At 35.2% G+C, this 72,089-nt stretch overlaps 2 non-coding genes across 2 annotated transcripts; one reads left to right on the top strand and one right to left on the bottom strand.

Moving 5' to 3' along the window:
• Nucleotides 1–27,943: 27,943 nt before the first annotated feature.
• Nucleotides 27,944–28,015, bottom strand: TRNAD-GUC (transfer RNA aspartic acid (anticodon GUC)). Its single transcript has one exon. It is a non-coding gene; the product is annotated as a tRNA-Asp (tRNA).
• Nucleotides 28,016–28,383: 368 nt separating this feature from the next.
• TRNAD-GUC (transfer RNA aspartic acid (anticodon GUC)) lies at nucleotides 28,384–28,455 on the top strand. Its single transcript has one exon. It is a non-coding gene; the product is annotated as a tRNA-Asp (tRNA).
• Nucleotides 28,456–72,089: the final 43,634 nt, after the last annotated feature.

Here is a 72,089-nt window from a genome sequence, read left to right as displayed (position 1 = left end):
TAGATACACTCACTTGCACTTTATACTGAACTAGAGAACTGAGTGAAATGAATGACACAACAGTACTGCAAGCACTGTTTCGCTTTACTGGATTAGGAGAAAAGCGGAGATGTGGGACACATGCATTTTAGCTGCTCTCTGTAAGAAACAAGTACCTACTAAAACCTCAAACTAAAGGCATTTACAAACTGTTGTTTGAAAAGTGACATTCCTGTCTCATTCAGAAGGGTAGGATTATTCCAGACGAGAACCATACTTTCTAATTGCTCGGAAAATCCCATTTCCGTATAGGTCTACTAAATTTAAAATAAAGCGATCAAGCAATAACCTGAAAGTCTCATGTCAGATTTGACACGGGTTTTCCCTGGAAGAATTAGGAAGAGGGTGGGTAAGGTTGCAAATTGCATGGGAAAGGCTTGTTAAGATGTGTGCAGAACAATTACAGTCCGAGACAAATCATGTCGTCGTCCCACTCCACCGTATGAAGGCAACGCTACTTTCTGAGTGATTTTTAAAATACAAGGTAATTGTATGAGATAGGTTGCCTTCTGTTCACTCATATTTACAGTGGAGAGCAGCTGGCTGCGGACTGAAAGGTCCGGGGTTCGATCCCAGGTGGTGACAGGATTTTTTCTCGTTGCCAAACTTTCAGAACGGCCCCGAGGTTCACTCAGCCTCCTATAAAATTGAGTACCGGGTCTTTCCCGGGGGTAAAAGGCGGCCAGAGCGTGGTGCCGACCACACCACCTCATTCTAGTGCCGAGGTCATGGAAAGCATGGGGCTCTACCTCCATGCCCCCCAAGTGCCTTCATGGCATGTTACGGGGGATACCTTTACCTTTACCTTTACCTTTACCATATTTACAGTGGACGGTACGGGGTAAGTGCCTTTATTACTTCCTGGAACTAAGAACGTTATGTTTCGTCCGGAAATATAACCTTTCTTGGGTAGGTAAAAGGCTTTTTAAATCTGTGTACTTCAAATTGTAAACTTCCCCAGCAGAAGTTTTTTTTTTTCCTTCAGAGAACAAAAATGAATAAACCCCTAAATATGTAGATTTATGTAATACCAAGCCATAATATGTCATGTGGGGTAAATATATAAAAATATGTCGTATCAAATTTTAATATATTAATGGTAATTACAGGATTCGCAATGATTTATTATTTATATATGGTTAGGTTGAAAGGGATATAATATGTAATTACATAAAAATCCGGTCTCTAATTATTATTATTATTATTATTATTATTATTATTATTATTATTATTATTATTATTATTAAATTTTAATTTAAACAAACTTCCCTTAATATAGGGGTTGCCCTGAAGGACAAAGTATACCAAATATAAGTACAAATATTAGTAAATGCGTACAATTTTATGAAATGTTTTCCGTGAGCAATATAATTATTATTATTGTGTTATTAATTTACTTTATATATTATGTGATATATCTCAGAAGATAGATTGAATAGTGGTGGTGGTGGTGGTGGTGGTGGTATCTTCAGATTTCAATTTCTATTGTGTTATAGAAAGTGTATGTCAGAGTTTTAGTTTATACAACATGATTTCAGTATATTAACTTAATTGACAGATAAAAGAAAATAATGTTATTCATAGTTTTCTACCCACGGGAAGGTCTTTCACTACAAAGCCAGCATTCTCTCCAATTTTTCCTATTTTTTGCCTTTCTCTTAGTCTTCGCATATGATTCATATATTATCTGGATGATAAAAACTTCTCAACCGAACAATAACAGGCATTTCCGATATTTATTCTGCGTGTAATTTCCTCTCGACTATCATTTATATTTGTTACTGTTGCTCCAAGGTACTTGAATTTTTTCACCTTCTCAAAGGATAAATTTTACAATTTTTATGTTTTCATTTCGTACTATGTTCTGATCACGAGACGTAATCATAAACTGTATTTTTGTTTTTTTTTTTTTGTTTTTTTTTTTTTCGGGGTTTACTTCCAAACCTATCTTACTTACTTCACGTAAAATTCTCGTGTTTTCCCTAATCGTTTGTGAATCTTCTCCTAACATATTCACGTCATCCGCATAATCTAGCAGCTGATGTAACCCGTTCAATTCCAAATTAATTTATTCATTCATTGCTGCATAATGTATATTTTCATTTTTTAAGTTTGGTATTTAACGATGCGTATCAATTACTGGATCATTTAGAGTCGATTATAATTGGTGGTAGCAAGACGGTATTTGGCGAGATGAGGCCAATGATTCGCACGAATTTACCTGACAATCACCTTACAATTTGGGAAAACCTCAGAAAAAATTCAACCAGATAACTAGCCCAAGCGCAGCCCCGAATCAGGAGGTAAATAACATTTTTATTATCACTACCATAACCATCATCATTATTCATCATCATCAGCATTATCATTTTATCGAAACGACGACTATGACTCTTTCCGCCCTCATTCACTTGAAAATTTCTGAGCGACACTACGGATTCCTAATTAACTAACCTCTCTGATGATGTGGTCGGCATAGATCTAGGACGCCGTTTGAGACAACACAGAACAAGACAGGTACAAGAAATATACCTACAAACAGTTTTTATGCAAAGGAGATATATCTCCACCTGTCTTCTTGGAATAGAATTCAGATACGCTGGCTTCGAACCTAGGGAGACAACTACTCATACTATGGCGTAAAATTGTACGCTTTTTTTCTAATGCAATGTTACAATTTTACATTATTTCTTTTTTTATTTGTCAGCATTCTGCATCACTTAATAGTGAATACATATTTTAATTGTAGTATGAATACAACTTACAACTTACTTACTTACAAATGGATTTTAAGGAACCCGAAGGTTCATTGCCGCCCTCACATAAGCACGCCATCGGTCCCTATCCTGTGGAAGATTAATCCACTCTCTATCATCATATCCCACGTCCCTCAAATCCATTTTAATATCCTCCCATCTACGTCTCGGCCTCCCCAAAGGTCTTTTTCTCTCCGGTCTTCCAACTAACAGTCTATATGCGTTTCTGGATTCGCCCATACGTGCTACATGCCCTGCCCATCTCAATCGTCTGGATTTAATGTTCCTAATTATGTCAGGTGAAGAATAAAATGCATGCAGTTCTGTGCTGTGTAACTTTCTCCATTCTCCTGTAACTTCATCCCTTTTAGCTCCAAATATTTTCCTTAGCACTTTATTCTCAAACACCCTTAATCTCTGTTCCTCTCTCAAAGTGAGAGTCCAAGTTTCACAACCATACAGAACAACGGTAATGTAACTATTTTATAAATTGTAACTTTCAGATTTTTTGACAGCAGACTAGATGACAAAAGCCTATCAACCGAATAATAACAGGCTTTTCCACATTGATTCTGCGTTTAATTTCCTCCCGAGTGTCATTTATATTTGGTACTGTTGCTCCAAGATATTTGAATTTTTCCACCTCTTTGAAAGATAAATCTCCAATTTTAGATTACGAAATTCGGAAGGTCTGATGATACAAAAGAAAGTGGGATGTTTGGATTCTGACAGCACAGTAGTTGGTTCGTTGTCATGAGAGCCGACTATACAGGTAGCTCTGTAAAGGCAAACTAATCTGTCATGCAGGAATGCGAGAGAGGTTATAAAGAGAACAGCGTGTGGTCCTGCCAGGGGGTGGCCATTGTCCCATCATCGGAGCTGTCCCAAAACACCTACAACACCCTTACTTTGCACCCCCTAATCTCTAACAAAACCCCTTTCGGTATACCTTTTACGACCAAGATCTGTAGATTTCTTAACAATAGAAATTCTAACAGGATTTGTTGAAGTTGTCCAGGCCCAAAATGTGTTTGTTAAATGGCGATTTTCGTTTCAGTGTCGTTTAAATGAGATTTAGCGAGATTTCGCGTTCCAGTAAATATATTTCCTTTGGTAAGCTCCTCACAGCAACTGCCAATCATACTGTCTGCGGTGACAACACTACCTTAAGATTTGTATGTTGTTGATCGTCAATGTGTTATGTGTAAGGACTGTCGTCGGGTTGGGTCTCACAGGAACCTAAGTCCAATGTTTATTTAACGACAGTTTGAATCTTAAAACTAAATCTTTAGCCTCTGTAAAAGGCAGGGAAGTAGATTTCCCATGCTTTTATAACTTCGATAATAGAAGTGAATGATATGAGTGATTATCTGTGATTTACGGGAGCCCTATGATAGACGTTGAACTCGAGATTCGCTGGTTCAATTCCGTATGAGAGCGATAGGTTTTAGAGGACGGGGTAATAATTTCAAGCTTTCTGAACAATTACTCCAAAAATACAGTAATAATTTTATTCTTCTACTTAATAGGTACGAGGGTCCCACGCCGTGGCGTCGCGGTCTAAGACATCCTGCCTAGGACTCGCGTTACGGAATGCGCGCTGGTTCGAGTCCTCATGGGGGAAGAAATTTTCTCATAAAATTTCAGCTAGTGTATGGGACCGGTGCCCACCCAGCATCGTGATGCATTTGGGGAGCTACGATAGGTAGCGAAATCCGGTTGCGAATGCCAGCTATAATGGCTGGGGGGATCATCGTGCTAACCACACGATACCTCCATTGTGGTTGAATGATCGTCCATCTCTGGTTCGGCATGTGGGCGTGAGGCAACAGCCTGCAGGTCGGTCTAGGCCCTTCATGCGTCACGGATAATAATAATAATAATAATAATAATAATATTATTATTATTATTGTTATTATTATTATTATTATTATTATTATTATTATTATTATATTAAAATGGATTTGAGGGAGGAGGGATATGATGATAGAGACTGGATTAATCTTGCTCAGGATAGGGACCAATGGCGGGCTTATGAGAGGGTGGCAATGAACCTCCGGGTACCTTAAAAGCCAGTAAGTAAGTAATAATAATAATAATAATAATAATAATAATAATAATAATTATTATTATTATTATTATTATTATTATTATTATTATTATTATTATTATTATAGGTAGGAGGACACTAACATTCTTAGAGAACGTTTGTCCAAATTATTAAGACAGCATTTTCAAATATAAAAGTATAATTACATTATCCAATTTACCCCATAAATTTCAACAAGATTAATATTTGCGTGACAAATTGGATATCTTAAGGGGTCGGCCTAACAAATACATTTACAACACGTATAATAATCCTGTGCGTAATAAAGAACTGCAGGCAAAATGTGTTACCCGTTTCTCTCTCACGTTGAATTTCGACAATGAATAACTTCTGCAGTTTAGAGCATTGTTAAATTAATTTCTACTACTAAAAGGCAGTAATTTGATCATTACCATGCATCGACTATATTTTGTCTTTGTTAAAGACGGGATGTTTAGTAGACCTACTGAAGAGTCTAATTGATCCCAGAAGTCGTTGTGAAATTCTATGACGTGATAAAATTGATAGTTGCATAGCTTTACTACTTTAATGAGTTTTGGAATAATATTCTGGGGAAATTCTACAGATAATAACAGTTTTAATTAGAATTATAGTAGGTGCCAAATCTAGGGAATCGTGTAGGACCATTTAAAAAAAACTACAAATAATGCCCATGGCTTGTCAGTATATTTTTTCATTAATAAAGTTTCTCCTGCATAATCGTGAAAACTTTGCAACAAATTCAAAAGTTCATAGTATAAATAGGGTAAAGGTTGGTAATATTGTGATACTAGTAATATTTTTATAGTCCTTTTTGGGAATTTATTACAATTTTACTGAGCGAAAGAAGGACCGATTTTGTGCAGGAACTTTGGACAAAATTCCCTTAATACGTTGACGCAAAAAAAAAAAAAAAAACCGATCTCCCTCTCGCTCAGTAAAATTGTAATAGATTCTCAAAAAGAACTATCACAATATTCCTCATATCACAATATTACCAACCTTTACCCTACACGTAAAAAATGACTTTCATACTCCATCGACAAGTCTATCGCGCTGTCTAAAAGGAGTGTGTTATGTGACAGTAATTTTTTTTAATAGCATCCCTATGGACATAAAAAAATCAAACTCAAAACATAAGATTATTTAGGGCGAAATTAAAGAAGTGCCTAATTTCTCACGTCCTCTATTGTGTAGATGAATTTATGGCATTCAACAACGCTGCATGAATTTTTCTGTCTTGTATAAAGTTTCTATAATAACCCCATGCATTTTACTAGCTATATTGTAAAACTCTTGATTGTATTTCAACTAGACTGTGACTATACTAATTAAGACTTTGTAGTACTATTTTTTTTACATGTTTCATATTCTAGCTGTAAAGCGATATACGAATACCATAGAATGCAAATAAATACAATACCACTACTATACTTCTCTGCATATCTTAACGCTGCAGTGCCGCCACCTAGGCGGGATTGTGTCGCTGTCGCTGCGATATGAGTGGATACATATCCCGCTGTAGGCCTACTCACAATAATTCGCGTCGGTTTCGCTTTCGCTCACGCTCCTGAGTTTCGCGTTGGTGTGAACAAACCTTTACGTATAACTACGTGTGATTGTGAAAGTGCCTGTCCCCTTTCATGAAAAACGAATCTACATGAACTGCAGTCCTTGTATTCCTCTTATTCTCCTTTTTTCTCCCTGTTCTCCTTGTATTCACTTATTTTCGCTGTCTTTCCCAGTTTTCCTGTATACTTTTTGTTCTCGTTGTATTCCTCTTTGTTCTCCTTATCTTCCCCTAGTTCTTCTTGTCTTTCCCTTTTTTATCTGTCTTGACCTTGTTCTTGTATTCCCCTTTTATCCTTATATTCCCCTCCTCATTGTGTTCTTTCTGTTCTCCTTATCTTTCAATTGTTCACCTTGAATAGCTACTCATTGTTCTCCTGGTACCTATGCTCCTTATTCTCATGGTCTTAACCCTTCCTCGCCTTGTCATCCTCTTTTTCTTCGTGTATGATATGACCCTTGTTCTCCTTTTCTACCATCTTCTCTTTATCTTCCCCTTATTCTGTTTTCCTTCCCTTTCTTCTCTTTGTAGTCTCCTTGTATTCCTTGAATTCCCTAGTTCTCGTAAAAATTCTCCTTGTTCTCCATGAACTCCCTTTGTTCTCATTACATTCCCCTTGTTCCCATGTCTTCCTCTTGCTTTCCGTGTATTACCCTTGTTCTCCTTGTCTTTACCTTGTTCTCTATGTCTTCCCCTTGTTTCCCTTGTATTGCACTTTTTCTCCTTGTCTCCCCTTTGTATTATTTCAGAAAGCATTTTAGTCTATGTATTTATTTATTTTATGAATTTCAGCATGTCGAGCATCACACACTGATATCTCCGTCTCGCTCTTCTCTCCTCCTCTCTTCTTCTCTCTTTCGCTTTCTTAACAACTATTGGTCGAGATTCAAGCCAGTTTTTACTTCAATTTGTCGTAAAATATTTCCCTAAGAATTCCTATTACGCGCCGATATTGAGGGACTTCTAAAACCTGTGTTTGTGTCTATTGAAAGTTTTGGTTTAATAGAGCTGATGATTATTTGGAATGGAATTGGAATGGAATTTAACTGAGGGGGGCACGGATGGCCCAGCACTGCGACCTATTGAGATCTATTGCGCTAACATTTCATATGGAATGAATTGCATGTCACAGATTACCTACGCGCACCGTCCTAACCACATGACTCTCTTAACGACCAGTCCCTACAGCCGACAGAATCCATATACCATTCCTGCTTCGGCAAATTCCCCCAAGGCCCCCCTGTCGGTCCGAGGCGAAACTCCTCCCCCGAGTAGGTCCGCCTTGGGTGCCATTGCAGAAGCCATTCAACATCGCTGAACTACATTCCACGGAGGCCGGTCGAGAGAGTCAGCAGCTTCGGGAGGCCGCCAGTAAAGTGATCTGAAAAACCAGAAACGGATGATGATGAAAGGATGATGGGGGGGGGGAGGAAAGGAAGTGGCGAAGATGTGTGGCGTTCCAATCGCCTGAAAAAGCTACCTGATATTCATCCATAGGAGTGAGGGAAACACCCCGAAAAAAACCTTACGCAGTCAACTCGTCCTGACCGGGAATCAAACCTGGGATCGCTGGGTTCGGAGTTAGACTCGCCAATCTCACAACGGTGAATTGATGATTATTTAAAACCTATTGTTATAAAATATTTTTGAATATTAGAAAAGACTACAAATTTCTGCAAAATTAGGAACGTAGATGGATATTTCATAATATGACCCCATAATTAAATTACGTAAGTTGGGTCAGATGCAACAGTGTTCATGAGTAAGATAGTTATATATAATAAAAGTGATATAATACAGTAAAAAGTGTTCATATAACTGTATTATATCACTTTGATTATATATAACCAGGGAAAGGATTTATATGTAAATACATATTTACTTATAAAGCTAATATAATTTATATTTTGCATTATCTTTATGTTTCACAATGTGTAGGGTTGAAAAATCCTACTTTTATTTTCCATATTTTTCCATATTTTAGAGTTTAGTACATATTTTCGTTAATTTCCATATATTTTCCATATTTCATATAAAACAGTCCATATTATATTAGGTTTAACAATAAAACAAAACAAAATTCCATTAACTTTTAAAAATACATTTCAACAATAGAGATTTAAACACATGTTCAGTAATCCCTTTAACATCAGAGTTATTTGAAAATTAGCAGTCCTATCAACAATGGGAAAGTAAGTTACAAAACTGTATTAATTTAATTTAAAATTTTTAACAGACTTCAGTTGTGCAGCTCAACAGTTAAATGCCAGTCAGAGTACACATAGGTTCAGTTTTGTAAATCATACTATAAAGACGGTAAATATGCCAAAAGTACGTCATTCAGTCAATTTAAAATCAAAACTAACAAGTTACATTTCAGAATTTAAAGAAGATGGTTTATCAACTGACAATAAAATATTATTTTGTAATTTGTGTCAGTGTGCAGTATCATCTACACAAAAGTTCCTGGTGCAACAACACATTACAACTAGTAAACATCAGGCCAACAAACAACTAAATTCCAAGCAGAGACAATTGTTTTTAACACAACCAACAACATCGAATGTAAGATCTGAGTTTAACATCGACCTGTGCCGTTCTCTCATCTCTGCTGATATTCCTCTCTACAAACTAAAGAATAAGGTCTTCAGGGAATTCCTTGAAAAATATACTCAACATACAATCCCGGATGAGTCAACACTTAGGAAGACGTATGCTCCATCCATCTACGATGAGACAATACAGAAGATAAGAGATGAAATTAAAGATAGTTCAATTTGGGTTTCCATTGATGAGACTCCCGACAAAGAAGGTAGACTTGTTGGTAATGTAGTTATCGGTTTGTTAAGTGAACAATATTCTGAACGAATTCTTTTACATTGTGATGTTCTAGAAAAGTGCAATAACAAAACTATAGTTAAACTGTTCAACGAAGCTATGGGTATCCTGTGGCCAAAGGGTATTATGTACGATAATGTGTTATTCTTTATTAGCGATGCTGCCCCTTATATGGTCAAAGCTGGACAAGCATTATCTGTTGTATATCCTAAATTGACTCATTTTACTTGTGTGGCGCATGCATTTCATCGTGTGGCAGAAGTGGTCAGAGACAATTTCCCTAAAGTAGATTTGTTGATTTCATCAGTGAAAAAAGTATTTCTCAAAGCTCCCAGTAGAGTTAACGTGTTGAAAGAAATGTACTCTGAAATTCCATTGCCACCAAAGCCAATTTTAACTAGATGGGGTACATGGCTAGAAGCAGTTGAATATTATGCCGAACATATAGACTCTATTAACAATGTTCTCCTTGCATTGGACTCTGAAGATGCAGTCTCAATTGATACTGCGAAAACAGTTACCTGTGACATAAGTGTGAAGAATGACTTAGCTCACATTCAGCATACATTTTCATGCATCATAAAAACGCTCAAAAGTCTCCAAAATAGGCACCTTTCACTATCTGAAAGTTTTGAAATTATAAATAGTACTGTGGAACAACTGAATCGTGGTAGAGGTAAAGTTGCAGATGCAGTAAGAGCTAAGGTGGACACTGTACTTTCAAAAAACCCTGGATATGAAGAACTACAAAAGGTTGTTGCTGTGATGAGTGGTGAATCAACAGTGAAGATTAACTTGGACTTATCCCCAGCAGACATTGTGAAATTGAATTATGTACCAGTTACTTCTTGTGACGTCGAACGCTCTTTTAGTCAGTATAAATCTATCCTCAGAGACAATAGAAGAAGATTCACTTTTCAGCACTTGAAAGAAATGTTTGTAACCTATTGTTATGGTAACAGACAATAAAAATTGTGTTTTGTTGAAACTACATTGGAAGATAAGGTACGTCCATTATATTTTTTGTTTAGTTTGATTAAAATGTACCAATATTTAACGTACATAGTCATTTTTTTATAATTTTAAGTCCATATTTAATTCCATATTTTGGTAAAAATCCATATTTAATTCCATATTTTGGTAAAAATAACTACATATATATTTACATATTTCATATATTTTTAGTCCATATAAATCCGTTCCCTGTATATAACTATGATCCCATAAATTTTGGTAATTTAATCCATCGTTGAAACAGAACAAAAATAAATAGGAAAAGAGATCCACCGAATATATATATTTCTTTTCCTAAAAGTATCGATCGCTCTCGATACTCTCAAATATCGAAGTTATCGAAGTATCAATAATGTCGAAAAGCCAACTGTATTACATTGTTTATAGCTATTTAATTATAGGCGAAAGATCGTGTCTTTTTTCTTGGTCTGCAAGTTACAATTCCGCGATTTCATTCTTGCTGATTCTATTTTTGTCAGATCTATTTATAGCCCAATTTTCGCTACGATATATCAAAACTGGCGTGGCCATAACTTTGCGGCAATATTTGTCAATTTTTCCAACGATATTCTCTATATTTACGAACTTTCATACGAATGCAATGTGAGAGACAGCAAATAACATTCCTCGAAGTCTGTCTGTTACCATACCGATCTGTTGTTAAGCATTATTGGCCCAGTGAGAGTGAGTCAGACAAAACAAGAAACAGGACTGTGTTGAAGATGAAAATAGAGCGGTCATAAATTAATTTCACAAATGAAGGAGTACAAGAGATGGGTCTATTGTACCATTCAGTGTAACAGCTCTCGGATAATTACAGAAATTAACAATCTGGCCAGACGGGCCGAGCTTCAACTGCGAGATATGGTCGTGGCAACCGTCCAAGAATGCGAGCCGTGAAAAGTTCATTACTGAGTCGTGGCAAAATTGGATAACGATTTCGATGCAGCAGAGACGTCAACCTTTCGCCTCACGAGACGTTCTTTAATAACTCAGAATGTCTTCAATGTGCAGAAGTTTTTCAGTTGTAATTAAAGAACGAATCGAATGGGCTAACCGCAAGATAAGACAGTATGTTCTGTTACTGCAGATAAGATGCTCGATTCTCCAGAAATTAACTGACACAATTCCATTATTTCAATTCTGATTTAAAATCATTTTAACTCAATACAAATATCGTTTAATCCCAAAACCTTTCTTGTTCCTTAATTTTACATTCAAATCTTCGACTTATCCTCCTTCCCCCTCATTCTCTCCCCTTCAACGTATCTGTCTTCCTTGTTCTCTTCTCCCCTACCTCTCATTTCACTTTCCTTCTTATTACTTTCGTTTGCACCTTCTTTCTCATCCGCTCACATCATATTTTTCTTCTCTTCCTACTCCTACTCCTTCACTCTCTTTATTCTTTGTAGTCCTGCCGTTTCCCATTTCTTCGTAATCCTATTCTTCCCTTTCTTTCTCTCGCTCATCCTCGCCTGCAATTCCTTTTCCTTCCTCCTCTTCAACTTTTTACTTTATTTCTTCCTGAAGAAAATATGTGTGGATTGGAAAGAGAGGAGGCTGTTCAGTAACCTAGTCAACAAATTGAAACTTTTTTCGTGTATCTGATGTTATCTGATGTGTAATGGGTATAATTACATCATTTTGGGTTCCTGAATTCAGTGGAAAAATTAGCTACTTTCTATCACGATACATTTCCTAGATACACATTGCACTAACACAAAAAGACCGTAATACTATATTGGCACACATGGCTCATTTTCAATGCAGACATAACATAACACCCTAGATCATATATACCCAGATTGTTCGGCGTTATAGGCTTTGACGGTAACAACTTTTGTCAGGTTTACTATGCTGCCATCCAGTTGTTACATAAGGAGTCACGTCATAACTCCCATTTGAATTGCATTAGCGACTGTACTGCCATCTCATGTTCGTTTACGGCGGACGGGTGGCGATCCTGGCGGTTGTTCTCTTCAAAGTGCAACCGATTTTAACATAGGAATGAGCAATCTATATGTGATCTGGGATAACACTCAGAATCCACATAACATAACATAACATAACATAGCATAACATAACATAACATAACATAACATAACATAACATAACATAACATAACATAACATAACATAACATAACATAACATAACATAACATAACATAACATAACATAAAATATTCTTATAAACCAACAAAATCACTAAAATAAATCACAGTAATCCAAGATGTTAATACAGTATTTACAATATTTAAAACCAATTTCTTTCCGAAAAATGGGATACGATGCTTTCCTTTTGTACGGTATTTACTTTACCTCTGTTTAGAAATTAGCACGAAATACCGATTCACTGAAAATATACTCCAACGATTTTCTTCTTGCGTATTTTTCTTGCATACTTAAGATGAAGTGGGGTAGCTCATTTGGTAGAGCAGCTGGCTACGGACTGGAAGGTCCGGGATTCGACCCCGGATGGTGACGGGATTTTCACGTTGCTAAACTTCCAGAACGGCCCCGAGGTCCATTCAGCTTCCTATAAAATTGAGTACTGGGTCTTTCCGGGAAGTAAAAGGCGACCAGAACGTGGTGCCGACCACAGCACCTCATTCTAGTGCTGAGGTCATGGAAAGCATGGGGCTCTACCTCCATTCCCCCCCCCCCCAAGTTCTTTCATGGCGTGTGACGGGGATACCTTTACTTAAGATTAAGTGACAAATGAAACGGTAGCTACACATCATAGGTTGTGCATTCTGGAACTGTCTTCTTTGTAAAATTAACTTGTAATAATAATAATAATAATAATAATAATAATAATACTTACTGGCTTTTAAGGAACCCAGAGGTTTATTGCCGCCCTCACATAAGCCCGCCATTGATCCCTATCCTGAGCAAGATTAATCCAGTCTCTACCTTCATATCCCACCTCCCTCATCCATTTTAATATTATCCTCCCATCTACGTCTCGGCCTCCCCAAAGGTCTTTTTCCCTCCGGCCTCCCAACTAACACTCTATATGCATTTCTGGATTGCCCATACGTGCTACATGCCCTGCCCATCTCAAACGTCTAGATTTAATGTTCCTAATTATGTCAAGTGAAGAATACAATGCGTGCAGCTCTGCGTTGTGTAACTTTCTCCATTCTCCTGTAACTTCATCCCTCTTAGCCCCAAATATTTTCCTAAGAACCTTATTCTCAAACACCCTTAATCTCTGTTCCTCTCTCAAAGTGAGAGTCCAAGTTTCACAACCATACAGAACAACGGGTAATATAACTGTTTTATAAATTCTAACTTTCAGATTTTTTGACAGCAGACTAGATGACAAAAGCTTCTCAACCGAATAATAACAGGCATTTCCCATATTTATTTTGCGTTTAATTTGCTCCCGAGTGTCATTTATATTTGTTACTGTTGCTCCAATATATCTGAATTTTTCCACCTCTTCGAAGGATAAATCCCCAATTTTTATAATTCCATTTCGTACAATATTCTGGTCACGAGACATAATAATAATATACTTAGTCTTTTCGGGATTTACTTCCAACCCTATCGCTTTACTTGCTTCAATAATAATAATAATAATAATAATAATAATAATAATAATAATAATAATAATAATAATAATAATAATAATAATAACTACTTTCACATATGTTAAGAACTAAGTGGAAAATAAGGAAACATATTGCTTCTGTCTTTATTTACTGTGTGTGTGTCGACATTCCATCGCTGCATGACTCCAGCAAGTGGGTAACAAACATTGCACTTCAGCAAGGAATTCATGTCCCTGTCGGCAACACTCCCCCCCCCCCATCCTCCTCTCCGTGGCCCTCGTCATCCCAACTGGCTTGACAATGTCGCTTTGCTAGATTATTGCATTCAGTCTGGAGGCAGACGCGGTGTCGGTGGAGTCCAGACGGAAGAAAAGCCTCTCTTTAAATAAGGAGGACGACCCAATAAACAAAACGTCACAGCTCGGAAGAATGGTGGAGTCGGCTCGTATCTCTGACATCCCGACTGCCGGACTGACGTTAATTACTGATGCGATCCGCTTTCCAGTTTTCTTTTGTTTTAAAAAATGGAGTCGTCATTGGACTTTTCCATGCTCTCTCGTTCCAAAGTTATTCTCGCACTAGTTGTATATGTTTATCGAGTTTGACAAAACGTTCGATGTTGTCAGTATGATCGCTTTATTAGGTTTATTTGCTTTAGATTTGGAGTTGGCACGTAGGCCGATTGTAAGAAATGACCAGTCACTTTATGGTTTTTATGGGTTCGTACAATATTTACGTACTACGATGTACACGAGTCTTTTTCTTGGTCTGTACCAATACGATATCTTAATCGGTCACTACAGTGAAATCTGTTTTGCATTTGCTCAGTTTGTTAATTTATTAAATATCACAGTTTTAAGTACGAATTGGATGCTCAGAAACCATCTTATCACAACTCAGTCCTCACAGGCAAGTGCTTGGAAGTTAGGGAAAGAAAATTTGAGCACTGTGACAGGAAAACTAGAGAAGAAGAAGAAGAAGAAGAAGAAGAAGAAGAAATAATCCATTAGAAATGATGTCGCTAATCGATAATCGATAGTATGGATCATGATAGTAATGACGTAGAGCCCGGATGTTAGGCAAAATGTCTTTTTTAAACTGAGTGTATGTATGAAAGACCTATTAGAGATAAACACGTTTCCACACATTTGAGGACGATAGGCCCAATTATTATTTTGGATTTTTTGCCTATTTTAGCTTCCATTGCCTATTTTAAGGTTAAATGCCTTTTTTTTTTTTTAGCTTTTTACGTCGTTATTGTACATTTTTTATATTTTTTAATGCATTTAAAATAAACCCCGCACATAAATTATATAAAAAAAGAATCGTTGAAATGTGGATATGGAGAAGAATGGAAGTGTGAAGTGGACAGATAGAATAAAAAATGAAGCTGTTTTGGAAAGAGTGGGTGAAGAAAGAATGATGCTGAAACTGATCAGGAAGAGGAAAAGTAATTGGTTGGGTCACTGTTTGAGAAGAAACTGTCTACTGAAGGATGCACTTAAAGGAATGGTGAACGGAAGAAGAGTTCGGTACAGAAGAAGGTATCAGACGATAGACGACATTAAGATATATGGATCCTATGAGGAGACTAAGAGAAAGGCAGAAAAAGGGAAGATTGGAGAAAGTTGTGTTTGCAGTGAAAGACCTGCCCCTGGGCAGAATACTATGAATGAATGATTGTGCTAACCTTTCCCTTGTTTGTCAAGGTCACCAGTAGAATACTAGGTGTAAAACGTCTGGATTGTGTACATTTGTTTTCATTTTATTATTATTATTATTATTATTATTATTATTATTATTATTATTATTAGTGTACCGGTATATTGTTCCTGTATTTCTGCTATTGTATTGCTATTGTTCTGATACTGGTTGAGTGGAAGAGAAGTCTGTATGGCCTTAACTCTGCCAATAGAAATAAATCTACTATTACTACTACTATTGCTACTACTACTACTACTACTACTACTACTACTACTACTACTACTACCATCACCACCACCGCCGCTGCTACTACTTCTACTACTATTACTACCATCACCACCACCGCCGCCACCAGCACCTCTGCTGCTGCTGCTGCTACTACTACTACTACTACTACTACTAATACTACTACTACTACTACTACTACTACTACTACTAATACTACAAGGAGATTTCCCTATGCGAAGGTCACCTCAATTCCAAAGGCACGTCATGAATACAGTGTTATCTTCATTCTGAAAAATAGGAGCAAGAGATACACCTGGTATAGTACAACACTATCTACACGATTTCTTCTTACAGTCTTACTAATAAACCGTATATATAGTTTTTATACGAGACTTATGCAGAGTTGAGACAGAAAACGTTACTAATAAACCGTGAATAAGCTATGGACGTATAAACAGGCTGTAACTATACAATGGGAATTGCTTTGCAGTAGTTATATACACGAAACCCCTTGTTTAAGCGTTGTATATAGGAAAAAAAATGGCCGCCCCTTTAACAGCTGTTCATATCGACTGTCATTTTATGATGATGTTTACCTTGTAACCACAGAAGAACAAACCAAAGATCATTGAATTATTAGAATAATATTGCTGTAGCTTGTACTCTTTGACCAAAATGTAGTGTGGTAATCGATTAGAGCCAGTTGTACTATCGATACATAACATGCCACACTAGAGCGCTCTACCGGATCCAGTAGAGAACCTCAGATATTCTATTACCTTTCGTAACGAAGTAATGACGAAACTATGACATAGCTGTGTAACAGTTATACTGTTATACTCGACGTATGTAGTGATTATTAGTAAGGAATTTACACACGACTTGTAAACGAGCTACTCATTGTATAAGTATAAGAGAGTTAAACGTCTGTATATAGAGTTTTTATTAGTAAGACCGTATATATATTACAAATCATAAATTAAGATTTGCTGTTCTAATGTGTACTGCATTGCCACTTATTAAACTGAACTGAATTGAATGGAAGTCAGCTGTATATTTATTATCTAACCTTGACTTTCCTTCTGCTTGTATTATTTGTGCAAAACAAAAGCTTTCCACACTTGATCCAGAGGTTATAGGCTTACACATTATTTCCCCGGTAGTCGCGTTCGATCCGCGTACAACAGCAAAAGGCCGCCGGCATTTACGAGAGCGATACTGTTCCCTGGCAACGCTCTGTGTAAACGAAGCGCGCTAATGGATGAAAGAATGCAGTCGTTAAGAAATATGACGTACTGTGGTGGCCCGACTTTGTATTGACTCCGCGTGTCGTTAAGTCCCGTCGTGTTCCCGTTTCTTGTAGATTTTCGTCGTCATGAACATCATCATTATTCAAGGTCGTTAAAGATGACATAATCTATAACTCTTTGATAAACAACGTTAGCTTCCTATGAAAGGTATGAGATGTCACATCACAATCTTTATTAAAACTAAAATTCTAAATATCTTTCTCCGGTCGCCAGACGAATTAAAACTGTTAAATAATCGTTTAACGCTAATTGTGATCGCTTTTTAATACGGCTGGTTAGTTGCTAGTCATGAGTTGCGTCTAGCAATGAAGCTATTAGCGATCTAGCTTTTCGATATTTGCATATCGTCGGTTTACAGGCAAAACACATTAAGGGGTTTAGGTACAGCTTACAGCAGTAAAATGTTGGAAATATTGAACATTTTTTTCCTCCATTATTGTATCTTGTACAATAATGAAAATTAGTATGTCCTTCTGCTAAATATTTTTACGATTAAAAAAAATGATTTACTTTTTTTTTTTTTTTTTTTTTTCAAAATTCAGTTCACTGTGCAGTGATGAAACGTTTCTCACATAACTAAAAAACTACCAAACAATCTGTGATGACATTTTTTGTGTGTATTTATGCATGTCATATCTACAATATGATGCAAGATCACTTGTCTACCTTTGTTAGATTGTCTGATGAAAAATATTTATTTAAAAAAAATGGTCAAATATTAGTATTTTCATCTAACACAAAATAAAATAAAATATTATTTATTAAGGAATTTAGTTGAAAGAGCATGATATTGCAAACTTGAGTTTCAGCAATAAAATAAAAGAGAGAGAATATAAAAAAGTTAACAAGTTTATGAGTTATGAGGGAAACGCTTCATCACTGCACAGTAAACTGCCATCATTTTGAATTTTGAAAAAAAAAAAAATATATATATATATAGGGTAAACTAGGGTCTGTTGGACAGTCGGGCATGTTGGACACTCTGTACTTTAACGTGTTACCACGCCACTTGTGGGCACCACATTCTGCTAGAAGTCAATGACGGAAGTAGCCCCACTCGTGGCTACTTCCGTCATTGACTTCTAGCTGAATGTGGTGCCCACAAGTGGCGTGGTAACACGTTAAAGTACAGAGTGTCCAACATGCCCGACTGTCCAACAGACCCTAGTTTACCCTATACAATTTTTTTTTAATCGTTAAAATATTTTTTTTTTCATATAGCAGAAGGACAGTGTTTTACACATACCAATTTTCGTTATTGTACATGATACAGTAATGGAGGAAAAAAATGTTGAATAATTCCAAAAATTTTACTGCTGTAAGCTGTACCTAACCCCTTAATATCAATGATTGTTTTTGGTTTCAGTCAATGACTTATCATATAATATTCAAGGAATAAACCCTTTATATTACACATTTTATGATTTGTACAAACGTTTTCATCGCACTTGCAACATCATCAGATACATATAATTTCTAATTTATTAACCTCAGTTGTAAGTAGAGCAGATATTAATCAGTATTAGAGGTGAATGCTAAAATTAGGTTAAAAGTAGAAAATTAAAACATTAAACATTTTTTTGAAATATTATGATCTTTCACTTATTTATACAAAAAGCATTTTTGTTGTATATTTATGATTAATCAAGCAAAGTTGTATTAATCTTGTGTTATTGCTTTTAAATTATTCATTTTGTGTACACCCATAATATAATTTATTATAGGCTACTTCACATAATAAATTTATTATAATAATTTTACTTTTGCAGTTTAAATAACTTCCGATAATACTCTACATAAACTACACTACTGCTTCCAAGTATTGGACAACATCATAGCAAAAGTTATATACAAATAACTACGTAAGTTCAATTATAAGTTTGATCTAAACGACATTTCATACAAGTTGAGAGGATTCGAAGGTATTTCCTTCCCCTTCTACTTGCCCTGAGTCCGTCAGTAACAGACCGGTAGCTGTTACCTCTTATACCTGTACCCCCCAAGCTGTACACACTAGCAAATAAAATATTAAATAAAGTATATAAGTGAATATAAAATACAGAGTCACAGATGTTTGACAATTACATGTTAGAGTATATTTTAGTGTAATTCTTACAATATTTCAACTAATAATTAATTACATTTAGGAATGTCAGTTTGTATTACGAAGTGAGGGGGGGGGCGACACAGTGCAGATTGTCCCATTGTGCATGCTGTTGAGTAGCAACTAGCAGTGGAGAAAACATTTATCTTCTGTTGTTAGTAGCTTTTTAATGTGCCAGTTGATATAAACAGCAATAAAATTCAATATAAACGCTTAGTATGGACTTTCAAAATATAGAGTACCGGTAAACACTTTCAGAAATAAAATTTGTCACTATGTAGAAAGTAAATTAGTCAAACGTTTGTGAGATTGACAGTAGCATCTTCCCCTTCACTGATGATACGGAGTGTGAGTGGAGGGGAAAGCCTATCAACCAAACTGAAATGGAGTATATTCAAATATTTCTAAATTAATTCAGTAAACTCACAATAGCCTTTCTTTTTTAGAAAATACTTCGACATTGGTCTACAGTTCGTAACATCAAACCACACATATTAATACACGAGAGCAACTATACACTTCATTACCAGATGTTATACCATATAAACATATAAAGCAATTAATAGTTATATATAATAAATTTTCAGTCAAATACACTTTTCAATTTGTGAGGTCAGATGATCTGTTACATCACAATATTTAATACGAAGTCACTAATATTTTCGACTTTAAAAAGTCATCTTCAGGTGCATGAGATGCAAACAATTTTTAAAATTAGGTGGTAAGTTGATCTAGCAATTAATAACATAATAAGTAATGCACGTACTGGCATTTACATTTATATAAATTTCGTGCCTCTTGAGGTAAACTGTACTCAGTCTAAAACATGTAACGTCGGGTGAAACACGCCCCCTTGTCTGGAAGCAAACAACTGAACAACTATACAACTATGGCATTCACCACGACGAATTAGACTGCGTGCTCTCCCACCAACAGCATTTGCATCACAGCTTCTCCATCTCTTTTAGATTTATACATTATATTTAACATTTTAACATAGTTAATATCAAACTGTACAAATTTAATTTTAATGATAAGATCTAATGAGAATACTTAGCCTTTAATTGTATAAGGTTAATATCATGCTGTGCCTTCTCCTTGTCTTATATACATACGAGAATCTAGCATCAGTGTTCAGCTTTACCATGTACAGTTTACCTCAAGAGGCACGAAATTTATATAAATGTAAATGCCAGTACGTGCATTACTTATTATGTTATTAATTGCTAGATCAACTTATCACCTAATTTTAAAAATTGTTTGCATCTCATGCACCTGAAGATGACTTTTTAAAGTCGAACGTATTAGTGACTTCGTATTAAATATTGTGATGTAACAGATTATCTGACCTCACAAATTGAAAAGTGTATTTGACTGAAAATTTATTATAGCCTATATAATTATTAATTGTATTCACACTTTTCTGAACCAACATGTCTTTCAAAAAAAAAAAATATATATATAAAGCAATATCAGTCAACAATATCAATTACAACATGTAATATAGCCTATATAGAATACAAACAATTTTATCATGTAAATGAAAATGTAAACGAGTTTTCACTACAACACAAATTAACAATTTACACAACGATATAATCAAACTTTCTCATTAACAAAGTGAGAGCATTCTTTTACCAATGTTTGGCATGTTGCACGGCCGCAATTTATAAACCTATCAATCTAAGACAAAGATAACAGTCCCTGTGAATGAAATATACATTTTTCCCCACTTTCTCCCGGTAATCGAACGCGGGTGCACTGGATTTGTAGTTCAAAGAACTGTCACAGTCGAGCACGAAATAGGAAATGCTTATTTCGAACAGATGGACGAATGGGCAGACAGATAAAATTGCTCTCTGTCCGTTGACAGCGTAACAAGATCCTCCAATATGTAACGACACTCGGGTCAGCTTTTCATTTCAAGGCTCGTGTGGTGATGAATGTGAACCCATTATAGCGTACCGGCGCTACACAGCATTCCGTGTTGTACGTCACTTGAAACAGGATTTGAGTTTTCAATGGTCGGGCTCAAGTACGCAGTATTGTTGCTTGTGATGACATCTTAATGCTACAGATTCCGTCTCCGTGACCCGTGGAAACGGCACTCGCTACAATGTTGTGATTTCTATCAGTAATTTAATTGATTGCTCTTATAAGAGGGGTGCCCAAATATCTTTCCGCATCGATACGTCCTTTGTGTTCTTACGTTCTCTTCTATGATACAAGGGAGAAATTGATATCATTAAATGATAAAGACGAATGAATTACTATGATTCAGATGGGCTATTTCTACGGAAAAGACAAAGCCATGGCATTAAAAAAAATATATGTAAGAACAAAAATATTAATTCGAGGCAAAATAACAGAAACAATTCTGTAGTGCTCGGTAAAAGTGACACAAGTCAATTTCCACAAACGTTTTTTTTTTATTGACAACTTACGGAACATCTGTTCGCTTGGAAAAAAGTACATAGTATTCCTCTCATTACAATAATTAATACAGAAAAAAATCAAATCGACATAAACCAGTGTAAGTTGTCAATAAAATATCAAAAAAGGTTTGTGAAAACTGACTTATGTCACTTTTCCCAAGCACTGCAGAATTAATATTTCAATCATCGAACACCCAGGTTTCGATGTTCCCACAATTTGAAAGTTAAAAATCAGACAAATTAAACAAATGTCACACTATTTGCAGAAAAATATTAAGAAACTTAAAGCGAAAAAAAAACAATGTAAACACCGAGTTAATATATATATATATATATATATATATATATATATATATATATATCAATGTCTCTAGTTTTAATACTTAATGGGAGCGAAGATGGCTCTTAAGGGGAGATAGCCTATACAGGTTTGAGAACAAAAAATTAGGGAAATTCAATATTTTTGTTTCCCAGCAACTAATGACTCTTTTATGTTGCAATTTGACATGCTCAGTATTTACTGCTTCTGCAATTATAGAATATTTTCAGATTTACAAAAGGTTCACCATTATGAGTAGGCCTAATTATCATAACAAAAAGTGGCTGTTTTTGTGCACTGATGTACCGTTTTTGTGATAATATCCACAAATACAAATATTTCTGAATCATTATTTTCCTATTTATTCCTGAATTTCAAATGAAAAATAAGAATTACAATCTTTGAAAAATCTGCAATAGAAGTTTTTTTTTCTAATTTCTTATGAGAAGTTGAATATTAAAAAACAGACTATAAATGTTACACCAATAATCGTAGTTCAGCTTGATGACAAGTATAAAAGACAGTTGCATGCAATATTATACTGTGGTGTCTTAAAAACGAGTTACCACAAAAACGGTTTTCAAAAGTACAAGTTATGGGAAATGAGCGTTAAATATACCTTATGTATAGAGAGTTAATAAGTGCACACTTGCACGTTTATGGCCATATGTACCAAAATATATCATGAAAATTCCGTCACTGACATCAAGATAAATGTTCAATCTTTACATAATTTTCTTTTTACTCTCAAACCTGTATATCCCCCTCTTAATTTATATATATTATTTTAATGTACCGAAGTACATATGATATTTTCATGCAGATATTCTGCGTCATCATACTGTACGATGAAAGAGTAATGGAACGGAGAAAAATTCTCTCCGGCACCGGGATTTGAACCCGGATTTTCAGCTCTACGTGCTGATGCTTTATCCACTAAGCCACACCGGATACCAATCCCGGTGTCGGACAGAATCGTCTCAGTTTAAGTTCCAACTCTTGGGTTCCCTCTAGTGGCCGCCCTCTGCACTACTTCATAGATGTCTATGAACGTAGGACTGAAGTCCACACATGTGCTGAGGTGCACTCGTTATGAGTGACTAGTTGGCCGGGATCCATGGTTCTGTGAGTGACGTCAGAGTTTACAGAAAAACCTACAATGTCAAAAGTTACCATTTTGATCCAATATAAACTTTTACAATACGCACTACTAAGAAGAAAGTGGGTTGGAAGACTCTTGAGAAAATTAGAAGACTGCATGAATCAACAATTTTCTTTTCTTAAAACATCTGGTAATCGAATTCGTATTTGTAGAATAAGAGGCAAAATAATTACAGTGACTGTTTCTGTTTTATTTTGGCCTCATGGTTTTAAGAATTTAGCAAAAAAAATTCTGGACCACCCTATAAAAATAGATAACATTCTTTAAAACCAGGAACTTACTTAGGTGGACTCATAAAGGTTTCTTCTTTGAACAATATCCTTGCTGGTCCCTCCCAAAACACCGCGATGAAAACAAAAACTACAATAGATGTTTATGGATTTTAACCTCTACGCATTAGCCCACAATGTCGGGCTCCGTAATAGATCAAGCGGTAATGGGCATCTCGCAGCACTTCATCGGCTTATTGTGTCTGTATTTCAACGCCCCGCACTGCTGTGGCAGCCGCTGTAGACCCTACTGCTTCAGACCTGGATTGTTTAATGCGAGATTTAACAGATCGATAACATCAATGTTAAATTTTTTAAGACAAATTTAATGAATTAGTTAATATCAATCTGCCTGCCTGCCTGCCAGTCTGTCTGTCTGTATGTCTGTCTATCTATACTACTTACCTACATCTATTTGTCTGTCTGTATCTAAATTCAGATTCTACCAATGTAATCCATCCAAGCTAATCTATCTAATCTAATCTACCTACCTACAGTTATCTGTCTGTCTGTCTGTCTAAATCTAAATCAAATCCAATCTTATCCAATCCAGTCCATCCGATGTAATCTATCTAATCTAATCTACCTACGTACATCTATCATCCATCTGTCTGTCTGTCTTTCTAAGTCTAAATTCAAATCCAATGTTATTCAATCTGATATATCAAATCTAATCAATATTCCTACTTACATCTGTCTAATGTATGTATGTATGTATGTATGTATGTATGTATGTATGTATGTATGTATGTATGTATGTATGTATGTATGTATGTATGTATGTATGTACGTACGTACGTACGTACGTATGTATGTATGTACGTATGTATTTACAGTATGTATGTATATATGTATGTATGTATGTATGTATGTATGTATGTATATATGTATGTATGTATGTATGTACGTATGTACGTACGTACGTGCGTATGTATTTACAGTATGTATGTACAGTATGTATGTATGTATGTATGTATGTATGTATGTATGTATGTATGTATGTATGTATGTATGTACTGTACTGTATGTATGTATGTAGGTATGTATGTATGTTTATATATATGCACGTACGTACGCACGTATGTATGTATGTACGTTTGTATTTACAGTATGTATGTATGTATGTATGTATGTATGTGTATGTATGTATGTATGTATATGTATGTACGTACGTATGTATTTACAGTATGTATGTACACTATGCATGTATGTATGTATGTATGTATGTATGTATGTATGTATGTATGTAAGTTCAAGTCTTATCCAATCTAATACATCTAATCTGATCTACCTACCTTCCTACATTTGTATACATCTGTCTGTCTCTATTTAAATCCAAATTCAATGTTATCCAGTATTATCTAATATAATTCATCCAATATATCTACCTACGTACGTCTATCTTCATCTATCTGTCTGTCTGCCCACACGCATACTTTCCGTGATTCGAATTCACTGATCCACAAGTTTATTCTTGTCGAAATTGACATTTTAATGGATTTAAGTTTTTTCTGAATTTAATAGAGAATGAAACATCTACTTGGAAGATTTAGTGAAGAACTGTTTTCAAAACATTGGAGAAGTGATAGTAGGAGGAAGAAGAATAAAGTGCATAAGGTTTCTGATGATATGGCATTGTTAGCACAAGAGGAGATGATAATAAAGGATATGCTACTGGAGCTAAATGACAGCTGTGAGCAGTGTGGTATGAAGACAAATGAAAATAAGACGAAATTCAAGGTGCAGTTTATGTTTGGGTGGAAATGGATTAAATTTATATTTATTATTGGATTATTGGTTGAAATTTTATTATGAACTTGGATTTAATTGTAATTTTTTTTAGTTTGTAAGAATGATTTTGGCTCTAAAATATGTACGCATAGCCCGTCGCTCTCATTACTTTTTAACTGATATATTTCAATTGTTCCATGATTATAGGAAGAAAAATAAGGAAGATAAACTTGAGAATTCTAAATGAGGAGTAGATCAAGTGGACAGCTTCAGATACTTGGGGTGTACTATAAACAGTAACATGAGTTGCTGCCAGGAAGACAAAACAAGAATAGCAATGGCCAAGAAATCTTTCAATAGAAAAAGGAGAATCTTCTGCGGATCTCTGGAAATAGAACTAAGGAAGATACTACTGAAGTGCTTTGTGTGGAGTGTGGCATTGTATGGAACAGAAACATGAACATTACGACGAAGTGCAGAGGAGTGAATAGAAGTTTTTGAAATATGGCTATGGAGAAGAATGGAACGTGTAAAGTGGACAGACAGAATAAGAAATGAAGCTGTGTTGGAAAGAGTGGGCGTAGAAAGAATGATGTTGAAACTGTTCAGGAAGAAGAAAAGGAACTGGTTGGGATATTGTCTGAGAAGAAACTGCCTACTGAGGGATACACTGGAAGGAATGGTGAATGGGAGAAGAGTTCCGATCAGAAGAAGATATCAGGTGATAGACGACATTAAGATATATGGGTCATATGCGGAGACAAAGAGGAAGACAGAAAATAGGAAAGATCTGAGAAAGCTGTGTTTTCAGCGAAGAATCTGTCCCAGGGCAGCACACTACGAATGAATTAAACGAACAAATTATACTCGTACTCGTTAGATTATATTATCATGCTGAGTGATTCGTAAACACAACAGAAACATAACTTTAAAATCATTTATTTATTTACTTATTTATTTATTTATTTATTTATTTATTTATTTATTTATGTGTTTATGTGTTTATTTACTTATTTATTTTCTTATTTATTTACTTATTTATTTATTTCTTTTCTTATTTATTTATTTACCTATATATTTATTTACTTATTTATTTATTTAGTTACTTATTTACTTATTTGTTTATTTATTTATTTGCTTATTTGTTTGTTTTTTATTTATTTACTTATTTAATAATTTACGTATTTATTTATTTATTTATTTATTTATCTATTTATTTATTTGCTTATTTATTTATTTATTTATTTACATATTTACTTATTTATTTACTTACTTATTTACTTATTAATTAATTCATTAATTTATTATTTATTTATGTATTTATTTATGTTTTTATTTATTTATTTATTTTGTTTTGTTTTGTTTGTTTTGTTTGTTTGTTTGTTTGTATGTCTGCTAGTAAGTTTGAAATGAATACCAGTTAATACAATGAAAGATAAACTAGCCCACTCCTGAATGAGGAAGACTCGTGCTCAGAAGGGGATTCCAATACAGACAAAAATAAGATTAAAATTGAGAGTGAATACAGATTAAAAAGCGTTTATTATGTTTAAACCCAAACTATAAAGGCAATACAAAAAGCTATTAAAAGAGTTTTATTCTATTATCAAAATACGGTAGTGCATTTAAACAATGACCGATTCAATATTACAAATGTGGTTAGTAATGCTCAATGAATCGACAGATCGATAGAAAATAGGCTGTCGCGTGGAGACTGCATAATAAACACTGTAGCATGAAAGCAATCACGGTCCTATACCGAAATCCATTTGTTTTTAATGTGGCAGTAAATTTATATATCCTTTTTATGGGCGCCCCGTACGAAACTTCATTACATACATCATGGCGTGCTGCTTGTCAACAGTCTGCAAGTGAATTAAAAATTGTAGACTAGGAACCTGGTAATCGACTAACTGATTATGTAACATGTATGAAGCACATGCGCGAAGTGTTGCCTAACCTCGAGGTATGTACATTTGCTCAGGGTCTCGTTTTATGTACGAGTATAATAAAACTCTATATTTATAAGTATGATTGGAATCTGCAACCTGCATATGAACGATCCGACTGTTTGTAAATCCGTGTATTCACTGTTCACGTAAGCGTCGTTAATTATTTTTTATCGTCCTCAATCTGAAAATAGATAGGACTACAAGTTAGATCACCTCGTAAAATGACAGTGGTATTTATCAAAATGTGAGATTACCGAGATGTAACTCAATAGTGAGCAAGTTCTCAATCAAATGGACAGAGGTTCGGTATTCGGATTCTGTAGAATTTTTATAGACATAGAAGGTGTACGTAAATGCTTCCTCGTCTTTACGATTTTCTCCTGTCACACTTACTCAGCGATAAAATACTTAGTGTGGCTCCTCTGGGAGGTAAGTAAAGATGTGGGTTCCCGTGTCATACATTTAGGGCTCGTAAAAGGACCCTCTTTCTGAGAGAGAGTTCCAGAAAAAATCATCGTCCATTTTTAAATAAACACTACTACTACTACTACTACTACTACTACTACTACTACTACTACTACTACTGTTACTGTTACTGCCACATTATTCCATGATTGCTTCATTATCATATCATCGTTGTCATATTTGTGGTCGGGGAAAAGAGATTATTGCATGCCATAACTAGAGCTCGTGTTTCTATGACCTAAAACTTTGAAAATATGCATGCACTTATGCTCGAAAAAAATACAAAAATATGTTGTAAAAAATTGGAAATATGACGCAAAACAAATTAAATATTGTGCAAATCAATATTTCAGGTATAACTCCCTGTAAAGTTGATTTGAATAATTTCGAGGGAAAAATTGTTCCGGAGCCGGGTATCGAACCCGGGACCTTTGGTTTGACGTACCAACGCTCTACCACTGAGCTACCCGGGAACTCTAACCGACACCGATCCAATTTTTCCCTCTATATCCACAGACCTCAAAGTGGGCTGACAACCGTCAAGCAACCAACTTCGAGTGCACACTAACTCCGTGTGACTTAAATTGTGGTTTTCTGTTAACGAACAGTGACGTGTATTATGCAAATCAAATTTTTCCCTCGAAATTATTCAAATCAACTTTACAGGGAGTTATACCTGAAATATTGATTTGCATAATACACGTCACTGTTCGTTAACAGAAAACCACAATTTAAGTCACACGGAGTTAGTGTGCACTCGAAGTTGGTTGCTTGACGGTTGTCAGCCCACTTTGAGGTCTGTGGATATAGAGGGAAAAATTGGATCGGTATCGGTTAGAGTTCCCGGGTAGCTCAGTGGTAGAGCGTTGGTACGTCAAACCAAAGGTCCCGGGTTCGATACCCGGCTCCGGAACAATTTTTCCCTCGAAATTATTCAAATTAAATATTGTCCAAAAAATAGTTACAACATTTTTATTTACTATTCTACGTAACTGTTATTTTAAAACTAACTCTTTGTATTGGCCATTATTTTTAACTATGAAAATACAGGAAAATGCAAGGGAGAAAAGACGGATGAAAATATCAGTCTGCTCTCTGCGTGAGTAGTTCTTTACGGCTGTGTCAAGAGGGTCACTAACTGTGTACGAAATACTATCTGGCAATAGAGAGTATGGAACTTTCTAAGCGTCACATGTTTGGAAGGGGTGAATGCGAGACCGACCAGCAACAATTTGACCATATTCCTAACATTATTTCGTCCTTTGTATTTTGACAACTTATTGCTGGCGAATCCAGTTAACTTCAAACTTTATTCAACCACAAAATATTTTCAAGAAAATGAAATCCAGAATAACTTAATTAATCAAACGCAAACCAAATCTCTTGCCATTATTGACACAAAAACGTGTGAATGATACTTGAACTGTTAAAAAGATTAATTGTAATATGACAATAAATATGTTTTGATATAATTTTTGGACAAATATGACTTGTGCTAAAATATGGTAAAACAAGATTCAATCATTACATTTCCTAATTGCACTCGTATTTTATTGTACAATTAGACATACATGTCGTGTCATTAAAGATCATTGCTTTCATGTCTATTGAGTCAGTCTATCAAACAGTGTTAGATTGTCTTTAAGAACTGAGATTCTACACGTGATTTTGTGCAAACATGTCAAGGACTTATTGCGATTTCCCCTGGAATCTCTCTATAGATGCATTGGGGCTAGTCTTCTTCTCTGCCTTTGAAGTGATGCATTTAGTATATTGTGACAGCGACGTGAGAATCGAACTCACGACCAGCGTCCCGAATGAAAGCAGATCGCACAGGCTCCACGGAACATTGAATGACGTCGCGCGGTGGAGAGAAGGGAGAGAGGGTGTATTACGTCACGCGACGAGTCTGCGCGCGCAGCTGCTACGCAGTGGATGTGGAACGACCTTCCCGATTATTCCAGACGTCTGTCGATGTAGAGATATTGAGATAATTCTCTACACACCTGTAGAAGGTTCTCGCAACTATGATTTTGCTATAAAAGAGCAGGCGCCAGCGAACTAGACAGAGTCTTCAGAGTTTTCAGTTATTCAGTCAGTGAGAAAGCCAGAGCAAGCAAGCCAGCCGGAGTTCGACTCGAGTGTGCGTCCGCATCTGCGTCAGCATCCGAAGGCCTGAGTTCGAGTGCAGTGGACCGCAGTTGGAGGGACCTGAGTTCGAGTGCAGTGGACCGCAGTTGGAGGGACCCGAGTTCGAGTACAGTGAACTGTCTCTGAAGGTCTGTGGTTCGAGATACCGTGAACTCGAGTGACTGAGATAGAAGAACTGTGAACTGAGAACTGGTAGTTCTGATTTGTAAATAGTGCTTTGTAAATATTAGTTAAGATTAACAGTTCATTGTTGTGCGTAATAATCCAAGTAAACTGTCATTGTCGTCGGTGGAGTGCTATAACGAATACTTTGTTGAGTGAAGATCCAATTGTTGACGAGAGCGTTTAAGGTGAATTGTAGAAAGGAATTATTGTTGTGACGAATAAATTACATTGTTGTTACTAAATAAAATTCACACTGGTGTCAGAAGTGGGATATTATCGACAATGGAGAACCTACAGCAGATCCTGCAAGCCATCGCAGAAAAGAAAGCAGATCGCACGGGCTCCACGGAACATTGAGTGACGTCGCGCGGTGGAGAGAAGGGAGAGAGGGTGTATTACGTCACGCGACGAGTCTGCGCGCGCTGCTTTCTTGCGGGACGCTGGTCGTGAGTTCGATTCTCACGTCGCTGTCACAATATATTCCAGGCGTTTCTCTGATTCTAGATAACTTCTCCGTTTCCTATGCCCTGTGTGTTGCCTATTATCAAGGCAATCCGGAAACTGTTTGCCTCTTTTATATGCATTTATATAACCAACAAAAATCGTGTGATCTTATTGAGAAGAGCTATAATTGTATTTAATTTAGTTTAAGTTTCTGAAAAGGGACTTGGATAAAAATATGATTCACAAATATGAACCCTAGTTATAATTTCCATAGTACCGATAGTAGTAGAGTTTATTCAGTCTGAGATTCTTCCTGGGGTGAATTGTGTTTGGAGCTTATTGTAACTTTCGAAGTTCCTTCTTATTGGAGTGAAAACATGAACTGCTTCTCCGATATTTCAGCACTGCATTACTAGATTAATAATTTCTTGAACTTTCATGCGATCTATGGAATTGATTAATTGATGTTTCTGGTAGACCTTATCGGAGGATGAGGAATCTTCCTCGGAATTCTCCCGATAGTGTAATCGGTGATGTGTGCAATAGAGGGGGAAAGGAACTGGCCATCCTACCCCAATATCTCCTGGCCTAGTTGCCTCATAAGTGATGCCTTGTTGGTACCACTTGTGAGGTTCAGACCTGTCTTCAGACAGTTGACTAAACGACATTGTATTTAAGAAATAAATTTTTTTCATAACAAGAAAGAGAAATGTATATTCTATAAAGGGGGAAATACAGTGAAACTTTTAATTTCTTTACTCATAAAATATCATTTAACGAATTTTCCCCATTTAATTTTACATTTTTCCTAATTTCATAAAATTTCATGTTACCAAAGAAATGGCATAGAGTGATGTATGAGTTCAGGTAATGCACTGCTGGACCAGAAATGTGCACTGGCCTGGGTTTTATTTCCTCTTGGGCTCATTGTGTGATTGGTGTTTAGCGAGGTGTCTCCAAATGTAAGGTGAATATCAGATAATCCTATAGCGGATCCACTACGCTATATCATCTCATCAATATCATCTCGCTATTACCAATTTTGTCGACGCTAAATAACATAGTAGTTAATATAATTTCGTTAAATTTTGTGTTTGTATTTATTTTGCTAATAATTGTAACATAAAATATAATATAAACAGATAAAACGTCAGATCATCCCTGAAAGAGTAGAAGTATGTAATACAATTTGTCTTAAGCTATGTCTACTACATAAAGAATATATAAATCTAAATTTACAATTTTTTATTATTTATAAAATCCATACATAACTTTTTAAATTCAATACTAGAACTATTAGAATTGACAAGATTATGATATTTAAATATAAATTTGTTATATATTCTTGGGCCTAAATTACTCCTGTGATTAAATACTGTAGCAGTGTTGCATTTTGGTTCAAACAATCTTAAAGAATTCATACCTTTTTTCATAACTATGAGAATACAATTAAAAATTATTTCGATTTTTATGTAATAGTACATTATGCAACGAGCCTATAATGTTAGTAATTAAGAAGCGAGTATGGATGTTTATGAAACGAGCGCAAGCGAGTCTCATAATTTTCATACGAGCTTCTTAATTACCATTATAGGCGAGTTTCATACGACTTTTTATGCTCGACCATATTTCTAACTTGAAATTATTCAGATGTATACATTTTATTTGTATCTGACAAGATCGGAAGTGACCTTGTTCTAGGTCGTGAATTGTGAGATGTGCGCAGATGCAAAAGTATTGATTTTTTCCGAGGAACAATAATGTCATTGACCTTGATGTAATCCCGTTAAACTTGATGTAGCTAACCTTGATTGTTGAATTCGACATTGAAAAACGAGATGACAAATTTAATTTATTTGAATATTATTTACAATTAACGCTAATTATTATAGTAACAGAACATAACCTTCTGCGACAGTATTGGATTTCCAGCCTCCGTGACTTTTCGCTAATTCTCTTTCGATTGCATATCCGAGAATAATCGATACTTGCGGTTTTATAACGGTACAAAGCTGACTTGTCATTGGCTGAACACCTGTAAGCTGAGTTGTCATTGGCTGAACACCTGTACTTTAATGAGTAGGTGTACTTTAATGACATGCATTAAAGGACTGCTACCAGGTGTATAATTACTACATTTCGGCATGGTCGAGCATAAAATAAATGAACAAACAAATATTTAGTACGAATATTTCGATTTCTCCTTCCATTCTTATTACACCATGTTTCCGTAGACTCCATTTCATTATAGCACCATCTCTGTAAAGCATCGGAATATGGTAGAATCACTATTACCTTGTCATCTTGTAGAACGCTTTAGGCAAGCTCTAAAATACGATCTCATAAAACTTATCTCTGTGTGCAGAGGAGTGGAGCATCCCAGTTGGATCCTAGTTCCTAGACTTACTCCCTCACCCCTTGGGTTTCAATCCAGAGGCGTCTTGCCTATTAAATTATCTACACGGGAGAACTGAAATTAATTTCAAATAGAAATGTTATACCCCGAGGGTAAAGTATATAATACAAGAACCGAACCTTGTAGGAAGTGATTTGTTGTGATAGGTCTGAAAGTTCGTATGGAAATACACGAAGATTGTAATTTTCATTAAACTATTTGTTGTTCTGACCGGTCGAATTTAAATGGATTCCTGAGAGCAGATGATCGTCATAAATTGTTTAGACTTAGGGTCAAATAGAACTTAGAGTTAAGATATAAATTAGGTTTACTTTAAATGTTATTTTAAGTGATCGTGCTTCATTTAATTTAGGATGTTCCTTGTTATTATTAATTATTATTAGTATTACTAATTTATTATTAATTGTATTTTTATTAGTTGTGTTTATTATTAATTGTCATTATTGAGTGTAATTAGTTACCACTGCCACCGGGTATATACCTACTTGAAGTGTGAATAAATACACACAAAAGTGTCCGATAATTTAATATTATTAGAGTAAGTTATTAATGATTAAATCAATTGTTATACATTTTGGGCTTTAAAATTTCTCTTAGGTCTGGGCGCTATTAACTCGATTGCGTCACTGCAGATCATTCCTTAACTCCCCATTCCATCTTCCCCGGCTGAGACAATAATATGTTTTGGTGATGTACGAGCAGAAAGGAAGTTCAATGATGGATTGTATCACGCTGGGATCATAACTTTTACGAACTTTCGGCTCTCGGTGATCGTCTAAAATCCACCACTGATGGACAGAGCTTTACTCTGCGTTTGTTTATAAGGCGGTGTAAGAGAAAAGATCATGGGCAGGAGTTTCTCTGTCCCTTTCATTTCTTCTCCCATGGCTGGTTTAAACAAATTTTTCAGTAGTACCATGTTTAACAGGTGTTTACGTCTTTAAGTTTCCTAATTTCCAAGTTTTTTGTTTGTTTAGTGTTAGGTCGAAAAAAGTCCAGTTATATACTTAGGCTAAGATCTAAATAGACTACTGAGAGAGTGAAATATCCTTTTTCTGTAAGATATCGACAATGTTAGGACAATAGTATACACCTCAATGCTATTTACATAAACCTTATTTAAATTTGATTATAATTTTATTAATACGGTATCTCATATTTGAAACTCTTTCTTTAATTCCTTGAAATTAATTCTGAAAAAATGTATTTTACTTTCCTATAATGGAACCCGCGCCGTAGCATCGTGGTCTGAGGCATTCTGCCTGCGACTCGCGTTACGGAATGCGCGCTGGTTCCAGTCCTTCTGGAGAAGGAATTTTCTCTTAAAATTTCGGTCAGTGTTTGGGACCGGTGCCCACCCAGCATCGTGATGAATTTGGGGAGCTATGATAGGTAGCGAAATCTAGTTACGAAAACCAGCTATAATGGCTGATGACATCATCGTGCTAACCACACGACACTTCCTTTCTTATCGAATGATTGTTCACCTTTGCTTAGGTATGTGGACGTGAAACCAGCAGCCGACTCGGCCACGGCCCTTCATGGGCTTTCACGCTACGGATTCCTATAACGGATACAATTTACGACTATATAATATTTTTTCATATGCAGTGTGTTTTCTTTGTTTAAATGACTACATTGTTTTAAATATTGAATACGTTCTGTGTAATGTTTGAAGCAATTTTATTAATGGTAGTTACATGTGATCGCTTTCATTTTTTTTTATTTCAACAATATTATTGTGGACATCCCTAAGTAGAAACGTTAGAATTTGATCTCAGTGTATGGTTATTATACTGCTGTATTGAATTTAATGAAAAATGTGAGTTAACGGAAGTATTTTTAATTATTATTACTAGAGACGAGAATTCCATGGAAATGCATATTTTTTATAGGAACATAGGACATAGCTCAAACTTAATACTTATCCATTTCGTTACTTTTCTGTTCCAAATATGTGTACTTTTTCCGTGCATATTTGCATGTTTTGTCCTTTTTGGGGATAAAAACATGCATAATGCATATTTAAGCAATTTTTAGCGTAATAATGCATATAATATACATTATACTCAGTTTGAATGCATGTTTTAATGGTTTTGAGTGGACATCCCAGTTTCTCAATTTTTATGACCCTCATTTTACCTTCAGGAATCAGGATTGAAAAAGAAAAAGAAAAAAAAACCTAAGTAACAGAAAACGGTTCATTCAAGTTTGCACCCATAACTTCTTGCGATGTAGAGGGATCATTCTTTGCCTTCAAAAACATATTGACTAACAAGCGCAGGAACCTCACAGAAACCAATTTAAAAATACTGTTAGTTTTTAACTGTGCAAAAAAAAAAAAAAGACGTGAAGTGAAGTAAAGTGAAATAAGAAATTTGGAATAAAAATGAAAATGCATGTTTTAATGTATTTTTCGATTGTTCGTGCATGTTCCATAGTTTGAGAGTGAATAAATGAATGAATGAATGAATGCATGCATATTTTGGGATTTTGTAATGCATGAAATTCTCGTCTTTAAATTACTAATGTTAATTTTATTCCTGAACCATGTAGGGAATCTACACTAATAATAAATTTGTAGCCAAAATTTTTCAGGTAATTTTCGATTTTCCAAAAATAATTGATGTTAACATGTATAATTAACCATCCTGAAACCGAAAATAGCTTTTTTTGAAATTTTTGTTTGTCTTTCTGTCTGTCTGTCTGGATGTTTGTTACCTTTTCACGCGATAATGGCTAAACCGATTTATATGAAAATTGAAATATAAATTAAGTTCGTTGTAATTTAGATTTTAGGCTATATGGCATTCAAAATACTTTATTTAAAAGGGAGGTTATAAGTGGGCTTGAATTAAATAAATCGAAATATCTCCCTTATTATTAATGTTTGTGAAAAATGTTGCATAACAAAAGTTTCTTTAAAAATGATTTCCGACACGTTTCATTCCAAGAAAAATTTTGATGGGACCAATTTGCACCAAAAACGGATATTCTCTGAACCACATGATTATATTTTAATTATTTGCATGTAATAACAATTAAGAAATATGTTAAAGGAATTATCATTGTACTAAATGAGTGGTCTCTGGACCAAAATGATCGGATTTTAATTATTTAAATAGAATTTAAATTAAGTGACATATTAAGCGATTCATCCTTCTATCAAACACGAATGTTCCCTGGATCAGATGTCCTATTTTAATTACGTAATTACTTTATATTTATATCTAACAAGTGCAGCGGAGCGCACGGGTACAGCTAGTTTAGTAATAAAATCACTGATTATAATTATATCGAAAGGTCTGCAGCGATTTTATTAGTGGAAATATATGTTATATTAATAATATAAATCCATGTTTGAACTAATCGGTAACAATGGAATTTGTTAAGATAACACAACTATGTAGACTGGCTGAGTTAACCTATATGTCACAACATTGCGCAAATTCACTTCATTAGCAGGATGCTGATGTAAGAAGCACGAGACATTCTTTCCACAGTGATTGGGTGATAATGTTCTGAATTACGTGGGTGTGTAATACCGATTACTGTTTAAATATCTGCCTAATGTATTGACGCACTGACTAATCTTCCTACTTGTCATCATGTGAGAAATTTTATATAGGTAATTATGCTCGTCATATCTGTCGAAGAGTATAGATATTACGCTTTAACAATGCTTCTCTTCATCTAAAAATTCATTTTTACTAGGTGTTAAGAAACATAAGTGACAGAAAAATGATGAAATCCCTTGAATTGTGTGAAACGTTCCTATTATCCGTAAATAATTTTTAGGTTGCGGAAAAATGAATATAAGGATTAAATATATACTATCTCAGGCAGGATGAATAAACTCTAATTATCGAATAATTAGGTAATGGAGCCAGACGGATCTTACGCAATAAAGCAATGACGCAATGAAGGAAAGAAAAATAGGAGGAGAAATAATTAAAACGTACGTGATCCCGTGTCCTTGCAAGAGAATTTGAGGCTGTAAAAAAGAATCTGTGTGAGCTCCAAGCCTGTTGGTCACTTGTCTCAGAGGCTTGAAAGAATTTTGAAGGGGTAGAGGAAAAAATGAACGTAACCTAACAGCTAGCACATGAGGGAGAGGACAGTGTAGAAAACTTCAATGATATACAGGGTGTTAAAAAAGTATCCAATATTTTAGGAGGTGCTAGTATGCATCAGAACAAGAAAATAATGTCTAATAAACATGGGTCCTACAACACATACTTTCTGAGATCTGAACACTTGTTCGTAGGAAGTGCTCAATGTGACGTCCATTCTTGGCAATGCATTCCTCTGCCCTTCGGCTTAAGGAATCACGCACTCTTTGAAACTGACTTGGTTGTTCTTGATAATCAAAAGTCTAGAGGATTTAGGTTTGGGGACGAACGGGCCAAGGTGTGGGGCCTCCCTAATCAATCCAGCGGTCCTGAAACGTTAGCGCAACTGTACTGGTGTGCCATCATGCATGGACACATCTGTAGTCTTTGCTGACATGGCACATACTCCAGCAAGGTAGGCAATACGTTAATAAGAAAGTCTTGTTAACGAGCCTCAGTTAATCTCTGTGGTAGCAGTATGGCCCTTAATCTATCGCCAAGAACGCCTGCCCATAAGTTGATTGAGAATCGGTGCTGATGCATTATTTCTTCAACTGCATGGGGATTTTCATCAGCCCATACATGCTGATTACGAAAATTCACAACACCATTTCTGCTGAACTCCGCTCATATCTGCAATCAGACTTTTGTTTTCAGTATTCCTTGCGACGTATCATTATTCCATCAACTACGGTACGATTATCTGGTAGTCTGCTGTATTGTAGGACAGAAAAATGCATTGCCATAAATGGATGTAACATTGAGCACCCCCTATGGACAAGTATTCAGATCTCAGAAAGTAACTTATGTGCCGTAGGACCCATGTTTATTAGACTTTTTTTTCTTGTTTTGATGCTACTATCACCTCCTAAAATATTGGATACTTTTTTAACACTCTGTATATATATATATATATATATATATATATATATATATATATATATATTAATTTGTCCTACAGAATTTATCTGTAATATTGACACTTAATATTTTAGGAGAAAAATTCGCTCCGGCGCCGGGGATCGAACCCGGGTCCTTGGTTCTACGTACCAAGCGCTCTGACCACTGAGCTACGCCGAATTCAATCCACAGCACCGGATCGAACCTTCCTCCTCCGATGTTTCCCTTTGTGGCCTGACTCCAAGTTAGGCATATATATATATATATATATATATATATATATATATATATATATAATATATATGTTGACGTGTATCCAATGTCAACTGCCACTCAGCTGAGTGACTTGTTGGCCGGGAATCCGCAGTTATTATGCACTGCTAGCTGGGAGAATATTATAGATATATTAATTTGTCCTACAGAATTTATCTGTAATATTGACACTTAATATTTTAGGAGAACAATAAGTCACTCAGCTGAGTGCGCTCCTAGTATAATGGCAGTTGACATTGGATACACGTCAACATATATATGCCTAACTTGGAGTCAGGCCACAAAGGGAAACATCGGAGGAGGAAGGTTCGATCCGGTGCTATGGATTAAATTCGGCGTAGCTCAGTGGTCAGAGCGCTTGGTACGTAGAACCAAGGACCCAGGTTCGATCTCCGGCGCCGGAGCGAATTTTTCTCCTAAAATATTAAGACTCTAAATTTTTTTAAATGCAATATGATTTTTAATGTCAATGATAAATTTAAAAATAAAGTACAATATGATTTCGGAGAAACATGAGATGAAAATACATTGAAGAATAATGAAATGAAGTGAAAAAAATTACATAGTATTATACAAGTGATTGTGTAAAATGGATAATGAATCTCTCAATACCATTAGACAAATTTTGTTAATGTCCTCATTAGAAAATTTAAGAGAAAGGAGAATGGTTTTGGTTAACTTAAATGAAGTTCCCCTACCGCCAAAAAGAAGTCCTTTCACTTCCCATGTATTAATATTCATTTTGTATCATATTTTTTTTCTGTCAATACTCGTATATTCGATCCTGCTGACCCTTCACATTTCTGTATTCGGGACAGCATTCCCTTACTTACACTATTTACAGCTTAAAACACAGACGAATCGTGACCTTGCTCTTGCTCTTAACTATGTCTTTCACATCCTTTCACTTTCACTTATCCCTCCTTCTAATTTATCCCATTTTATTAACCTACTTCACTTCTCTTATTCCCAGTTACACTGATAGCTATTTATAGCCTACTTAATTTTCTCGTTCAACTTCACTCTCATATTTCTCATTAAGTAACTAAATAATTTTCCCTGTACATAACATAAATACTTTTAAACTTATTAACTGAAGAAAACCTAACCCTGTTGACTATTTCGAGAAAAACATACCATATTATTAAATTCATCCTTTAAAACAGTTTTAACACAATCACATTAGCTTTCATCTAACCACTCCCAGCAGACATTGACTATCACTTCATACGTGTCCCAAGACTATCCTATCAGTTGCTCTTCAACACCAAAGAAGATTCGATTGTTCCTGCTTTTCTCTTCTTCTAAATATTTCACTTCTTGCCGCCTCGGTAGAGTAGTCGGTATAGCGCTGGCCTTCTGTGCTCCAGGTTGCGGGTTCGATGCCGGCCAAGGTCGATGCCATTTAAGTGTGTTTAAATGCGACGGGCTCATGTCAGTAGATTTACTGACATGTAAAAGAACTCCTGCGGGGCAAAATTCTGGCACACCGTCGACGCTGTTATAACCTCTGCAGTTGCTAACGTCGTTAAATAAACCGTAATTTTTTTCACCCTTTTTTAATAGATTGTTTTCCTCTTGTAGATCTTCCAGTTTCCTATTAATAATATCGATTTATCCTTTGAAGAGGTTGGAAAAATTCAAATATCTTGGAGCAACAGTAACAGGTATAAATGACACTCTGGAGGAAATTAAACACAGAATAAATATGGGAAATGCCTGCTATTATTCAGTTGAGAAGCTTTTGTCATCCAGTCTGCTCTCAAAAAACCTGAAAGTTAGAATTTATAAAACAGTTACATAAACTGCCGGATCACTGCTGAAAGCAACCCGCAATACTTCAGTCTACGTTTGAGGATTGGGGATGGAGAGATAGCTGATCGAAATCACAAAATTTGGCAATGATGGTTTACTTTATTTAGCTGTTGCCAGTGACCGTTTATTTATTGAATTATCAACAGTAATCTTACTAGAGATTTTTATTTATCTAGAGAAAATCAAAACTCGAGTGGGATTTAAATGACTGTTACACGATTAGAAGGAAGTATATAAAGATTAGGAAAAATAAAGTACTCTAATACAATAAAATATTAATTGACTTACTAAAATTCTATTTCACTAATGTCAGCTTCACCAAAACGTTTGAAAGGAGCTGCAGTAAACAAATGACGATCGCAAAGCTTGTTTTAGAGTACCGTAAAGAATTTGCAGTTTGAATGTTGGCAAACAAAAAAAAAAACAAACAGTAGGGAGGTGATAAAAACAGAAGAAATTATACAAAGATTGGAAGAAATAAAATACTCAAATACAATAAAATAGATATTAATTGACTTACTGAAATTCTATTTCACTAATGTTACTTCACCAAAACGTTTTAACGGAGCCGCCATTCTCAGTTGACTATCTTTGCGGGAAACAAATGACGATCGCAAAGCATGTTTTATAGTACCGTAAAGAAATTTCAGTTTGATATGTTGGCAGACAAAGAAACAAATGCTAGGAAAGTGATAAAAACAAACAAATGCTAAGGAAGTTATAAAAAAAAACAAATGCTAGGAAAGTAATAACATTGTAGCGATAAATAGCCAGGATTAGTTGAAACACATCCTTTCGTACCGTTTTATTGGTCAAAAGTAATATGATGTAGTATAAGTGTGAGTTTAATAGTCAACATAAATAAAATAGGTCTAAATGTGTATTTAAACAAAATTATTCCATGAAATATTTTCGTACAGTTACAGGTACTTTTTAAAATATAACACAATATTTGTTTGAAAATAAATACAATGCATCATACATTCTTCAGTGAGCCAATGTATAATGCTTCTTATATACTTTGCACTTGATATACTAATGAACTGTTATTTAATAATTATTAATTACGCCGTTGCTATATCAATTCAATCAATAATTATTCACTGTAAAGAACTTGGTTTATACATGTGTGTGTAATAATAAGTAATAATTATGTTGAACCATTATTGTCCCCTAATCTTCTTCATCGCCTCGAGAAAAAAACAATTTCAAAATTGGATATTATATGATACATCCAAACGTAATTGTGCCAAAGGTTTCTTGACAATATAAGAGTACGTATAAGCCTACTGTATTTTGATTTTACAATGTTCATCTATGAAAAAAATTGCTCGCACTTATAGGTTGACTAATATATAGATTTTATGGAACAAGGAAAGGAATAATAATAATAATAATAATAATAATAATAATAATAATAATAATAATAATAATAATAATAATAATAACAACGCAGGTAGAGCTTACTCTTTAAATCAGAAGGTTGGGAGTGACACGTAGTGTAATGGTGTTTTATATTGGTTTTGAAAAGCCACCTGAACCTTGTGGCAAATGAGGAATTTAATATTTCATTCATACCCAAAAACAAAATTTTTTCCTTTCATAGCTAATTTAAGTTTATTTTCTTTACAATCAACAAAATAACACGACTCCATTTCAGATATTGCGAAGGTACAAGCGGTACTGATGTCATTGTTCCTCTGCCATACAGGGGATATTGGAAGGGATTGATCGAGGAAATATGTCTAACTGTACTCAATGCTCGCAACTCACGTTTGCATCACAACTCACCAAATGGACACGCCTGTTTTAGCACGATGACTCCCCAGCCGCTATAGCTTGTTGTCGTAATCGGATTTCGCTACCTATCGTAGCTCTCCAAATGCATCACGATGCTAGGTGGGCACCGCCCCATACACTGGCCGAAATGTCATGAGAAAATTTCTTTCTCCATGAGGAATCGAACCAGCACCTATTCCATAACGAGAGTCCTAGGCAAGATGCCTTATATCACAATGTTATGGCGCGGGACTAACTGGTATCATCAGCATATTCTAAGTCCTTCATGGTGTCTGTTAAACCCCGTCTTAATTTGCATTTACTTAATCGTAAATACTCGTACTCCGAGGATTATCATAATCCACTTGAGATTACCGTTGCACTCTGGTTGTGATGTGTGTCAGTTAAGCATCGTATTATCTGTAGTCCCTATCGCACTCAAGTGTTTTCTATGTACAGTATTTCGATGAATTCCACGAGGTCACTTCATGTTCTGACCGTCAGTTAAACCAGTACTGTACTATAACCAAAACTCTAGCGAGCCATCTGACAGTAGGTCGCTCTATCCTTGTTACTAAGCTGTGCAAAGAGTAAGATTTAAGTGGAGACGATGGTTTTAATGTTGAGTGAAGAAAACCAGTAAATTTTCAAAACAATATATATATATTTTTTTTATTAGGTTATTTTACGACGCTTTATCAACAGCGTTGGTTATTTAGCGTCTGAATGAGATGAAGGTGATAATGCCGGTGAAATGAGTCCAGGGTCCAACACCGTAAGTTACCCAGCATTTGCTCGTATTGGGTTGAGGGAAAACCCCGGAAAAAAACCTCAACCAGGTAACTTGCCCCGACCGAGAATCGAACCCGGGCCACCTGGTTTCGCGTGTATATATATATATATATATATATATATATATATATATAGCTTTAAAATACACTTTGATATGTCAAAAATATGTTAAGATAAAATTAATGCACATTTATGACCTCGTCAGCTGCTGCAACGGTATTTTCAAAGCTTTGGTGCACAGAGTTTTCAAGGGGAAAAGAATTGTTAAATATGGTGGAAAACCAGTACATTTAAAAAAAAAATTGAAATATTCTTTGATATGTGAAATATATATCACATAAAATTTAATGCTCATTTATTACCTCGTCAGCTGCTGCAACGGTATTTTCAAAGCGTTGGTGCACAGAGTTTTCAAGGAGAAAAGGTTTGCTAAATATGGTGGAAAACAATTACATTAAAAAATGCCTTGAAATAATTTTTTTGTGAAACATGTATCACATGAAATTTAATGCTCATTTATGACCTCGTCAGCTGCTGCAACGGTATTTTCAAAGCTTTGATGCACAGAGTTTTCTAGACAGGTGGAATTGCAGTACTTAAAAAAATGCTTTGCAATAATCTTTTTTCTGAAACATATATCACATAAAATTTAATGCTCATTTATGACATTGTCGTCTGGTGCAACGCTATTTTCAAAGCTTTGATGCACAGAGTTTTCAAGGGGAAAAAGATTGTTGAAAATGGTGGAAAACCAATAGGGCCTATATTAAAAAAATTCTTTGAAATAATCTTTGATCTGTGAAACATATATATCACATATAATTTAATGTTCATTCATGACCTCGTCAGCTGCTGCAACGCTATTTTTAAAGCTTTGGTGCACAGAGTTTTCAAGAAAAAAGGATTGTTAAATATGGTGGAAAACCAGTACATAAAAATGCTTTGAAATAATCTTTATATGTGATATATGTTTCACATATCAATTTAATGTTCATTTATGATCTCGTCAGTTCCTGCAACGCTATTTTCAAAGCTTTGGTGCACAGAGTTTTCAAGGAAAAAGGATTGTTAAATATGGTGGAAAACTAATATATAAAAAATGTTTTGAATAATTTTTGATGTGAAACATACATCAAATATAATTTAACGTTCATTTATGACCTCGTCAGCTGCTGCAACGCTATTTTCAAAGCTTTGGTGCACAGAGTTTTCAAGAAAAAAGGATTGTTAAATATGGTGGAAAACCAATATATAAAAAATGTTTTAAAATAATTTTTGATGTGAAACATATATCACATATAATTTAATGTTCATTTATGGCCTCGTCAGCTGCTGCAACGCTATATTCAAAGCTTTGGTGCACAGAGTTTTCAAGGAAAAAAGGATTGTTAAATATGGTGGAAAACCAATATATAAAAAATGTTTTGAAATAATTTTTGATGTGAAACATATATCACATATAATTTAATGTTCATTTATGACCTCGTCAGCTGCTGCAACGCTATTTTCAAAGCTTTGGTGCACAGAGTTTTCAAGGAAAAAAGGGATGTTAAATATGGTGGAAAATCAATATATAAAAAATGTTTTGAAATAATTTTTGATGTGAAACATATATCACATATAATTTAATGTTCATTTATGACCTCGTCAGCTGCTGCAACGCTATTTTCAAAGCTTTGGTGCACAGAGTTTTCAAGGAAAAAAGGGATGTTAAATATGGTGGAAAATCAATATATAAAAAATGTTTTGAAATAATTTTTGATGTGAAACATATATCACATATAATTTAATGTTCATTTATGACCTCTTCAGCTGCTGCAACGCTATTTTCAAAGCTTTGGTGCACAGAGTTTTCAAGGAAAAAGGTTTGTTAAATATGGTGGAAAACCAGTATATAAAAAATGCTTTGAAATAACCTTTAATATGTGAAACATATATCACATAAAATTTAATGCTCATTTATGACCTCGTGAGCTGCTGCAACGCTATTTTCAATGTTCTGGTACACAGAGTTTTCAAGGAGATAGGATGGTTGAATATGATGAAATAGTCCTACAAGTAAATTCTGAATAACATTTTTTTTTTTTGCTTTAAAATAATCTTCGACGTGCGAAACATAAATTACATGACATTTAATACGCATTTATTGGTCTTGTTAGCTGTTGTGACGTAATTTTTAAAGCTATTGGTGTACAGGATTTTCAAATGACGCTGAACTGTGATTGCAGTTCCCTCTAACCTTAATTTAGTGATTTATTCTCATACAAAAGATATGTATTTTCGGAACTATTAATACTACATGCATATTTGGAACATAGTTATTAGCAAATTTTTCTTTTAAACAAAAATTTGTTATTTTGTTGCATATGAAAAATATCTCTCCAGATTTCCATGAAAGAACCTCTAAAATTTATTCTTAAAATGTAATCGTTTATCTTATTTCGAAACTAATATCAGAACTATGCTCCAGACATTTTAAAGGATGTGCATTTAGGAGTAAAATGTCTAGAATATTCTGAATTTGTCTTCGAAAATGGCTGAGATATGTCCATTATAGTGAATTACAGTACCCTGGTATTTTTTTAAATTTGGGCCTATTTATTTTTAAAGCTAATCTTGATTTCATTTGTTGGGGCAATTACATTTTCACACACAAAAAATGAAAACTGTGTAACAATTAGGAGAAAAAAAATAAAATTAAACTATACCATACTTTCCCTTCAAGTTATAGGGCCTAGATGATTCGATACTGTCACGGCGTTCCGTCTGTTGCCAGGTTCTATATTTTTGCACCTTGTCATACAAGTGCAAATATCCAACGTTTTCGAACTTCCCATCGGTTCCATTATCAGAGAATGCAAGAACAGGAGAACCTACAGTACGCATCTGATGAGCCACTCTTCGAGGCTAGCTTTGGTGACGGATCCAAAGATAGGTAGCGCCTACTGCTCTGCCGTGACGATAGATTCTACACGTACTACCTCCGAAACGCTGGATGCTTTTACCTCTACGGAAATTTTCAAATGTTAAAAATCTCACTCACAGTGCACTAGAAGCTTCAAAATAAATACATTTAGACAGTAATTCATAAAATTAGATTTTTTAGCGTGGGCAAGCATGTTAAATTTTACATAGTGCGAAAAGTACTTTTAACACTAGTGCAAAAAGTATTTTAATGCTAACTTTTAATTGTTTACACCGATTGGCAGATGTCGCACGGCAGCAATTCCAACCGATCAAAAATGCGGTTCAAACGAAACAAGATAACATTTAAAAATGATTGTTTTGGGGCGGGGGGAGTTAAGAAACTGACACAAATTAAATAAATTGCTTCGGAAATTGTTGATAACCATAACCTTTACTACTGCTAACACTTGCAAAAATTTACTGAAAGTAAATCAGAGTTCGGAACATCGTCTGAAAGAGTGGGAAGAATCTTTTCGCTGAACTTACATGAACATTCTTCATCTTGCACCATTCTATGAACCTGTTGTATGATATATCATATTGCTTCTTTGAGTTTGCTGGTAATAATTCCAATGTTGTTTCCCTGCAGCTTCCTTTGTTTCTTCCGGTTCATTTTGAGATATACTTACTTTCGAACACGTATTTAACCTCTAGTCGTTATGTTTAATCCTCTGATTGAGGTCCTGGCTGATATGCGCATTTATTATCAGGCAGCACATCTCACTTGACGATATGTGTTAGAGGAAAAAACAATTGTTTATATGTAACTGAAGTCTGATTAGTGTAATATTAGCTAATCGTCGATGTATGCAATGGAGGGGGAAAGGAACTGGCTGGCCTACCCCATTATCTCCTGGCCTGGTTGCCTCATAAGTGGTGCCTTTTTGGTATCACTTGTGAGATTCAGACCTGTCTTCGGACAGTTGACTAACCAACCAACAACTAACAACAATATGTTTACTAAATTTACCTCCAAATGATATTCAATACCACACTTGTCGATCACCCGGACTTCCATTATCTGGCCTTCTGTGTTATCCGGATCGCTTTTTTTAATTACAGTAGTTAACGTATATACAGTACTGAACAATAACTTACTTACTTAGGCTACTGGCTTTCAAGGAACCCGGAGGTTCATTGCCACCCTCACATAAGCCGGCCATTGGTCCCTATCCTGAGCAAGATTAATCCAGTCTCTACCATCATATCCCACCTCCCTCAAATCCATTTTAATATTATCTTCCCATCTACGTCTCGGCCTCCCTAAAGGTCTTTTTCCCTCCGGAATCCCAACTAACACTCTATATGCATTTCTGGATTCGCCCATACGTGCTACATATCCTGCCCATCTCAAACGTCTGGATTTTATGTTTCTAATTATGTCAGGTGAAGTATACAATGTGTGCAGCTCTGCGTTGTGCAACTTTCTTCATTCTCCTGTAACTTCATCCCTCTTAGCCCCAAATATTTTTTCTAAGAACCTTATTCTCAAATGCCCTTAATCTCTGTTCCTCTCTCAAAGTGAGAGTCCAAGTTTCACAACCATACAGAACAACCTGTAATATAACTGATTTATAAATTCTAACTTTCAGATTTTTTGACAGAAGACTAGATGACAAAAGATTCTCAGCCGAGTAATAACAGGCATTTCCCATATTTATTCTGCGTTTAATTTCCTCCCGAGTGTCATTTATATTTGTTACTGTTGCTCCAAGATATTCGAATTTTTCCACCTCTTCGAAGGATAAATCTCCAATTTTTATAGTTCCATGTCGTAAAATATTCTGGTCACGAGACATAAACATATACTTAATCTTTTCGGGATTTACTATAAACCCATCTCTTTACTTTCTTCCAGTAAAATTCCCGTGTTTTCCCTAATCGTTTGTGGATTTTCTCCTAACATATTCACGTCATCTGCATAGACAAGCAGCTGATGTAACCCGTTCAATTCCAACCCTCTGTGTTATCCTGAACTTTCCTAATGGCATATTCTAGAGCGAAGTTAAAAAGTAAAGGTAATAGTGCATCTCCCTGCTTTAGCCCGCAGTGAATTGGAAAAGCATCAGATAGAAACTGGCCTATACGGACTCTGCTGTAAGTTTCACTAAGACACATTTTAACTGAACAATAACAAAGTTTTTAAAAGTAATTTACATACTGTACTGTATTATGAATAAAAACTCGTTTATTATGTACATGTGAGTAACGTTCTTCTACATTACTGAACCCGACCTTTGTGACTTTAAGATTACAGGATCAGAAACCAAATAGCGCTTCCACCCTCCGTATTATGCGGATTGTCCTCAGTCCCTATAGTCCGGGTAATAGGGACTCTACTGTAGTAGTATCAACTTGTGTCTTAATTGACATCACCAAATAAATAAATATTCTAACAGTAGTCCACAAATTCTCAGCCAGATAGCACATCAAGCAATTTCAAGTAACATACGGAAATCAATAAAATATTAAAATTATCTCATTTTTTATAAATACTATATCTCTCACTAAAAAAATAGTGTACGAAACACATGTTAGAAAGGACTTTATTTTGCTCTAAGGTTTGTTACACTTAGCCTGCGATCTCGTTTCACAGATATCCCCCACTCACAAATTAAAATGTAATTTTTAACAGTTGTATCGTAATTATTATAATTCTTCGCCAAAAAATTCAGACTAATGTCATATCAACGGGGAATCTAAAAAAATAAATTTATTGAGTAGTTAGTCTTCTTCTTTTCCCACCTCCTAGCAGAGTCATATCAATTTTAATTCTATATTTTAGAAGTTTATGCTCTGGACTTCAACATTGTCCCTGGGTTTCTACGAGAACTGAGTATTTCATTGAGAACTCTGTTATTTATTATAGGCTATCATTGAGTTATATTTATTTAGTGATTAGAAAATGAGGAAGTGTTTCGTCTTATCAAACGACACAGCTACTTGATATGAAGAGATTAATAAAATATATCAATTGAACAGACACTGAAGGCAATACCAAGAATTCGTCTTAAAATACATTATATTTTTCTTACACATAAAAATACAAAATACGCTGGTCGCCAAATAATATGATTGAAAAATGGTGGAGTGAGAGAAAAGCCGATTTTCAGACTGTTACATAAAATGCAATGTGGGGTTGGTGTAGCCTATATACAGGGTGAGTCAAGATGAAAGGTACATGATATGAGGAGCGATAATATTAGTGATTCTGAACAAAAAAGTTTGTATGAAATATGCCCTGTTCGTAACAGTATCTGAGATACAGCTGTTTGAAAATCACGGGCGTCAGTCTCATGTCCTTTATCAGCACTCACAATCGGATAAAACCAAAATGACATTAGATTGTAGTGGGATCATGAAACGTATCCTGGGCGTTGGATCGGTCGCCCTGGAGTCATTTCTTGACCACCGGGGTCACCCGACCTTACTCCATTGGATTATTGTGTGTGAGGTTGGCAGAAGAGCGAAGTCTACAAGCGCAAAGTGGAAACAAGGGAAGAACTTCTCGCTCGCATTTTACATGCTTGTGCTCGAGTGAAGAAATGTCCGAATCAGCTCAGATCAGCAACACAGCAGCTTCTACAAGAGCTGCAAAGTGCATTGAAGTTGACGGTGGACTTTTTGAACATGTTCTGTAAAAAAAACTGCACAATTAAACAGAACATAAGGTAACAAGGTTGTAATTTGGTATCACCTGCACTTTTCCCGTTCCTCATCGTTTCCATTAGTTTTCTCCGAAACCGTTAAGAATAGGACATATGTTCATATAAACTTTTTTGTTCAGAATCATCAATATTATCATCCCTCAAACCATGTAGCTACCTTTCCACCTCACGCACTCTGTATAATGATAAGTTGGGCAAGGTACACAAGGAGAAGAGTCGCCATTGGTTAACATTCAGAATTATTATAGACGAAGACCCCAAATCTACCGTGACATTCGTATATTAAATATACTTTATACTGAAAAGATTGATAGAGTTAGGAGACGTTTTTGTTCACATCCTACTTTCGCAAATCTTGCGGAGTGGATGATTATGATTACTCATCCCCGCTGCGGAGCAATGACCTCAAGGAGCGTTACAGCGTTGCAACATGTTACATTTCGTATTCTCAAAACTATTGGCCTTATCGAAAAACTTATTTGACAAAATTTGTTCGCATTGACTTCATCTGTTACCTCTGTGAATTAATGTTATAGGTTCCCTTCCACTCTGTATATGTGATCAGAGCTCACACTCAATTCAAGTTGAAGATATCTTGGCGCCTGATATAGGCATTTCCGACCATTGGTTCACCATCTCAAAATACCTCAGTTTGTAGATTCCTCTACCATCTGTATTACTTTAAGGGGTTAGGTACAGCTTATAGCAGTAACATTTTGGAAATATTCAACATTTTTTCCTCCATTACTGTATAAAATGAAAATTAGTATCAGTAAAACACTGTCCTTCTGCTATATGATAAAAATATTTTTATGATTTAAAAAATATTATTTATATTTTTTACTTCAAAATTATGGCAGTTCACTGTGCAGTGATGAAGCGTTTCCCTCATAACTAAAAAATTAGTCAACATTCTATGATGAAATTTTTTGTGTGTATTTATGCATGTCATACCTACAATATGATGCAAAATTACTTCTCCACCTTTGATAGATTGTCTGATAAAAATAAATTCATTTTAAAAATGGTAAAATATGTCTTTTTTCTAACGCAAAATTAAAAATATATATATTATTTATCAAGGAATGTAGTTGAAAGAGCATGATAGTGTAAACATGAGTTTCAGCAATAAAATAAGAGAGAGAGAACATGGAAAAGTTAACAAGTTTATGAGTTATGAGGGAAACTCTTCATCACTTTTTTAATTTTGAAAAAAAAAAAGTATATATATATTTTTTTAAATCGTATTTTTTTTATATATATAGCAAAAGGACAGTGTTTTACACACACCAATTTTCATTATTGTACAAAATACAGTAATGGAGGAAAAAAAATTACTGCTGTAAACTGTACCTAACCCCTTAAACCAAGAGGTTTCAGACACCCCGTGGACATAAATGAAAAACCAAATCATTTCTGACAGCGATAACAGCTCGCTTCAACTTTAATCCGTTCGAAGACTGAAAACCGGGAGAGCAAAAGTTTGATTGAAAACACTGGCACCAGTATTCGAAACTCCTGCTACCTAAGTTGTAACTGAAAAATGGACTCATTAGAATAAAATTGTAGACATTGCCGGAGTCTTTATATCAACACACGGGATGGGAATGGGAGCAGCTTGGATGAATTACGAGTTACAGCTTCACAAAAATGTAACAGGGATAATTTGGAAGTGGAATGGCTGTGCGCCAGTAAACCGCGGGAGGTCGCGCGAGGCTAGCCGGTCAGTTCCCGCCCGAACAATAGCCGTGTTGACGGGACACCCCCAACCGCAGGACCGGGCTGGCTCAATTGAACAAGGTACGCCGCCACCCGAGCCACACTGCAGAATCACTTTCTGCGGAAACCATGTTCGTATGTTTGCAATGATTGTCTTCCTCGACGGTCTAGTAAATATATAATAGGATGCGAAACATAATGAGTTTCTCGTAACACATACTAGAGGCGCTGTTGTAGAAATTGATCTTGCTGCCATCTATTTTTGGGAGAGGTGTTATTACATCCAGCAGCGCACCAAGTAGCTAAAAGAGTAACTACTTCATGCATTTAGCAGCGCACCTGGTGACGAAAATGTTAAACTGTGCAGAAAGTATTCCCTCCCACCTCCCTCATCCTCATTCTCAAACTAACCCAATTTAAAATAAAACATTTACAGTTTTATTCCTCACAGCATATTCTACTGAAAATTCTTACCGGAGCCAACAGGAAGACAAAACAGACGATGTGTTTTACACTACCCGATTAAAATATAACCAGACAGAGACAAAAAATAAAGCAAAAGGTTAGATAATTGGGATTGTATTCTTTGGGTATTTATTGTACAGCACAATGGAAAAGTCTGCAAGAACTACGTAGATAGTTCAATTTACTATATTACTATTACTCTACAATACATTCAACGCTATTTTTACAAAGTCCATAAACATCACTGTTTAACATACACTGCTTATACACACACGTATCACTTTATGTTCACTTATTAGTAAGTTTCAGTCCGCCATCTTCTCTCTTCGACTCTCCCGTACAGCAATATCTCGAACGGATAAATAGAGAACTCTCGGTAATGTACCCAACACGTAGTTCTAATGTTCACCACCAACGACGTCGGGCGCTGATCACCTTATTTCAGATCACCAAATCTAGATGGTGCTGACCGCAGTTTCGCATCCCATTATATATTTATCCATGGTCTAGCACTTAGCTTGCTAAATGATATTTCATACAAGTTGAGAGGAAGCGAAGGCATTTCTTTCCCCTTCTACGTGCCCTGAGACCGTCAGTAACAGCTGTTACATCTTATACCTGCACCCCCCAAGTTCTACACGCAAGAAAATACAATATTAAATAAAGTACATAAGTGGATATAAAATACAGTGACACAGATGTTTAACAATTACATGTTTCATGCCGTTCTTACAATATTTTCAACTAATAATTAAATTAAGGAATGTTCGTTTGTATTATAAAGTCAGGGAGGAGTGACAGTGTAGACTGTCCCATTGTGTATGCTGTAGAGTAGCAACTAGCGGTGAAAAAAAAAACATTTATCTTCTGCTATCAGTAGCTTTTTAATGTGTCAGTTGATATAAACAACAATAAAATGAAATTTAAACGCTTAGTATAGACTCTCGAAATATAGGTTACCGGTAAACATTATCAATAGTAAGAATTTTCACTATGTTCAAAGTCAGTTTAGTTAGTCGAACGTTAGTAAGATGGACAGTAGTATCTTTCCCTTCACGGATGGTAAAGAGTGTGAGTAGAGGGGAAGGCCTATCAACCAAACTGAAACAGGGATTATTTTTCTAGTTCATATCCAGTGGAGAGCAATTAATTTTTAAAGACAATGAAAATGCTAAACAAACTTCCATCGGAAGAGAAATAAAGATGGGGAGCCCTGGTTGGAGTAACGGTTAGAATGTCAGACCATGTAACGTGTGGACCCGGATTCAAATCCTGGTTCGCTTCAGTCAATTGAAGCAGGATGGCACGGTAACTTTCGGCTTTAGTCCTCGAACTCATTTCGAAATCATAATCGCTAAGGTTAGGATAGTTATGTAATAACAACTTTTTTCTATTTGATTGTAATATGTGCACTAAACAATGTTTCCCGATTCAGAAAATGTAATTTTTATAGTGCCTGTATTTGCATATTACTATAGTTTTACATACTTGCATAATAATTAGAATGTATCGTTACAATAAAATGTAGCTAGGCTACATATTTTGCGATTTCACAGAAAAATGCTTAAAAATATTATTATGAAATTAATAATAATAATAATAATAATAATAATAATAATAATAATAGTAATAATAATAACAACAACAATATATGTACCGTGCCGTTTCAATAAATTATAACTACATATTTTGCTATTTCAACAGAACAATGCTTAAAATATTATTATGAAATTAATAATAATAATAATAATAATAGTAATAATAATAGTAATAATAATAATAATAATAATAATAATAATAATAATAATATCTACCGTCACAAGTATTAACATTGTAACTCACTTTCTTCCATTTTTCAGGAGAAGCAAATGAAGTTTTAAAATGTCCGTGTAAATCAGTGTATACAGATAGTAACAATAAGATATTACATACGATTGGGAAGGTTTAGAGCTACAATGATGGTCCTGGAAGAAAAAGAAACAATTTAAGACCATATTAACTAGCATAACTCAAAACCATAAAAAATTGAGTTACAATGCTAGTATTTGGGAGGGTCGATATGTACCGTTACAATAAATTAAAACTAAATATTTTGCGATTTCAACAGAAAAATGCTTAAAATATTATTATGAAAATAATAATAATAATAATAATAATAATAATAATAATAATAGTATTATTTCAAGTTAAGATTATAGTATTAGTAGAGCCCGGAAGGCCAAGAATTTATTTTGGGTAAAGTAGGCAGGCAAATAGGCACTTAAAATTGAGAAAATAGACAATAAAATAATAAAAATAGGCATTTAAAAATTACGAAAATATACAATAAAATTATAAAAATAGTAATTTAATGTAGGTTACTTAATAAACCTGTGTATCACATTTCAGTGCTTTTATTTTTCCTGATGACATGCCACGACAAGATAATTTGTTCCATGTTCTCAACTGATATAGACGGCCGCCTGTCAGAGAATGTTTTTTGTCATGGAAAAAAGATAGTTATACTTCCACCGAAGTGATTAGTGCATACTTAAAACATGATATTGTGGATGGACTCATATCGGTAACGATAGCACAAACTAGTGTGCCAATTCTACTAACCGCTTTCAATAATGTTCGATCTATCAGAGAATTTATTCTTTTTCCATCTCTGCACTGTTTTCTTAGAATCTGCTAACACTGAACCTCTGAGACGAGAGAAACCAACTGCCTCGAGGTGTGAGATACAGTAGTAGTAGGCTGACTGGTCACACCAATCCTCTCGGGCGACTTATCAGCTTAGGTCTGGTTTGTAGCCATGCCCCACAAATAATTTAAATCCATTTAAAAATGTTAAATTACGGTTTATTTAACGACGCTCGCAACTGCCGAGGTTATATCAGCATCGCCGGTGTACCGGAATTTTGTCCCGCAGGAGTTCTTTTACATGTCAGTAAATCTACGGACATGAGCCTGTCGCATTTAAGCACACTTAAATGCCATTGATTTGGGTCGGGATCGAACTCGCAACCTCGAGTACAGAAGGCCAGCGCTATACCGACTACGCTACCCAGGCCGACTTAAATGCATTTATGTATAGTGAGATTTTCAATAGAGATTTCCATTATGCGAAAATATCGTTTAATGTTTGTAACAGGTGCTTTATTTATAAAATTGAAAAGTTTTTCACTTATATTTTTAATATACCGATTATTTAATATAGCAACGAAAGTAAAATATGCAAAATAAAAACTGGTCCTACTATCTCGAAGTATGCGAAGCTATGTTTTTCTCTTTAACTCTTTCGTAAAGCTACCCAATTAAAACAGGCATTTTGCCTAATTTCCGTGCAGGTAGGCAGCAACAGTGAAAAAATGTGTAGTCTTAAGTTGCACACAATGTGATTGTAAGAGAAAAATGTAATAAATATATAATTTATTATTTTATTGATTATTTATTTTTACTAAGTATTCAATTATAGAAGAAGTGGAATATGGAATACCCTTCCATTTTTTTATTTTTTGAATCTACATGTTTTGGTCCACACCTGTGGAGTAACGGTTAGCGCGTCTGGCCGCGAAACCAGGTGGTCCGGGTTCGATTCCCGGTCGGGACAAGTTACCTGGTTGAGGTTTTTTCTGGGGTTTTCCCTCAACTCAATATGAGCAAATGCTGGGTAACTTTCAGTGCTGGACCCCAGACTCATTTCACCGGCATTATCACCTTCATGTCATTTAGACACTAAATAACCTAAGATGTTGATAAAGCGTCGTAAAATAACCTACTAAAATTAAAAAAATACACGTTTTGAATACTGAACATAAAATATCGTCCTGTTTATTGCTGAATGTGCTTGTGAATGATACACCTGACTTAGCCTAGAAGTTCGTAAGATGTTATAAAGTGTTTGAAGAAAAAGATAGTTTCCTCAAAACCTAACATATTTCCTTCATAAAAAGAACAAATATGGAATACTGTTAACACGTTAAAAGATTAATAAAATTGCAAAGTCAAAAGTTTCTTATTGAAACTCTGATATATTTACATGTAATTTGTGGTTGAAAAAGACAGTGTTTGAGGACGGATTTTCGATGGGTACTTGAATTTCATTTGTCGGAACTCCATAATTCCTCCAAATCATCAATATCAGCGTTATCACTAATCATTAACCCTTTCCGCTCGAATAAGTCCATTTGGAATCACTAACATTCCTGTAATCTCTGACTCATGTGATCTGCCTATAATTCCATTTGGTATTCTCAGAAATAGTGTCATTCTTTACCAACAGAGTGCAGCACCCGCCAGTTCCTTGGCCAGATGTTATTAGGAAGAGGATTGCTTTGTTTTTTTTTTCTCTCTTCATGGTGTCTCTATGACCTTGTGCACCCATTACTGTGAAAGTTCATAAAAAAATTCAGGTCAGAAAAGATTAACAACAATATGACGCTGGTGTAATGTTGATTCACCTATCATGATAGACATTGTATACCGTAGACCTCATCGGGAATTGCAAAACTATTTACAATTTCTGCGCATTATTTCTTGAACAGGCCGCATGAGGTCAAAATGATTTAAGATCAAAGTACTCACGTTGGCAGGAAAAGTAATCAATGGTATTCAATAATTAGTTACATAGTTTCATGTTATTGACGTATTGGGTAATGATATTGTAGAATTGGACATCTGTCAATTGCAGATTTTATTCTATCTGCATTACATTTCATTATTCCATCGTGTGGTCGACACTCAATCAATCGGAGAAATATAAACTCGTCTTTGATAGGTTAACTGTATCCCACTTACTCCCCTGCGGATTATTCATTATTTCATATAACAAATCTTCCAATTGCAGATGCTGAATGCTAAAGTAAGTAGGATTTTATGTCTATAGCTGCAATACGAAAGTTCATGACTAAATCTATTAAATATGCATGCAATTATGACCAGGTTGCCATACTGTACATCTTGGATTTTCCAGGATTGTTCTGGATTTTAATGGTGTGTTCTGTGTCCTGAATTGAGTTATAAGTTATTTGTTTCGGAATGCCGAACAAATTTAGAAAATTACAATTTTTTGTTCTTTTCTATAGACGTATTTTTATAATTCCTTAGACCTATTCATTTTTCAAGACACTGTTCAACTTATGTTCAACGTCATCGTCAACGCCGCCTGGCGCCTCCCTATCGTGTTGTATTCAAATAAAAATGATAATGTTATAGTACGGCATGTATGAGGTATTATACAGTCTCTTTATTAGGGGCATATTTACTCTCTTTGGAAGTTGATTTAATATTGATGTATCTTGCATTTTTTCTGTATAGATCAGGCTATAATATGACATTATTTTTCGAGACTTCATCAATAATTCAAAGAAAATTTCATAGTCTAGAAAAATGTAATGAACTTAAAAGTTTAGGTCTTATAATATAATTAATTGAAAATACATAAAGCGAATAAAATCAGTTGCATTGCATATTGAATTAATTCAAATGTGTAGTCACGTTAAAGTACGCAGTATCATCACTTGTCCTGGATTCCTGATGAGAGAATCCGGCAACCCTGATGATGACCTTAGAAAACTAATTAATTAAGAAATCAATACAATTAGCCCAACGTTTCATTTAGCAGCGCAAATACTGAATTAGCATAAACTTAATTTTATTCCTTGGAAGATGAAATTGAAGCAATCCACTGTCTAAGATCATCGATATTAGAAAGGTCTTACGTAGTTACATTAAGCATTGAATTCTGACCTATTTTTTATACGTAAGTTATATCTATTTTTTCTGGCTTATACTCCATAATGAAATGTTTATTTAAACTCTGCAATATTAGTAGTTTCTTCAGATTTTTGTCTCTTTTTTTTTCTACTAAGGGAGCGGATTATCTATGAAACGTGAATGCAGCATGGAGCTGATGCTCCCCTCAGGCTGGCAATAAAATTGTCAAATATTCAGTTGTTATTCAAATAGATCGATAGCCCACACTTGTTATTGAGTATATATGAAGGGTTCAGAGCCATAGCGGGCCAAGCGCCATTTATTAAAAACGGAGAAAGCAAGGGTTAAAGTTAAGTAAATACCATAATTTAATGAAGATTGACATATCATTTAATGTTAATGTGCATACTTTATCTTACTTGCTATATGTTTCGTTAAATTATGGTAATCACTTAATTTTAACTCTTGCTTTCTCCGTTTTTAATAAATGGCGCTTGGCCCACTATGACTCTGAACCCTTCATATTGTGTAGCAGCCTATTCAAAGTAAATTCTAAGTAGATTTTATCTTGTGAAATGACAAAGTAATCATCTGTAAAAATTAATACATTCGTCATAGTCCAGATTTGCATTCTTCAGTAGCTTCTCTTCCATCATAAAAGACGCATTCTAGATCATGGTTAAACTAATTCATATCGGTGATAGCATGCCTGTCTCAGTCCTGTTGTGTTTATTACTGGAATTGATCTTTTTGATTTTTGATCAAGTAATAGGGCGCCATCCCAGAAGAGCGACCGACACTTCAGACGAGTTTTGTTGCGCCTGTAATTTCTAATCTAGGCGTACACGACGTATTTCAATAAAGTAACTTAAACGGTGATCGACAGACAAAGGCTCAGTGTATTCAAGGTGATCTTGAGTTGGAGCAGGAGGGGTAAAGTTAAGCCACGAATTGGCGGGACGCGCGATTAAGAATGCTAAGCGATAGAACGTTCACAGTGTGTCAGACGATTCGTAATGGATAAAAATCTCAATTGGGGAGCAATCAGAATTCGATAAGTTAAATTGGAAAAATTATCGAGTGAAGTTGAGTACAGAAAAGGAAACAGTTCATTCTCAAAGTTACATGACTGATCTGTTCCATGCCATATCTACAATGGATGTTTTCGTGATAGACTCGGACATTGTTTGGCTGTGAATGGTTTTCATTTTGATCATCTGTGGTAAAGTTTGGTTAGTAAGAGTGTTTTGTTTAGTTTTATGGCCTACTCAGCATCATTTTAGATACTTATTTGTCTCAAGTTTCAAATACACGAAACTAGTTTAATAAATAGTTAAAAGACGTGAAACGGGTTAATGCGTAAAATTTTTACGCATCATATGTAAAATTTAACGGAGAATCGGAATAAGTAAATTTTAATATAGGATGCCATTTAAGAAAAGTAGAGTTTACTGTCACACACTGTATGCCTGAATAACTAACTTTATTCGAACACAGGTATCATATTGTATGGTTTATCTCCAACAGCTTTTCTATAAAACTGTTTTTTTTTTTTGTAAAATTAACATTTAAGAAGTTATTAGCAATATTCTATACTTATTGTTCACCCTGTATAAATATGCACACAAAGAAAAGGGAACTGATGTTATGAAATTGTTACAAATATTCGGACAAAGACTGGAAACTAAATAATGAACTGGAGAATTATACATTTATATGCAAGAAACACTTCAATGGATGAAGATGTGGATAATAATGAAGATGAGGATTTGTGTCAGCCATCAAATGAGTTACCTGATCTAGTTGGTTGATTTGCTGAGTTCAATTGAGACTTTCAGTTTTCATGTCCTAAACTAAAATAAATGTAATTCAATTTCAAGTTTAATTTAAAATCATAATTATGTATTCTGTTATAATACGAGTAATTAATACTTTCTTTATAATTGAACAATTATTATATGAAATACATTTTCTGTCAGTTACAATACTTCCAACCTCACTACAACAGTTGTCATTGAATAAAAATATTTGTAACAAGTACAGCAATCTCCACAACCATTCACAAGGAAATTCACAATCTCCATCGAGTCATAGCAAAGTCAGCAAACTTCACTTTTAATTAGGAAATAAATAAGTTCATTACCACTGTATAATTATCACAGTGTGTTTACACCCCAAATTGGTATCATCTGTGCATTAAACATTTCATATTAAAGAAATACAGACTACAACAATCTTAAATAGACTACATTGTGATTATAGCCAACAATTTGTTTTTGTGGAGCTTGCTTGGTTTGTTATGACACCCCTCACTTAGTTCACACACATCTCTAATTGCATTTTTCTTCGTAATCATCTTCGTTTCTGAAGTTTTCTGAAGTCCAATGCGGTTGTCGCGTTTTTTCCATATTTGCATTAAAAGTTTCCCGCATTTTTAGAAATGGAGTCGCAAAATGCGACAAAATCTGCTGTGACTTAAACCCTGCTCGGGGAAACCATCAACTTCTTGTCTTGTTCACAAAAAATAGATATCTCATCTCTTTTGTCTGCGCAGAGAATCGAACCTGAGTTCGGTGTATAGAGCATTCTACTTCATGGTGAATTTTATTTATCGCTCCGTTCTTTCATTTATAAAATATTTTATATCTGAAGGGTTCATAGCCATAGTGGGCCAAGCGCCATTTATTAAAAACGGAGAAAGCAATGGTTAAAGTTAAGTGAATACCATACTTTAATGAAGATTAACATATCATTTAGTTTGAATGTGCATACTCTATTTTACTTGCTATATGTTTCCAATGAATTATGGTAATAACTTCATTTTAACCCTTGCTTCCTACGGTTTTAGTAAATGGCGCTTGGCCCACTATGGTTCTGAACCCTTCATCTGTCCTATCTTAATCCAGCCATTTCAACATCGTCTCAGTCATTATTATGTTTACATTTCTACTAGAAGAAGCTCTTAGGGCACGATTCCTTATCGATAAAATAAATAACCAGGAAAATACGTTGACATAATAGTTGAAAGTAATAAACTTTCTGTTTTCATGGCCAAATAATCCAGCGTTGTTCTTCTCTTGGCATGCCCGTTGTTTTTACGGGAATTAAAACAGTGATTTAAGTTCACCTGAAATGCCAAGTAATATGTTTATTACCTTTACTCCATTGTTAAAGCACAAAACGCTACAAATTCCTCACGATCTGGAGCTGGTGGCCACAATTGCTTTCTTTGATGGCCATCTGTCCGGAGAAAGCCTGGCAGAGCTGATGCTACTAAAGATAAGGGTCCCTGCTCCGTTACATAACTTAGATGCAAGAAAATTCAGATGTGCCTTACGAGAAATAACTTTGTCAACCGGCAAACGACAGCCACCCGAAAATAAGAAACAAGAAGAAATTGGAGGAGACATTGTCAAATAAGGTCTGTCAGCAGGGACACAACAGCTCGTTGCTTCAATTGAGGGAGAGGCTCTGATCGGTAGTTGCAACGCAGTTCAAAAGATATTGAGGGTTAGGACGGGACAACATTAACTAACTCCCTTATATTACCGTAACAGGTAACAGGGTCAGAGTGACCAGAAGGTGAGAGACTCTATTGAAATACCGAAAGGTGTTTGTGCTAGGCACTTTCCTTGCAGCAAGGTTAGGGATAACCATAAATCGCAGTGTTGCCAAGTGTTAGTTTACATTGTTATTTTAAGGCATTTGTCTAGTCAAGAGGTTATGGAACCAATCGACCTGCACAATCTTGGGTCTGGTTCGCTATGCTTACAATCCTAGTAAATTGTGAATTTTCTTAATTGAAGCGGTGAGATCATATAACCATTCAAGTCCATTTAAACAAGTTTCGAGAAAAATGTAAAAAAAACTTTTTTTTATTTCTTACCTAATTATTATTTTTTCCATGTAATATTTCTGATTGTTTTAGAGATCAAGACAAAGTAGTATACCAACTTTTAAAGTCGTAACACTTGTACAAATATCCAAAATTTAGTTTCAAATTTGCAAAAAATGAATGGCCAGAAGTGGACTTGAATGGTTATTGATCTCGCCGCTTCAATTGTAAACTTGTTATTCATAATCTGAGTTAGTGTTATAAAGTTGAACTTTGCAAAGAAAATCATACCTTTGAAAATGGAATTTTGCACACTTTACAAGTATTTCGTTTCACAATGAGGGAATAATCTTACAAATTTGTAATTTTCACATCGTAAAACTATCATGTTCTACAATTATTGATCTTAGGCGTGTAGAGTTTAGCAGTACAATACATTATGCATAAAGAAATATATACAGAGTGTTAAAAAAAAAGTATCCAGTATTTTATGAGGTGATAGTATGCATCAAAACAAGAAAAAAAATGTCTAATAAACATGTGTTCTACAACACATATTTTCTGAGATTTCAACACTTGTTCATAGGAGGTGCTCAATGTGACGTCCGTTTATGGCAACCCATTTCTCTGCCCTACATACAGCAGACTACCTGATAATCTTACCGTAGTTGACACCCCTGGCATGGAATACTGATACGTGGCAAGGAATACTGAAAACAAATATCTGGTTGCGGATATAAGCGGGGTTCAGCAGAGATGGTGTTGTAATCAGCATGTGTGGGCTAATGAAAATCCCATGCAGTTGAAGAAATAAGGCATCAGCACCGATTCTCACTCAACTTATGGGCCATATGATAGATTAAGGGCTATACGTGCTATCACAGAGATTAACTGGGGCTCGTTATCAGGACTTTCTTATTAACGTATTGTCTACTTTGCTGGAGTATGTGCCATATCAGCAAAGACTACAGATGTAGTTCATGCATGATGGCACACCAGCACATTTTTTCCGCAATGAGCGTGAACACCTGACGCTGATATTTCAGGACCGCTGTATTGATTGGGGAGGCCCCACACCTTGCCGCGCTCGTTTCCCAAATCTAAATCCCCTAGAATTTTGGTTATCAAGAACAACCAGGTCAATTTCAAAGGATGCGTGATTTCTTTACGCCGAAGGGCAGAGGAATGCATTGCCATGAAGGGACGTCACATTGAGCACCTCCTATGAACAAGTGTTCAGATCTCAGAAAGTATGTGTTGTAGGACCCATGTTTATTAGACATTATTTTCTTGTTTTGATGCATACTAGCACCTCCTAAAATATTAGATACATTTTTAACACCCTGTATACAGAGTGCTCATTAAGTGTGGAACATTATTCATAACGTCTTACATTTTAATTTTCCAAAAACATATTATACAGAAGCTGTTGGCGATAAATCATACAATGCGATACCAGTGTTCAAAGAAAAATTAGTTATTCAGGTATACAAGGTGTGACAGTAAACTTCATTTTTTTAATGACACCCTATTTTAAGATTTACATATTCCGAATCTCCATTAAATTTTACGTATGATAGGGAAAAAATGTTACCCATTCTCCCGTTTCGTGTCTTTTAACTATTTACTAAACAATTATTGGGCTTCGATAACCTCCCGTCAGTTTTTAGCCTTTCTCTAAAAAATGCAAAACAAAAACTTACTAAAGGCTTTACCAATAACTAAAAATGTATTTAAAAATAGGCTTAAGGACTTTACTAATAGACGGTAATACATTGTGCAGACTATTTTGTGGTTTTACAAGTATAGCGAATAAGCAGAGAAACATAGTGAATCTCCAATGATTTATATTGGGTGTGCAGTGTGTTGTAGTGAAAGTGTAGTGAGCTTATAAGTAATTTTTTTAGTTATAGTGGCGGAAAAATAGATTTATAGTGAACGGGTGTGAGTTATAGTGCTTGTAATGGGGTCTAGGCTAGCGATTTGAGGTTAATACAGTAAGTACAATTCTACGGAATAATAAGGATGTTATTGATGTTCTGTTATTTGAAATGTTGTTTCAGTGAAGAAGTGTGTTGTGTCTGTGAAATGTGTTGCGACAGTGAAGTGTATTTGTGTCAGTGAAGTTCTATAGTTTACAGTGGCAGTGCAAAGTATTTGAACAGAGAAATGTTTTTGAAGTGTTAATGAAATCAGGATAGTGTCAGTAAAATGTGTCTTAGTTCCAGTGCAGTGAGTGAATTGATAGCGAAATGAGTGTAGTGCTGAAAGGTACTTGTGCAAGTTTGAACGTATATCATATATACTCGTGGTTTAAGTACTAACTTAGAGTTAAGATATAAATTAGATTTACTTTAATTAGTTATGCTATATTAAGTGATTCATTTAATTTAGGATACTCCTTGTTAATATTATTATATATTGCTATTATTATTTTATTATTAATATTATGACTGTATTTTATTATTATTGTAATTATTGAGTGTAATTAATTACCACTGCCACCGGGTATTTACCCATTTGCAGTGTGAATACATACATACATACAAAAAATAATAAGGGAAGGAGACAAGTACGCGGCACCGCACATCTTGATTTAATCCGCTTTGTTTACTCCATTCTCTGTGACAAATATTAGGGAGTGTCTGAGTATAACCGTTCTGCAAAGAATCACTGCGATGATAATGAATGAATGGATGGATGCGTGTCTGGCAACGCGTCACGCTCAACTGGATAAGCAATGAGACGCTCTCTGCTCTCTCCGGGTGGTACCGACCGACATGCGAAATTTTCGGCTCCGTCCAGTCTCATGACTCCATGAGTAATGAGGGCAGTGCTGGCTAGTGCTTGGTGTCGTGCAACGCCCCCCCGCCACAGCGTGACCTCCGCAACACCCCGATCTAACCCACGCATCATGTTTCTCTGTGCACTTTATTGCTATGCGTTTATTACACTTAGGCCCAATTGTATAAAACTCCCCGACTGAAGATCAACTTTGATCGAAGACCGAAAAGTGAACCGAGTTCAAACACTTCTTCTATTCTATAAAACTTTTCTGCGATCAAATTACCTTGGTTGAAATGCAGTCTAAGTTTACGTGAAAAGGATTTGGCAACATCACATAAACAGGTGAAATATGTGATGCGGGAACCATGTTGTACAGGTTTGTTCAATGTTGCCAATCTAGCGACTTTAACTCTTTTTCAACAACAATTTCTTTTAACTTTTATATTGCTTAAATAGGGATTTAGCGACCTTTTTAGCACCCCATAGTGACAAAATTTAATCTTTCTTTGTTGATAATGAGAAATCTAGCGACTTTACAACTACTTTTTGGCGACTTTCCGTACACTCTGTTGGGGACACTAGTTTGTTTTGTGCAAAATAAATAATGGCGGATAATAAGAAGGTTGACTGTTCTCCAAATTGTTATCATGTTATGGTGTTTGATACTGCTAAACATAATAAAGCTTTATAAAACGACAATTTTCGTTTAGTAATACAGTTAATTGAAAATTTATCATATCCATTAATAATTAATGGTTGTTATAAACATAATCTGTTATGTTATTTGATACTGCTGAACACGATAGAGCCTTATAAAATATAAGATTGTTTGTGTATTAAGACAAGAAATTGAAAAAATATATATAAATATACCTACCATATCTATTAATATTAATAATAATAATAATAATGATAATAGATATATTTTATTTGCACAATCTGTCACTCGTGTATTTCAAACAGAAAAGAAATAACTGAACTTGGATCATCTAACTTAATCGGAGAAATTTCTTCAGTCAAAGTTGACTCTAGTTTGAGAGAAATTAATCTCAGATTAGATTTTATACAACACAAAATTCCAAGTTCAGCTAGAACAAGGATCAATTTAACCTCTGATCTAAGATTAAATGGTTTATACAATCGGCCCTTAAAATGCCACATCCCCACGAATTGCACAGGCTAGAGATGGGGAAAAAAGTTATTTTCTCGCAGTGCTTCTCATCGGAGTGACTATTATCGCGGAGGAATCGGAGATTACGAATAAAGCTCTCCACCGGTGATCTCCGATACTACCGTAGGTGGAACAGGGGACATACGGAGGGATGCGGGGGTTCGGAGCGAAGCGACAGTTAGCTCAAGGACGACCGGCGCGTACGGACTGACGGTAGTTGTGAGTGGAATAAAATGGCACCAAATCGGATATCCGTCGCATGGAAATTCTTTAATTTAGTTGAAGGTAATAATAAAGTCGCACACTGTAAACTTTGTGGGCGAATTTACTCTAGGGGTGGTGGAACTTCGAATTTGTTAGACCATTTGAAGCGATCGCACAATCGCGAACTTGAAAACAATTACGCAAAACATTTGATACGATTTATTTTTAAATTGTTTTAGTACTATTGTTCCCAAAGGCTCACAGTCTAGGAAAGCCTTGAAATTTCTCTAAAACTTATTTTTCGAGTCAATAAAAACATATGAAATATTTACAAGACGACTTGAGTTATATTTTGTTGTTTAGACAACTTGAGTTACATTATACTGTTTGGATTAAAATACTTCTGAATGAAACTAAAGAAACATGTGGTAATAATATAATTACAATTATTCTTAAGTTGATATCCGCTTATATTTTTATTACAGAGAAAGAGTGGCGCATTTTAGAAGAGAGAGTTCAAATACTGACACCCTTTAACACAAAGATCACAATCCTGTCCGGTGAAGAATCTGAATAAATTATGTTGGACAGTAAACTTTAACCCACTGATAGCCCACGTTTCTTTTGTTCCATTCTGAAGCTCCCTTAATATATTTTACGTTAAACTAAACCGATTAGAATAATAATTGACAAACCCTGTTTGCGATTAAACGAGAGTTTCTAGGAGAATTAAAGTATAAATATTTACATTACCTACTGAAAAACTTTACTTCTGCGTTAGTTTTGCAATTAGATTGAATGTTATTAATTTGATCAATGGCATAAAACTAATACGTCTTTCCACATATACTATGAATTTCAAAACTAGAAAAAAAATCTGTCAGCTAACGTAGCACTTTAAGCAACACAAAAAAAAGAGCCGAAGAAAGAGAGAGAGATTAGCATAAAAGAGAGAATAAACAACAACAAATTACAAGATACGCGGACGTCAGCGGACTCGAATCACTACCTGGTCCGATTAAAGGAATGCTCAGCGGAAAGTGTATGTCTGCGCCACAGCCATATACAACCTGCCAGGCATCAATCGGAGGTAACCGGAGGTCTCAGATTGAAAGCGCGCAAACAACCGCTCCGGAGAAAACCTAATCATAACCAGCACTAGCGTTGATATCTTACCACTCATACGTCTCAATACCCAATAGTTGTATCATAAATGGGAGTCAAACTTCAGACACAAATGATGTTTTTCTGTTAAACCATTATTCAAATATCAAAATGACATTTGACTTTTTGGTTACTTCTCAACCTAGAGATTCTGATCTTAAAATTAATGCAGATATTCCTCTTTCACTCTGTATATTTCACAGGTGCACCATGATATTTTGGAATTGTACGTACGACTAGTATGTATTATAACAGTGGTATTTTGAACGCTAAATGACGCTACTTTACTGTATGCCATGTGATCCAGTGCGATGTCATAATGAGCTGAGTTATGAGTTCGTGGAAAAGTATTTTTTTCTAATGCCAAACTCTAGTCGTCAATAGTCGTCGTCGTCATCATCATCATCATCATCATCATCATCATCATCATCATCGCAAAATATTTTCCTCCTCAGTCTGATTCAAGCATTGCAGGAAATTTCGGGGGTGATCATCCACTGATTATATTATCATCACGAATATCTTACTACAACGTCCTCCTCCTTCTCTTGCTCCTTTTTTTATCTTCTTCCTCGTTAAAGTTCGTTATAGTATTTCGCATACTGCTGACATTTGTTTATTTTATAAATCATCTAATGATTCCAAATATTATTACCAATTCCAGAGTCACTTTCCTGTTAAATTCATATCTGCTTCTTCTTATATTTCGTTTCACTTTACTTTCTTAAGTTTCTTACGAACTTTTATACATTGCTGTCAGCTTCAATGTTGTCCATCCTTTCATTACAACGTATAGGCTATCTATGTATTTCTTCTTCTTCTTCTTCTTCTTCTGATTTATACTTGTTCTCTTTACGGTACTTCCATCCATGAGTTCCTTACTTATTACTAGATATTGCTGTCAGTTCCAAAGTTGTCCATACGTTCATTATCATGCATAGACTACCTAATTCTTCTTATTGTTATTTATAGCTACTCTTTCTCTTTCAAGACTGTCTTAACTCTTTTCTCTTAAGGGAATATGTAGACCTATACCTTTTCCTAGTAGGTCTATACATTTAGTAACATTTAAAATTCAATTTCTACGTATTCTGAACCAGTTTTGTGCTGTAATTTGATATAATGATAGACAGTGCTTCTAGATTAATAAATAATGTCCAAATTCCAGAAACTTTAATTGTTAAAGGTAATTAGGGTAATTATATCTTTAAAATAGAAGGTACAATTTGTGCAGTAAAAATTGGTTTCGTTGATATCTTGTACAATTTTGAATATTTTAAAATGCTTTCTCATCTGTTTTATCGATAAGTGTATTCATAAATCCTACCATTACCAGTTGAATATATGAATAAGAATTTTTTCGTTTATTTTTTGCCATGAATCGTAAAATTTAATTATTTTATATAGAGGATTATTAATGAAAAAAGAACTTAAAATGATAAAACAGTGCTAAAGACAGTGTTTTTTTCTCAAGTATAAAACAATTTCCATGCAAAATTTCATGAATTTATGTAAAAAATGTAGAAGTTAAGGCTGGTTCACAATAAGCCGAGAACGGATATATTGTTAAAATAAAATATATTTAAATGTAAGCATTCACAATTAACTTGCACGTTCCCGTTCCCGGGCTCCGGCAAGCTCCTTGTTAATTATTGTGAATGCTCACATTAAATACATTTATTTTAACAATATTTCCGTTCTCGTTCTCGTTGTTTCCGTTCCCGGTTCATTATGGACCAGTCTTTATGAAAAAAAGGTATTTGGAAAACTTACGTAACGGGAAATGAGCGACAAACTTCTGTCAATTGACACAGGCTAACGTTTTAGGTCATAACTCGAAAAGCATTACAGATATTTAAAAAAAATTACCATATTATTGAGGAAGAGAGAGAGAAATAAATCGTCCGGTCTTAATTAAGGATGATCACGAGGATCCGGAAATTAATAGCAAATAAATATAATTAATTAGATATGAATATTATTATAAAAATAAAATGTAATAATTAAGCACCATAAAATAAAATCTTAGAAGATGACCTTAAAATTATACTTAACAAATAAAAGATTTTATCTAAAATTAGCACCGCATATGCTTAATTAAGACCTTCTGATTGGTATAAATGAAATTGTATAATCTGCAGGGAACCTTTAAGAATTTGCGAAATGATTTTTTGAATTTCAAAAGAGAGTATTGATAATTGTTTTAAAAAGTTATATGTAAATTTTGGTAAAGAACTCCGAGCACCAAAAAATAAACCTGTCACTGACCAATTGAAGAGAGGGATGTTAAAAAACACACACACACTTTTGTGAACTACCGAAGATGTATACACCCCCTTCTTCATCACATATCGACTTTTTTTCACTTTGTAGGAAAGCTAAAGAACAAAACCACATTGTTTATAATGATCTCCTGTATGTTATCTTTCCATTCTCTCCGAAAAAGTTTTATTAAAACTTTAGGTTTCTTGCTTTTTATATTAACCCTATATTCTACAAAATATTTTTACCGGTAATTTTCTATTGGCGCCTGAATTAACAAATTTGAAATAATGCCTTTTATTAATATGTAAAATTAATAATATTTTTACAAACATTTCCCGTTGTATAATTAATATTTATTAGTCACATTGTAGAGTTTTCAGGAAATAAAAGTGAATGTGTTCTGTCTCTGATTCCGATCGTCAGTGTCCACTCCGATCGTGGATATGGGGAAGGTTCCGAGCGATTTGTGTACTTTGAAGAGGTGTGACCACATCTCAATGCCACTCCTGGGTCTTGTTTGTGAACTTGGGGTCAAGGTGGCGGTGGCTATGAGGACACCCGTAATATAGGTCCACCTCGATTCAGACAACTGCCGATCCCTTCACTAATTTTGAAAGTTGTTCGTTAGTTCTCGTATAGACAGAGCAAATAAATGTGTCTTTAATGCTTTCATGCGCCGTCTTTTAGACCAATGTGGAATATCGTGACATTTCGAAGGTTAGTAACCGGGACATCCTCGCATCAAAACACTACGCAGTTGTACACACAGACCTCAAACCGAACCGGTTAGCCTTACACATTTCAAGCTAATTCAACCCAGCACAGTTGTGAGATATAAAAAACAACAAGTCCAGCTCTCGACTCACGCACTGCTATCAGTTCAATTCAGTTCTGTTATGATTTATAAAAGATTTAGATTATTTTTTTACGCTTATTAATTACTCTTATTACCAGACTTAGGAACTTACTACCCGAGAAAAACAGTTAACTATGACAAGGATAATACAGACAGTGAATTCAGAGATCGTCAGAGTCAGTGGGTGGACGGGTGGGGGTTGGAAGGACAGGCACTGTAGCATGACAACAGAAACAATACTTAGATTGGACACTCCAGCAAAATAATATTATGTTGGTGATTTTGATTTACCTTATTTTTAAAACAAATTACAAAGAATGTTGGAATATTTTATGTACACTGTATACTCGTACACTATATACAACATGAGACTTCACACCTGTGGAGTAACGGTTAGCGCGTCTGGCCGCGAAACCAGGTGGCCCGGGTTCGATTCCCGGTCGGGGAAAGTTACCCCGGGGTTTTCCCTCAACCCAATATGAACAAATGCTGGGTAACTCTCGGTTATGGACCCCGGACTCATTTCAGCGGCATTATTACCTTCATCTCATTCAGATGATAAATAACCAAAGATGTTGATAAAGCGTCGTAAAAGAACCTACTGAAATAAAATAAAAAATACAACATGAGTTGAAGAACATACCTGATACACAATGTATAGCATAAAATATGCATATTATAACCAATCTCTATTAACACTAGTTTATTTTCATTTCTCTTTTCTTAGTTGATGTTTACGGCGTTACAATGAACCACAACAGTCATTCTAAGTGTGTCAAATGTCAGTTTTCTCCTCTTTTCTGTAAAACCATTTTTGTACTTCGAAAAACTGCGCTCAACATCCACGACGTGGTTTAAGCAAAACGAAAATACAGTATGTATTATTGATATTATGTGAGATATTTTCGATGCACTTTTATCAAAAAGCATGCCTCTTATTCCACATAAATGTAAATAGGCACTGTTTTGAGGAAGAATTTTATTTAGTTTTCGTTTTACTGATTCGGTAAGTAATGTTTTTGGAGACTTGTTGATATTTTTGGCCATTTCATCGAGCAGAGTAGTGAAATCCATCTACAGGTATCCATATTTTGTCTGCCACTACTTGCCTTATTTTGTGCAATGTACTTTCATACCATATTTTTAAATAGCCATTCCTTAAAGTAGCATCAGACGGGAGTTTTCTAGAAGTACTCGTACATTTCTCCATGAAAGCTTTGAAGTAAGCACTGTTTACTCTATTGAAAGGGATACTGTATTAGCAGCTACCATCATTTCAAAGAGATCAAGAAAAAATTGTGATTGTTTATTTGAAACTTGTGCAGAAACTAATGGTAACTCTTCATTTGAATGTTCTGAAATAAGTTTAAGATTTTACGCAGTTTTTTGCTGTTACAATGATCTCTTGTGAATCGACGTATCTCAGCATCACATGTGATGATGTGCCCATTTAACTGAGCGACGCTAAACTCTAATCAGCAGGCCTGTCCAACAATCGCCAAGGTAGCTGCGGCGCTACAGCTCTACCACCAGCCAAACTAATGCTCTGGACGTAGTTGACCTAAACCAGCGGTATTCTACACGTTCGGGTACAAAGTCTGCTTATTACTGTAGACCTAATAGTCCTGTGCCATGGCGGCATGTTCTAAAACATCAAACTTTGGCCTAGCAGTACAGAATGAGTGCTGCTTCGAATCCCCGTGGGGGAAGACATTTTCTTATGAAATTTCTTTCTGTATATGGGACCGAGACCTGACTGCGGTTTTTCCGTAGTTTCCATAGTTACTTAAACAAATACCGGGTTGGAAATTTTATTACCACGGTCCATTTCCCTTCCTCTTCCTTGTAGAAAAAGAAATTAGATTTCATATCATATTCATCTTCATCATCTCATTCCATAGGCATATTCAGGGCATGACGCAAGCCTTCGTCCGCTTGCAGGAGAAACGTCCTCTCCCAAACCGTATCTGTGTTCCAAGCCTTCCGCAATATCTCTGCCAGGATTAATTTCTTAAGAGCTCTTCCGAACGCTCTTCGACATCTTAGAAGGGCTTTCGAAATGAATCCTGTGCTGCTCGGTCACCTTGGTGGTATGAACTTAAGGCGGGGGGAGGTGTAGAGGGCCCGTTGGGTGAGTGGGTGAAGGATCTCATGCGGCTGGTGGGCTGGTACATCTCATTTTCGTTCATCCCATAATTCGGGGTGCATAGTAGGCCACTGTCGAGCCGACGTGCGGGTCGCCCTAACCCACCCTAGCCGCTACTATTACTACTACTGCTACTTCAGTATATGGATCCGGTGCCGTGTAAGATACCATTGAGTCTGTGGAGTACCTTGATTTGTAGCATATAAATGATGATTGCATAAACAACATCGTTAAGTTGCGCTCACATAGGCTACTTCAGCCCTAGTATTCAGAATTACATGGAAGCTTGTGAAAAAAGCAGTAACTGAACATAAAATACAGTTGTCAGTCATTTGTTTGATGTCATATTTTCCCAAAAATACACATTGTGTTATATGTTACAGCTATTTTACTGAAATGTTAACCGATTCACCCGTTTTTACCTTAGTGAACAACATCTCCAATAACTAATCGCAGCAACAGATACAATTGAGCAGTTGAGAGCAGAAGTGGTGTAAGTCAAAAATGGGTAATGAGGGTTGAAGTAAACATTCTGTAAAATACAGCGCAAAGTAGTAATTAATATTGAATTTATTTAAACTATTAGCAGTCAGTGGCTAGCACGAAGGACATATTAATTGCTACTTTGCGCTGTATTTTACAGAATTTTTACTTTAAAACTCATTACCCAATTTTGACTTACACCACTTCTGCTCTGAACGGCTCAAATTTTTTCGTAATCCAGTTCACCGGAAAGCACAGCAGAAAGAATAG

This window comes from Periplaneta americana, chromosome 3 (assembly GCF_040183065.1).
Source record: "Periplaneta americana isolate PAMFEO1 chromosome 3, P.americana_PAMFEO1_priV1, whole genome shotgun sequence".
Taxonomy (NCBI): domain Eukaryota; kingdom Metazoa; phylum Arthropoda; class Insecta; order Blattodea; family Blattidae; genus Periplaneta; species Periplaneta americana.
This window is presented reverse-complemented; position numbering and strand designations above follow the sequence as displayed.